At 36.8% G+C, this 70918-nt stretch overlaps 7 protein-coding genes, 1 long non-coding RNA gene, 1 other non-coding gene and 1 pseudogene across 11 annotated transcripts; 2 read left to right on the forward strand and 8 right to left on the reverse strand.

Annotated features, from left to right (window-relative positions):
- Positions 1 to 1540: 1540 nt before the first annotated feature.
- On the reverse strand, positions 1541 to 4037 carry LOC137748558 (uncharacterized). 3 transcript variants are annotated; one of them, XM_068488730.1, is made up of 5 exons: positions 3727 to 4037; positions 2992 to 3144; positions 2565 to 2743; positions 2189 to 2312; positions 1541 to 1881 (listed from the first exon to the last, which is right to left on the reverse strand). In XM_068488730.1, exons 1-5 carry the CDS (start codon positions 3856 to 3858, stop codon positions 1816 to 1818), a joined length of 654 nt encoding a protein of 217 aa, XP_068344831.1. In that variant the 5' UTR covers positions 3859 to 4037; the 3' UTR covers positions 1541 to 1815. The 3 variants fall into 3 exon arrangements, with proteins under 3 accessions (XP_068344831.1, XP_068344829.1, XP_068344830.1); XM_068488728.1 differs by having other exon boundaries at positions 1541 to 1884; positions 3727 to 4034; XM_068488729.1 differs by having other exon boundaries at positions 1541 to 1884; positions 2565 to 2740; positions 3727 to 4029.
- A 2720-nt stretch (positions 4038 to 6757) lies between these two features.
- LOC137747728 (uncharacterized) lies at positions 6758 to 7705 on the reverse strand. Its single transcript, XM_068487885.1, has one exon. The coding sequence runs from the start codon at positions 7703 to 7705 to the stop codon at positions 6758 to 6760; it is 948 nt and encodes a 315-aa protein (XP_068343986.1).
- Positions 7706 to 17027: 9322 nt separating this feature from the next.
- Positions 17028 to 19483, reverse strand: LOC137748361 (protein OXIDATIVE STRESS 3 LIKE 1-like). Its single transcript, XM_068488506.1, has 2 exons — positions 19040 to 19483; positions 17028 to 17671 (listed from the first exon to the last, which is right to left on the reverse strand). Exons 1-2 carry the CDS (start codon positions 19336 to 19338, stop codon positions 17224 to 17226), a joined length of 747 nt encoding a protein of 248 aa, XP_068344607.1. The 5' UTR covers positions 19339 to 19483; the 3' UTR covers positions 17028 to 17223.
- Positions 19484 to 23918: 4435 nt separating this feature from the next.
- On the reverse strand, positions 23919 to 27192 carry LOC137748326 (protein FIP1-like). The gene is made up of 13 exons (XM_068488466.1): positions 27045 to 27192; positions 26734 to 26930; positions 26595 to 26644; positions 26257 to 26323; positions 25996 to 26068; positions 25703 to 25758; positions 25497 to 25593; positions 25208 to 25292; positions 24961 to 25023; positions 24738 to 24797; positions 24460 to 24552; positions 24292 to 24354; positions 23919 to 24195 (listed from the first exon to the last, which is right to left on the reverse strand). The coding sequence occupies exons 1-13, from the start codon at positions 27104 to 27106 to the stop codon at positions 24091 to 24093; spliced, it is 1071 nt and encodes a 356-aa protein (XP_068344567.1). The 5' UTR covers positions 27107 to 27192; the 3' UTR covers positions 23919 to 24090.
- Positions 27193 to 27940: 748 nt separating this feature from the next.
- Positions 27941 to 30780, forward strand: LOC137748384 (pentatricopeptide repeat-containing protein At2g06000-like). Its single transcript, XM_068488531.1, has 2 exons — positions 27941 to 30158; positions 30255 to 30780. The coding sequence occupies exon 1, from the start codon at positions 28238 to 28240 to the stop codon at positions 30029 to 30031; it is 1794 nt and encodes a 597-aa protein (XP_068344632.1). The 5' UTR covers positions 27941 to 28237; the 3' UTR covers positions 30032 to 30158; positions 30255 to 30780.
- A 378-nt stretch (positions 30781 to 31158) lies between these two features.
- LOC137748385 (thiol protease aleurain-like) lies at positions 31159 to 33767 on the reverse strand. Its single transcript, XM_068488532.1, has 8 exons — positions 33485 to 33767; positions 33265 to 33386; positions 32678 to 32793; positions 32394 to 32467; positions 32017 to 32281; positions 31780 to 31911; positions 31555 to 31690; positions 31159 to 31456 (listed from the first exon to the last, which is right to left on the reverse strand). Exons 1-8 carry the CDS (start codon positions 33676 to 33678, stop codon positions 31419 to 31421), a joined length of 1077 nt encoding a protein of 358 aa, XP_068344633.1. The 5' UTR covers positions 33679 to 33767; the 3' UTR covers positions 31159 to 31418.
- A 16046-nt stretch (positions 33768 to 49813) lies between these two features.
- Positions 49814 to 52234, forward strand: LOC137747209 (serine/threonine-protein kinase RIPK-like). Its single transcript, XM_068487273.1, has 5 exons — positions 49814 to 50490; positions 50597 to 50732; positions 50950 to 51086; positions 51189 to 51312; positions 51412 to 52234. Exons 1-5 carry the CDS (start codon positions 50104 to 50106, stop codon positions 52014 to 52016), a joined length of 1389 nt encoding a protein of 462 aa, XP_068343374.1. The 5' UTR covers positions 49814 to 50103; the 3' UTR covers positions 52017 to 52234.
- Positions 52235 to 61769: 9535 nt separating this feature from the next.
- Positions 61770 to 61851, reverse strand: TRNAS-AGA (transfer RNA serine (anticodon AGA)). The gene has a single exon. It is a non-coding gene; the product is annotated as a tRNA-Ser (tRNA).
- A 48-nt stretch (positions 61852 to 61899) lies between these two features.
- Positions 61900 to 64078, reverse strand: LOC137747647 (trimethyltridecatetraene synthase-like; annotated as a pseudogene).
- Positions 64079 to 66145: 2067 nt separating this feature from the next.
- On the reverse strand, positions 66146 to 67774 carry LOC137748654 (uncharacterized). Its single transcript, XR_011070102.1, has 5 exons — positions 67385 to 67774; positions 67166 to 67207; positions 66890 to 67020; positions 66681 to 66735; positions 66146 to 66488 (listed from the first exon to the last, which is right to left on the reverse strand). It is a non-coding gene; the product is annotated as an uncharacterized lncRNA (long non-coding RNA).
- Between the last annotated feature and the right edge of the window lie 3144 nt (positions 67775 to 70918).

Here is a 70918-nt window from a genome sequence, read left to right on the forward strand (position 1 = left end):
TTCCTTAATGGTGTACTCAAAGAGGAAGTTTATGTTGATCAGCCTCAAGGATTTGTCATACAAGGGAAGGAGGATAAAGTGTACAAGTTAAGTAAGGCATTATATGGCCTTAAACAAGCTCCAAGAGCTTGGTATGAAGAAATTGACTCTTACTTCACCAAGGCAGGTTTTAAAAGAAGTCCAAATGAAGCCACCTTATATACTAAGGTTGAAAAGTCAGGGATTCTCATAGTTTCTGTCTATGTTGATGACATTGTGTACACTGGAAGTAGTGACACAATGCTGGACAGTTTTAAAAATGACATGATGCAGCATTATGAGATGACTGATTTGGGATTGCTACATCATTTTCTTGGTATGGGAATTGTTCAAACCAAGAAAAGCATCTTCATACATCAGAAGAAATATGCAATGAAGATGCTGGAGAAATTTGGATTACAAGGTTGTAAGTCTGTGGGAACACCACTTGCAGCAAATGAAAGATTATGCAAAAATGATGGAAGTGAAGCTGCAGATGAGTCTGAATACAGGAAATTGGTGGGAAGTCTTCTGTACCTTACTGCCACTAGACCAGATATAATGTTTGGTACTAGTCTCTTGGCAAGATTTATGCATGGTCCAACTAAGAAACATATGGGTACAGCAAGAAGAATACTAAGATACATTCAAGGTACTATGGATTTTGGCATTGAATATGTGAAAGGAAAGTCAGCAGTTCTTATAGGATATTGTGACAGTGACTGGGCTGGGAGTATTGATGACATGAAAAGCACATCAGGGTATGCCTTCAGTCTTGGCTCAGGTGTGTTCTCTTGGGCATCAGTTAAGCAAAACACAGTAGCATTATCCACTGCAGAAGCAGAGTATGTAAGTGCTGCTGGAGCAACATCTCAGGCCAAATGGCTAAGATTCGTTTTGGAAGATTTCGGGGAAGAACAAGTCGAACCTACTGTGCTAATGTGTGATAACACTTCAGCAATAGCTATTGCCAAGAATCCTGTGTTTCATCAGAAAACACGACACATTAGCAGGAAATTCCATTTCATCAGAGATGCAATACAAGAGAATGAGATTGAACTTGTTTATTGCAAATCCGAAGAACAAATGGCAGATATACTGACAAAGGCACTACCAAAGGAGAAGTTCAACTATTTCAGAGAAATGCTAGGAGTAAAGTCAGCTGCCAGCTTAGAGGAGAGTGTTGATGTTTAAGCCTTGCAGCTGCCTTGTGTTTTGTTGCATTCTGTTGTTTTGTAATTCAAAGTCTTTTTTGTCTTAGTTTTGAAATATAAGGCTGAGATTAAATCAAAGCTAATAGGCTATATGTATGTGTCTCATGGTATATCATCTCACTTATATGTGAGCATGTGGGATTCACGTGAGCTGTGGAGTAATGGGAGAGGTAGTGCGCCTCAAACGGCTATATCTTCTCCCACTCTAGTTTTGTAGCTTCTTAATCATTTTCAGTCATAGCTGAATGAAATCAAAAAAATTATACAGAGCTCTTCATCTTCTCTGCAACAACATTTTTCGTGTGAATTCTTGGTTGAAATCAAAATCTTTTTGAATTCTTCCTAGTTCTGTGCTTTACTCTGCTGTTTTATAGAACTCTAACAATTTAAACACCATTTACACGATGCCAAACAACAAAAGTAGATAAAACCGTGATCTGATTTGCAAGCATGCTCAGCTCAAGGAGACAACAGCATGTACAATTACTTGTGCAAATCTGCAGCGTCCTCTTATCCATCGATCCACACAGAAAGGCCATTGTGTGACGAAACATTAACAAACCCATTTGCGCGAAAAGTCGCTTCATTTTAAGGGATCCGAAGGACTGGAATAAGAAATTACATCCGTTTCAGGTCTCTGCTGCTGTTCCTGCTGAAGAACAAAGCGACGTAATCACAAAGTCACAAAGTCATCTAATCCGTCCCCATCAAGGTGCAAATACCATTAGAGATTCTGAAAAATCTAAAACTACTACAAAAGGCAAGTTTGTGAATTCAGCAAGCACGGAATGAGGCACAAATTTTCACCTTAGATCAGCATGTTCTACAGACTCTAGGATGTGTGGAGTACGTGGGTGTCAACGCAGAAAATAAGAACAAAATGTATAACAGTAAAAGCTAGGAAATCGAGTACAGTTTCAAAAGCGAGTTTTCAAGTGTAAATTCAACAGTCGTACCTTGTCTTTGGACTTGTATAAATTGTAGATATCAGTGTAGTTTACGATGGCCTCAACTCTATCTAGTGATGCTTGCAACTTTCCCGAGTTCATGTTGAACCACGGTTCACCAGTACCCAACGCCCTAATCAATTCAAGGTTTCGACCATGAGCCATAACTACTCACAATCAAATAAGTAGTTGAAACAGAAACAAGAACAAAACCGCATGTAATTTGAAGAAAAATAATTCGAAAACTAAAAAATAAGAGACGGTAAAACCTTAACAGATATGAAAAATAAATAATGATAAGGAGCTAACTTGAAAGCACACTACAAGAGATAGTACTTTGAATTATCTCTACTGCCATAAATGCATACAAGACTAAGGAACTTGCCCGGTAATTTCAGGAAGCACATAATCCGCCCTCCACCCAAAGCGCAAATCCACACCAGGGACCAAGCCAACCGATGTCTTATTCCTGATCCGAGATATGCCATCTCCACCAAAACAAGTAGTAAGTTTCCATTTCCACCCGGTTGCATTGATTTGAAAATTATGGCCTATGCCAACCTGCTTTTTCCAACAGTTTGTAACGTTAATACTACAATACTTGAAGAAATACGAGCTCAGTCCAGGCAGGGGGGCACATACGCAGAATACATGATTGTTCAAGCTAAAACATTATGAATTCCTAGTAAGTCTGGCATACGTTAATCCAAGTGTGCTTGAGATGGTGCAAAGGATCCGAAATTATACACTTCAATAGTGCAGGAAAGTGGAGCGGGGAGTTGAATAAAAAAGAAGATTGAAAAGCATCAAACCTGAAGATTTAGATATCCAGTTAGAGGAATCTTTTTTGAAAGAACACGAACATCCTGATGGATAGGCTCGTAGATGAACTTCCACATCCGTTCAGGAGCCAACGGCTTCAATACAATCTTTCCTTGAAACTCATTGATTGGAGCATTATAGAACTGAACCAAATCGATGATCTCAACAAATCAAAATTCGGAAGCACTCAATACGGATTAATAAACTAACCTAAGACTCATAGAAGCTTATGTTCCACAATGTATACAGTAAACATAAACAACTGCAGCCAATCTTCATGAAAATTTGAACCAATATAAACACATAGAAATTCAGTATTCTCATCGATTGTTTAGGAACCGTTTGATAACCATTTCTCCGTCATCCCTCCCACCGCCCCCTCTCCACCCTTTCATCCCTCTCTTCCCCCATCTACTTTCCCTTTATCTCTACCCAATAAACCGAAAGTAAAAAACTAAAACCGAAATAGTTATCAGACGGTCCTCAATGTTTACAAACACAAAGGATAACGAATCTCTCCAATTCCAAACAAAAATTCAATCCAAAAAACCAATCTTTACGAACAGGACACTTCAACTTGTGACTAGCATGGAGTAACCCGAGTAATTCTTCATATTAACACAGAAAACAGAGGATTAAGCGTTGGATTATTAAAAAGTTCAAACCTTTTGAACTGGGAAGGTAAGAAAACAGTTAAAACTCTTGAAGAAATTGAAATTTCATACCTCCAGATTGAGGCCGACCCTTAAATCCTTCACTTCTTTCCGGAACTTGAAAAATAACTCCGACGGTATCAAATTTACACTGTAAAGTTCTTCGCACAAAGTTGGTTCTTCCCCACTCGAACCCCAATCCATTTTTTTGATGAATTCAGAGCCGTGAACTGTACGGACGAGGCTTTGGAGCAGTCGCTCTCTGCTTCTTCAGTGTGGGAGGAGATGAGAGGGAGAGGAGAGCAGGGAGGAGGTTGATGAAAATGCAGATGCGCCATTAAACTAGGAACGTTCTTTGGATAAGAGTGGAGGAAGGGAGGGTCCATTGGGCCATTGTCCACAAATTGTCAAATGAAAGATGGGATTCATTTTGATTAAAAGTTGCCCACCAAAAGCATCTACAATGTTTGGCCCACCAAACCTTCAAAGCTATTTTTTTATTCACAAACGATGTTGTACACAAAATTCATCTAAATTATAGGGAGAGTTATTCAAACTTGGATATCGACGAGGAAGAACACTGCTTTAACCAATTTAGTTGAATGCAAGTCTAGAGTGATATTCTAGTTTATATTAATCAAAAAAGAAATGCTTAAGGAGACTCTTAAGTAGAACTCTTCATGGATTCTCAGTCACCTCACAGTTTAACATTAAACCAACAAAATAAATAGGGGTGTGATATCCACACACCCCATTTTACTTCTTATACACCTTTTTAATTTTCGGCCGTCGGATCAGATAAATTGAAGAAGATCAACGGACATAAATTATCAAGAGATATGTGATAAGTAAAATAAGGTGTGTGGATAGCACGTCCCAATAAATATTATGCAAAAAGTATGATGTGACAGAAAATCTATAAAGAATACCAATTTTGATAATCTTAATAGCATTTCTCTAATCAAAATTACAAGAAAAGTCAAACTCAAATGCATCAAGTTTACGAAATCATAAATTCCGTATTTACAACAAAATTTGAGGACTTCAAGTTTGTCTAATGGCATGATGATGAAGGCACATGATCCAAGTAGTGGCTTGGGTGTGCTACCTCTTCATTAAGATCCTACCCAAAATTTCAAAATTATTATGAAGCCATTACTAGTGATGAAGGATTAGCATTGTTTCATTCCAGGAGAAATACTAAGGTTACTCTCTTACAATGAGATTTTTTATAGACTCTCTATTATCTTATATTTTTAGTACAATATTTTTTAATATTGGTACGGAAATTAACGTTAACATGTAAGGTGACGAAGAGTTCATAGAAAATCTCACTTTTTAAAAGTCTCCTTAACATTTCTCTCATTCCAATTTGAAATTTGAAATTTTTGCTTAGACTATGACCTTCCAAGCTACAAAGTTAAATCAACCATTAAAAAGAATGACAAGTTAGCCTTGTTTTCTTAAATCTTAACTAGCATATGGGCACACACAAAGTGTGTGAGAAAATTTTTTATTTTTTATTTTTGAAATAGAAAGAGAGAGGAAGAGAGTGATAGAGAATGTGGGAGTGGGAAGTTTTTTTATTTTAATTTTTTTTATTATAATTAGAGATATGTTAGGATTACATGTAAGTGAGGCTTTCAAAACAAAATGTCATATCCCGGCCCGGGGCGGATCACTTCCCGGGCCCGCTCCATCACCGTAGCACGATATTGTCCACTTTGGGCTTACCATTCCCTCACGGTTTTGTTTTTGGGAACTCACGAGCAACTTCCCAGTGGGTCACCCATCATGGGATTGCTCTAGCCCCCTTCTCGCTTAACGTCGGAGTTCCTACGGAACCCGAAGCCAGTGAGCTCCCAAAAGGCCTCGTGCTAGGTAGGGATTGGAATATACATTTAAGGATCACTCCCCTGGGCGATGTGGGATGTCACAAAAATAACAAATTTTGGTTATGTGAAATTACCTTTTTGCCCCATATTTCTTATTCATGTTCTCTTTTAATTATTAAAGCGTTAAACTGGTAATTTCATAGGATTTTGGTTGACAATAAATATTTTATTAATTAGTAGAGATACAAACTAAATTTGGTTACATCAACCATGATTGTGTTTCACTTTCTTAAATCTTACTTAATTTCTCTTGGTCTTTTCCCTCAAAGAAAATAAGTATTTTTATAGTCCTTTTTTTACAAGGTAGATTTTAGGGTTTTGCTTATTACACAAACGAGTTGTCCAAATATTTTCCTTTTATTTGGTTTGTACATTGATCACTTGTCACATTTTCGTGATAAAGTAAATTTGAAGACATTAATTTCTTCAACCTTTGACAATAGTTGGGTCGCATTTCTATCAATGAGATTATGATATCTACACTATAATTATGATATTTAAACGTTGAAAGCCTCTTCAAAAACAATCTTCTAACTTCGCCGTTCTTCATAATACAACAATGTAACACTTTATGTTCTTAACGTTATCCTTAATCATGTAATACAAACGCGTCTAGGTTAATACGTGCACCACGACAATGTAGCACTTTATGTTCTTGACATCGTCCAAATAATTAAACGCGTTTATACTTATGTAATACAAACTAGACACGCGGCACGGTCTGAATTAAAGATTAATTTGCACAGTCTAAAAATAATGATGCATATATTATGTTCCTATCAATTTTATCGGTTAACAACGTGGCTAAACCCCCAATTATATTCCTATCATTTGTTAAACGAAGATCTTCTTCAAATAATATCCTATGTAAGACGTATGCATATATTATGTTCCTATCAATTATCTTCACTCCATCTGTTATAATTTTTTATTCATCTTATATTGATTTAACTTTTATATTTTATCATTAAGGAAGTGATTTTACACCATTTTAACTTTTCAGACACTCATCTTCGTTTATGATCATCGAATTTATAAATCAAACGAAATCAACAAATATATTAACATGAGTGTGTAAAGATCACTTTCCTTACTATTAATTGAAAAGAAAGAAAAAAAAGACAATAAAGATTGCAAAATTAGAAGGCTATAAAGGTTGACACAGAGTTCCAAACTTTCATTTATTTCATCAAACTTTCACCATACAATTACAAAAGTCCACCACCTTCACCAACCCTTGCCCCAAAAGGAGCAATTGGTGGAAGCAACGATCGTGTCCTTCTCGGCTCATATCTCCTCACCCAAATGTGTTTTCCATTGATTGTAAACTTTGCCTTCCTCATCCCATTGAGTATGGCCTCGATCGTCGCCGGACTGTGGAAGACAATTTTCGCAAACAGTGACTGCTCGTGTGGCTGCACCTCCTGCATTTGCAGCGACTCGATTCTAGCCCCGAAAGTCATTGTGAAAAACTGCCTCACTTCCGATTCCTGCACCGGGTACCCTTTCGAGAACGTGACAAACATCGTCCTGTCGTGTGGTGGTGCCGCCTCGTTCCTCATCTGCAGAGGTTGCTGCTGCTGCAGATATGGCTGCTCATTAATTGAAAGAGAAAATGAGAATAAAGACGAAGACGATGGCTGTTGGGATGGTAACGAAGAAGATGATCGTTTTGATGGTAACACCACGTTGCGGTGATCCACAGAGTTCTGAGCGAAATTCCGCTCCATTGTCTTCTGCATGATGTCGTCGAAAGCCGGGAAGCAGACCTCGTTGACGGCCTTGGTGACGCCGCGAGCCGCTGCATCCCGGTTCTCGTGGAAAAACTGGACTGAGATTTCTTTCTCTAGAAAGCTTTGCATGAGTGGGATGTCCGTCTGCTCAGAGGAGAGAGAGAAATGGGTCCCGTTGATGAGGCCGAGACAGGTGACTGCCTCGTCAGCGAGCTCGTTGATCAAAATGTAGGGCAAAGAGAGCATCTTTTTCACCACATTCTTGAACCCATCTCTCTCCAGCCAGAGCCACAGGGCCAGAACCTGCATGGACTCCAGTGGGTCCCGGAAGAGCTTCAGCACCAGAATCGTGTACAGACTTCTGTCGACGTTGTGAAACTGTTTGAAGTTCTCCTCTGTGAAAAGCGAATAACTCGAAGCCATGTCTTTCCGCAGCTCCAAAACTTCAAAAGCTGCCACCTTTTTGGTCGGAAAAACACAAAGGTTACTACAAAATACCCAGAAAAGAAAAATTAAAAAAGATAGAAACATAAAAGTGAAAAATCAGATGAAAAAAAAGAAACCCAGAAAGGAAAAATTGAAAAATACGAGATTTCCAAGATAAAAAGCGAACCTTCTGAAGCTGTTTTGTTCTTCTGCTGGGATGGGTTTTTTTTTTTTGTGTTTGTTTTCTCTCACAGCCGAAGGCACCCAGAAGATTGAAAGAGGAGTGAGACTGGCAGTCCAGAAATTCGAAACCGATGCTGAGGTGCTGACACAATGTTGGTGTTCTTATCAAAATTTCAGAGGATATTGTTTGTTTTAGAGATTACTTTTAAGCAAGAAATAATTAATGCAAAAACAAAAAATGTATGTTTGCTTCCAACTTGTTTTATGGAATTGTTGCCTGGTGTCATTAAATCTCTCTGCTTTTCCCCTCCTTCTGAGAAAATTGTATTTGCGTTATCAATCCTTTTTTTTTGTTTGTATATATATTTGTTCATCTGGAAATTTTGCGGATGTTTGGCCAGCCAATGGGTGGCTTTATCAGTAAGTAGGGTTTTTATCGTGGGTGCCTTATCTTGGAAAAAGTAGGGTGTAATTGCTAGATTAAATCGTATAGAAAATTAAGAAATGATTCATGTAATTATATATTAAGGTAATGCATACACATAAGTAATTAATGTTGAATGAACAGGACGTAATAAATGAGAAAACCTGAAAATTGTTCAAGGCATATATGTCCTTTAAGACCAGTTTATACCTCACCTGAAAATTGATAACACTTGTCTCTCGGGATACAATGAACACGTCTGTGTAATAGTAGCACTTCAAATCACAGGACTCCATTGAACCACAATTGTGTTGAAAACTCTCTGATATAGACTCAATGAGACATTCTAATATTTAGTGCACTATATTTATGATTATACGTACGATAAAAAAATATAGAATGATTATGGGAACTTCTCTATTTATAAAATTTGAGGTACCTCTTTAAAAAACATGTGACTATTTAGAAAAAGGTTAAAAATAGTAACTGTTCATTTGATTAGATATATCTTTTTATCAAAAGACACCACTTTTAATTTACATTTGATTAATAAATTTAATATAATAATTGGCGGATTGCCTTGATTGCTGCAGCTTATTCTCTGTTTTCCGTAAAACGGCTCTGCATGAATCTCAACACTTAGCGACCAGTGTGTTTCATGCATTTTCTGCGTTTTCCTCTGCTGCAGAAGAAACGGCACAAGAATTAATTGAGAGATGTTAGTTGAAAATTGCTGAAATTTGTAGTGTTTAGAGTAAGTAATTGTTAAAAAATTGGGGTCTAATTGTTAAATTTAAAGAATATAATGCTAAACATTGGGCAGAAGAACCTGAAATTTGCCCTTCGAAGATGCCTCAAAGTTTGTGTTGGCAGATGCCTCTCCACGACGTCCTTTCTATACGAGAGAGTCGAACTCCAGTATTCCACAAAGAACAAGGAACCATAAAGTGTTTGATCACTCTCATAGACAGTAGAAAATTTCTAAGTGTGCTGGAAAATTTAGCAAGTTGGCAGTTTGATTTGTTCTATATGAGAAATTTTTCAGTGCTCTAAAAATATGATACTTTACACCAAGTGTTATAAAACAAGTTGACACTTGATGCATCGTGTTGTATTATTGGCAATGAAAAATCTCTTCTTTATATTAGGGCATTGTTTTCTAGTAGGATGAGGATTATGATTTCTTTCCTTTTTTTTTGGGATTCAGAATTTGCTTTCCTATTTGTATTAGGCTTTTATACTAACTTAGCAGGAGAAATTAAGTCTTGATGAGATGTTGTCTTCACGTAGCATGTGTACGAAATCGGAATGGAGGTAGAATAATAAGAATTAAATTCTTCCCCGAGTCATTTCTGCAATTACCAATTTTGGTAATGAAAATATTAGTTGTCTCCATCCAAAATCAGTAACCAGCCTTCTAAGAGCATCTCCAAAGGAGATGTAAGCTATAACAGTAAAAATAAAAAATAAAAAAACAGCACTAATTGTTTCCAACCGAAATTTCAAATCATATATAGCATGACATGGAATGGTAGCAAAGGAGCATGATATCAAATTTCACAGTAGCTTCAAATTTTTTTTTATTAATTATTAAATGTCTTTTATTATTATTTTAATATCATTTATTACTTGATTGTTAAACATTAGAGTCACAAGGAAGTTGAGAAGGCGCGTACACAAAAACGCGCCGAAGCCGTGGAAGACGAAGACAGCAGAAAATCTCGCAGGTGACTTCGTAAATGGCCGCAACAATAAGATAGCTTCGGAGAAGGGACTGTACAAGCACCTCTGCATACTGTCGTTCTCTCTTATATCTTCTCTGCAAACTCTCTTAATTACTCTTTTGCCCTCCCTCTTATTCTCTGAGAACCATGATTCTTATCCAAAGTTGGAATCAGATTCCAGGGATTTGATCAACTGGGTAAGTGGAGGAACTTGTTTCCTAACATGGGTCGGGTTTAGTTTTGGTTGGTTGAAGCTGTATGAAGCAGATGAAGTTGGCGCATTTGGTTTGGAGCTAATGGAAAAAGGTTGAGTTTTTGTTGGGTAATTGTGTGTCGAATTTGAAATAATACCGGAAGAAGTGGAAGGAGGAGGCAGAGAACTTGCCTAAGAAAATGAAATGAGATCTGGTCTTGTAGATCGTGCGGAGTGAAAGAACTTGCCTAGACGGAAATTAAGAAGAAAAAATATAATGTAACAAAATAATAGTTTAATTTGACATATCGGTTGAGATCAAAATATGAAAATATGTCAAAATATCACATAAGCTGTCAAATTTAAATTTTAAATTCAAAATTTGACAGCTCCTTTTAATATGGTCTAATATTCCAAGAATCCAAGTGATTCCCCAGTTTAGGGATGTTGTTTATGTTTACTGATAGGATAAAGATTAGGATTCCTTTCCTATTTTGAACTATATATTACTTTCCAGTTTATATCACAATTAGGCCTTTAAAATTACAGCTCTTGTAACTCACTAAGAGAAATTAAGTCTTGACAAGATGTACTATTTTCGTTATATAGCCGTCTTGGCAAATTGTTATGGATAATACCTGCATCTCCGATAAGAGAATGAACAATATTTCCAATCCAAAACACATTATACACTCTTTGCAAATAATGTATTTTCACTGTATAAATCTTGTAATCGGAACAATTCAATTTCTTAACATTCATTTAAAGATTGTTTGTATAAAAAATATTATTCGAATCAGAGAATGTTTATACATTCAAGTATATGAAAGAAATTGACAATAAGTACTAAATAACATATTTATGATAAACTATTAATTTATATACATTTATTGACTCCATAAATATACAATATTCATAAATTGTGAAATATTTGTATTTTTCCTATGAGAAGATGCACGTATTGACCAATTTTTATTTTATTTTTCTTTATTTTATGTCAACAGAACTCGGAAGTTGCGATCAACTTTTCCTCTTTATTTTCACATCCCTTGATCTACCAGTATTAAAATGCACTATTTGATTATATTTCCACCGATGGAATTGAATTATTATTGAGAACTTTAACGAAAAACTTCTGGTACTATTTATTTTAATAAAAAACCATATTTTTATACTACAAAGTCAATCATATTACTATTCACTTTACCTTTTATTTTGTCCTTATTGTTAAAACTCAAAGTTTTTAAACATTTTTCATTAGTTTTCCTATTATTATTCCTGTCATGAAATTCGTTCCCTATTTAGAGAGGAAAATACCCATTCAAAACGTCGTCGCCTTTCTGAATTCTAACTGTATTTTCCATCTCAGTGCATGTACACAAGCGACCTAACCTTTTGAGAACATTAATGAATTGTTACTCCACGATTTTTTCGGAATGTCAATAATATCTCTGAAGAACCAAGCCATTCTTCAAGCATTTCGTAACCAGGATGATTATTTTCGAGTACCAATAACATTTTTGAAAACTATGTCGTTCTTCGAGCATTTCAAGCTGTATGTCGTTCCTCAAGCATTTCGTAACTAGGATAATTATTTTCAAGTACCAATAACATCTCTGAAAACTATGTCGTTCTTCGAGCATTTCAAGCTGCAAGTGTCCAAGCATTCACTTACAGCGACCTTCCTCTGTCGCCGGGTGCCTAAGTATCAATTCACAAGCCTTTCCCAGGACAAGCACTGAACTGAACAACTGAATTGGATTGCGGCATATAAGGAAAAGATAAATCAACTTTGTCAATAAATTTTTTTGTCTATAAAAGATGGAAAACATTTCCAAATTCGGAATATTAAGCAATTAAAATGCATGAAATAAACATGTTGGAATAATGGTAGGCTAGTCAATTTTCTTGTTCAAAGTTAGGCAAGTTAGGTTAGTCAAGCAAGATAGGTAAGTTAGGCAAAATTAGGCTTATGTTCTTTTTCTTCCCTATATATATGTTTCATCTTGTAATTGTTTCATTAAGCAAATATACAAAACCATCTTCAACACTTCTCTCTCATAGCTTAAACCCTAGAACCCACGAAACCCTAGCAGGTTCATATTTTATCATGGTATCAGAGCACCGTTTCTGGTGACTCTGAATACCCCACTTATCTTCAACGCTTCCGCACCACAACCAACAACATCGTCATCATGAGTGATTCAGGAACCAACACAAAACCATTAGAGATGGCTACTGATCTCTCGAACCCGTTTTTATTACACTCCTCTGATCAACCTGGGAACATCTTGGTCTCCAAAACCCTTCAAGGAGACAACTACAACACATGGAGCCGTGCTATGCGCATCAGTCTAAGTGTTAAGAACAAGCTAGGTTTGGTCGATGGAACCATTGACCCACCTGCTGAAACAGATAAACAATTTGCATTGTGGCAACGATGCAATGACATGGTTCTCGCATGGATCCTGAATTCTGTACATGAAGACATTGCAAGCAGCGTTTCCTACTACACTTCAGCAGCAGATGTGTGGGCTGACTTGCGTGATCGTTTCTCTCAAGGGAACGATTCACGTGTTTACCAAATTAAGAGAGAAATTGTTGAGCACAGACAGGAGCAACAATCGATCTCAGTCTACTACACTAAACTAAAGGCTTTGTGGGATGAATTGACGTCCTATCATGAGCCCTCAACATGCACTTGTGGGGGTTTGAAGAAGATCAATGAACGTGATGAAAAGGAAAGAGTGATGCAGTTTCTCATGGGATTAAACGAGTCCTATGCCGCAGTACGTGGGCAAATCTTGTTGATGCAGCCACTTCCCGACACTCGGAAGGCATACTCTCTTGTTTTACAACAAGAGAAACAAGTGGAGGTATCTCTCACTCGTCATAACAATAGTTTGCATGCGATGCATTTGACAAGCCATAGGGAATCTGCTGCACAACGAGGTAACTCCTCTATTAAATGCTCATATTGTGATAAAAAATATCATACCGTAGATCGGTGTTTCTATCTCAATGGCTTTCCACCGGGGCACAAATACCATGGCAAAAAGATGATTCCTCCTAACAAGAAGAAACCTGCGGCTAATCAAATAAAGACTGGCAGTGAAGTCGCCACAGTCACGGGTAAGCACCATCATAAAACCAACGGTGACAGCCCCAAGTTCACTCCTGAAGAGTACAACCAAATCATGGCCATGCTCAAGAAAAACAACTTGGATGGTAATCCTCACTATTTTGCAAACGCCACAGGTACTCTTACACCTCTGTCTAAAATGTCAGGAGCCTTACCACAGAAAAAACTATATTGGATCATTGATAGTGGGGCAACGGATCATATATCTCCTTCACCTCACTTGCTTCACAAGAAATCTATGAGTGATTATGTACAAATGCCGAATGGGGGAAAAGCCATTATAGAATCTGTTGGTTCCGTCCAAGCAACTCCTCTTCTTAAACTTGATGATGTGTTACATGTTCCAAATTTTCAAGTTTATTTGTTATCAGTTAGCAAACTCACTGAGTCTCTACAATGCATAGTGATTTTATTTCCTACCTTTTGTGTGATACAGGACATGGCTACGAGGAGGACGATTGGCCTGGGCAAGCGATATAATGGGCTCTATTACTTGTCGTCAACACAAAATCCTCATTTAGCTCACAATGTCAACCGTCATTCAAACCTTTGGCACCGACGGTTAGGACATCCCTCCACCGGTCCCTTACAACTTTTGACCAAGCAAGTTCCAACTATTATGTTTGATTCTAGCCATTTGTGTGACATTTGTCCCCTTGCTAAACAAACTCGTTTGTCTTTTCCGTCAAGCTTTATTTCATCTCAAGCACCTTTTGATTTAATACATTGTGATATTTGGGGACCTCATCGAGTCAATTCTCATTCGGGGGCTAGATATTTTTTGACTATTGTTGATGATTATTCACGATTTACTTGGATCCATCTTATGCGTTTAAAGTCTGAAACACAAGGGTTGTTACATTCTTTTATTGCTTGGGTTCAAACACAATTCAATCGCATGATCAAGACAATTAGGGCAGATAATGGGGCTGAATTCATTTCTTTACGTTCTTTTTTTGATAGCAAAGGTATTGTGTTTCACACTTCTTGTCCTTCTACTCCCCAACAAAATGGGGTCGTTGAAAGAAAACATCGCCATCTTTTAAATGTTGGGCGAGCACTTCGTTTTCAAGCCAATTTACCTTTAATTTTTTGGGGGGAAAGTGTTCAAACGGCATGTTATTTAATCAATCGCTTACCAACACCACTCCTCCATCACAAAACCCCATTTGAGCTTTTACATTGTACACCTCCAGATTTTCATCACTTGCGTGTGTTTGGTTGCTTATGCTATGCCACAAATCTCACTCCCACACACAAGTTTGATCAACGTGCTCGGAAATGCATATTTGTTGGATATCCTCTTGGTCAAAAGGGGTACCGTGTTTATGATCTCACTACCCACAAATTCTCCACCTCCCGTGATGTGATCTTTCATGAGGACACCTTTCCCTTTCCTTCCCAACCCCCAGATCACCAACCTGACAGTGTTGTTCTCCCCCTTCCCCTTGATACTACCATCGCCTCACCTGCCCCTACCACCACTACCATCCCCCTTCCATCCCACGACACACCACACGACCCACCACACGACCCACCACAAGTCACACCCCCTATCCATGCCACCAACCCTTCCTCGGACCCTCTCATCACCGAGCCTGCTCCCTCCCATCTTCCCTTTGTCATTCGCCACTCCAACCGTCCTCCAAAACCCTCCGTACGACTTCAAGGCTATCATTTATATCATGTACACTCTCTTGCTCCCAGTGCCACCTCCTCTTCCATGTCAGGTACACGTTACCCTTTATCTCACTATGTTTCTTATGCTCATCTTTCTTCTTCACACCGTTCTTTTGCTTGTGCTATTTCCAACATTGTTGAACCCACTACCTTTGAGCAAGCTAATAGTGATCCTGCATGGCAAGCCGCCATGCAAGCTGAACTCCTAGCCTTGGAACAAAATCAGACTTGGACTCTCACTCGTCTCCCTCCCGGGCATCGAGCTATTGGTTGCAAATGGGTTTACAAGGTCAAGTATCATTCAGATGGGTCTGTCAAGCGTTATAAAGCTCGCCTTGTTGCCAAGGGTTTTACACAACGTGAAGGTATCGATTACAAAGAGACTTTCGCCCCAGTTGCCAAACTTATTACCGTCCGATGTCTTTTGGCCGTAGCTTCTGTTCGTCATTGGTCTCTCCACCAAATGGATGTTCAAAATGCCTTCCTCCATGGAGATCTTGAGGAAGAAGTCTATATGCAACTGCCTCCTGGTCTTCGTCGTCAGGGGGAGCACAATGTATGCCGACTCAACAAGTCACTTTATGGGCTTAAACAAACCTCTCGCAGCTGGTTTCACAAATTTTCCACTGCTATACACCAAGCTGGGTATCAACAATCCAAGGCCGATTATTCCTTGTTCACCAAGGTACGTGATCACTCATTCACAACTATACTAATCTACGTCAATGACATGATCATCACAGGCAATGATGAAGAGGCCATTCGTGATCTCAAACAGTTTCTTCACACTCAGTTTCGAATCAAGGATCTGGGACCATTAAAATACTTTCTCGGCGTAGAGGTGGCTAGGTCTTCTCAAGGTATTTCTATCTCACAACGGAAATACACGCTTGACATTCTTGATGAAGCTAGCTTACTGGGTGCCAAACCTGCAAAATTTCCCATGGAAGAAAATTTGAAGTTATCTCCAACGGAAGGGCAAGTTCTTCATGATGCCTCGAAGTATAGGAGACTTGTTGGTAAACTTATTTACCTTACTATCACTAGACCGGAAATTTCATATGCAGTTCATGTACTCAGCCAATACATGCAACAACCAAGAAAACCACATTTAGATGCAGTCCATCGTCTCTTGCGATACTTGAAAGGGGCACCTGGACAAGGACTTCTATTTCCTTCAAAGGGGGACCTAATCTTGGCTGGATATTGTGATGCCGATTGGGCTTGATGTTCAATTACAAGGAGATCTGTCACGGGTTATTGCATATTCCTTGGAGGAGCATTGGTATCTTGGAAGACTAAGAAACAAACCACCGTTTCTCGATCTTCAGCAGAAGCAGAGTATCGTGCCATGGCCTCTGCGACGTGTGAGCTTACATGGATGAAATACTTGTTGGCTGACTTACGAGTTGATCATCATGTGCCAGCAAAACTGCATTGTGACAATCAAGCGGCTCTTCATATAGCAGCCAATCCCGTGTTCCACGAGCGTACCAAACACATAGAAATCGATTGCCATGTTGTTCGTGAACGTATTCAATCAGGGGTTCTCACGACAGCCTACGTTCGTACTGGAGCACAGTTGGCTGATATATTTACCAAGCCGCTTGGACAAGGGATGTTTCACTCATTACTTGGCAAGATGGGTGTGATTGACATTCACATTCCACCTTGAGGGGGAGTATTAAGCAATTAAAATGCATGAAATAAACATGTTGGAATAATGGTAGGCTAGTCAATTTTCTTGTTCAAAGTTAGACAAGTTAGGTTAGTCAAGCAAGATAGGTAAGTTAGGCAAAATTAAGCTTATGTTCTTTTTCTTCCCTATATATATGTTTCATCTTGTAATTGTTTCATTAAGCAAATATACAAAACCATCTTCAACACTTCTCTCTCATAGCTTAAACCCTAGAACCCACGAAACCCTGGCAGGTTCATATTTTATCACGGAAACAGAAACATAAAATTGATGCTTGTATGATACAAAGGACCCATTATAGTCATCGCATAACAACTAAATCGTATACGTAGAGAATACACGGGCATGCGGATTCAACAACTACAGTGGAAAACCCCAGGAGAAAACTTAAAACATGACCAACATTCTTCCAGAATCGTGAAAACGAAACAGAAGCTAAAACGTCAATGTAGATTGTTGTCCTCCCCGCTTCAAACTCCCATGCCAGTTATGTCAGGTGTTTCTGCAGCGATGCACTGCAGATCAGAAAGAGAGAATGATCTCCAAGGAGAACTGCGTCGAGGAAGAGGTGGTGATGGTTCTTTATCAGGTGATCGTCTACCATGTGGTGGCAGAGGTGGAAGACAGGAAGAAGGTGATGGTGAAATTGAGTTGGATCCCTCCCCGTTGCTATAGCTAGGGGAGCGGCTCAAAGTCTCCCCAATAAGAAACGATGCTCGACTAGAGTTAGCAGCTGGTCTCTTTGATAAGTCATTGCAGTTTTTATCCTGAAAATAATTCTGGGCTAATACATTCTTGCGCTTCTTGGTATAACGATTTTTTGGCTTTGCAAGCTCCTTGACAGAAGAAACAGACGAGATGTCTGCTAGGCTTGTGAAGGACTTTGATTTACCGCCATAAAACTTGGATATACCTCTCCTGAAATGTTAGAGAAGACATCATAAATATATCACAAATTAAATGCATGAAAAACATAAGATAATATACGTAAGTACGGTTTTTGAGCTTGTAGATTGTACTTAATGATCTTAAAGATTCATCTAATCCAACCATAATGGCTAAATATTGCCACAAACTAAATTTGATTCTCGCATGACGCAAAACAACTAAGTCACAAAAACTTGCACAAGGCATGGAAGGAGTGTGAAGTGCCTTCCTTTCGAGGCTTTTGAACGATACTTTTAACCATTAAGACATTTTTATAACAATCGATCCCACCCCCTTGTTTGTTTCAACCTAATTCATTCAACCATTAAGACATTTTTTAACCATTAACTTATTAACTTCCTAATAAGACTGTCGAGAACTCAATTTTCCTCTTTCATCAAAGATTGAACATTAATTCAGGCTTGCGTGTCAATAAACTTCAAGAAAATAAAATAGATAACTACAAGCTTATTAGCTTACATGACAAAAACAGTATAAGAACTATACTATGATTGCATCGCCACCACACCATGACACTCTCAAAGTTTTCCTAAATGCTCTGCTGGTTGCTGAGAAGACCAGGTAAGGTAGAAAAATAAATTTCAAACATGTTTCATCACCGGAGGATCGTAAAGACCAAAAGGAAGAAAACAATGAATTGAAAACAAACAAGAACAAACAAAAATCCGAATGAGAATTAGACATTGCCAACTGACTTCCCTTTTCAATATTCAAACAACAAGAGCATCCACAAAGCCTAAACATTTAATATTCTTTCATTTCCTCTAGTTTCACGAAACCATACAAGCATACAAAAAAATCCAAATCTCAGAGAAAGGAGTGAGCCTTTAATCTTAATTTCTTAGAACAATAGTTGGAAATCCACCCAGTTGTGATTAACGAATCCTAATCACGTCATCGTCAGTAGTGTTCATTTTATTGCCATTCAATCTAAATAGCTTCTTTCCATTATTTCTTGTTTAGTTTGCATCCTTTGTAGTTTCTGCAAATTACTGAATCATTAACTAACAAACCCACCTGCTAATAACTTTCAAGCTCTAATTTTTTTGCAGGAAAAAGCAATAATATGCTCAAAAAACAATCAAAGCATCGAACTTTATCCAAAATTACCATAACCCAACTTGCTAATTCCATAAAACTACAACACCAACCAATCAAAATCCAGATTATATCAAAACCCATCTTGCTAGTTCAGTAAAACTACAACACTAACCAACCAAAATGTAAATTAAATCAAAACCCACCTTTCTAATTCACTAAAACTACAACACAAATAAATCAAAATCCAGATCATTCAAATCAAAAGTTCAAAACCACTAAAGGTACCAAGTAACATACTTGACAGGCAAAACCTCCTCGAGCTGGTCCATGGTGTCCAACGGTCCTTTAAGCGAGCTCTGCACCTCAGCCTCACCGGATTCCTCCCCCTCCGACGACCCATCGGACGAGTCGCTGTTCCTTCCAACTGAAGACGACGAGCTGCTGCAAGAGTCCTCCTGGTCATGACGACGATCTTGAGCAAACCCTTTATTTTCCGACGAGTCGTGGATGGGGATGCAAGGCTCCCCGTGAATGAACCTCGGCCGTCGGATCATATCATTGCCGCCACCGCCGTTTCTCCGTAGAGCGATTGACATGATGGGGGCTGGTTCCGGGTTCAAAGTTGAGAGATTTTGGATAGAAGAAGAAAAGAGTGCGAATTCTGGATGGAATGAAAACAGCGAGAAGGGAAAGGACTGAGATGGGATATTAATAGCTGGTGATCAGCACATGGGGTGGCGATGATTTCGCCATTTTCTTATGTGTATATATACTCATAAATTAATCTCCATTATCCAAAAACACAAAAGCTCATAAATTAATAATATGATCGGAGAAGTATAGTACATATTATTATTATATAAATAAAGTGAGTGAAAAACATATTCTGAAGTGAGTTATATCAACTACGTCATCCACATAATTTTTCATCTTGTGTTTGGATGTACATAAAATTTTCTTGATCAATTAGTCAGTCTACTTTGTCGAAAGAGTTTATGATTTCAATTTAACTCGCATAACTTCAGAACAAAAATTATATATTTGCGGTGTTTTTTATATTACGGAATTATTTGATATAAAATGGTTAAATATATTTTCTGACACTACTAGAGTGATACGGATGGAAAATGATCCTCGCGGGATCCTTTTCTTGGAGATTTGTGGGATACATGATCGCGTCTGTTCATCATATATAGTGAGGTCAGATATCATTTGAAATTTAAAATTTAAAATTAAATATAAATAGTACTTAATGAAAACTGGCGGCACGATGTACGATGAACGGACATGAACACGAAATTCTCCGAATCTCCATAAACAACATTTTACACAAAGTTATCAAAGTGGTTATAAAATATTTGGATTTATAATAAATTTAAAATGTGCATAATAAAAACACTTTTATCAAAAAATACTTACGAACATAAATGATTTACAATAAACTCGCAAACGAGAGTTTTAATTATAATTTTTAGTTAAGTACATATACAACGCGTATGATAAAAGTAAATATGCTATTATTTGAGTAAATGAATAACGATATATTTTTCAGTGTATCTGCAATAAGAAGTGAAAAATTACATACTATTATACAATAAAGAAAAAGAATTCTTCTAATTATATAATAAATAATATGTATTATTCTATTCCGTATTACGAACACATTGAAAAATATATCGTAGATAATGAAGAAGGAAAAAAAAAAAGAGAATAAAGAAGTGAGGGCGAACCTTATCATGATTTGAAACATGGCATAAAATACGGGAATATGGAAGTATAGGTTTGTGGGGAATAGTAAACTAAGTTATCTGATTACATACTTATTTATCCACTTTTTTAATCTATTTCTCAAATATATTTTTTGGGTGATTGGGGTGCTTTTGGGTGTGGTGGACTCATGGTATGCTTTGTTGGGTTACGAAAATGTACAAGGATTTGGTTTGACTCTTTGACTTATTGTGTGTGAATGTGACGCGTGGAACGGTGGATCCCAATGTGATTTTGATAAAAGCAATGCCACACTTAATTAAGGAAAATTGCAGACTTCAAGATCTTCCTTTGACGTTAGTAATTTAATTGGGTATGAACCTTAATTTGATAGAAAATTTTGATTTTGACTGCTAATAAGCATTGCTAAATGAAATAATCAGATGAAATTCTTCTTTTAAACCACAAAAAAAGGATATTTTGAAAAGAAAACAAAAAAAATCACCTAATGAACAACCATGGAGTACCAATGAAGATTGAAGACAAAAATACTTGAAGGGGAATGATGATTGGAGCTACGGGGCATGAGTCTGGAGATAGAAATCAATGGTGATTGTGGTATACGAGTAAATTCTATAAAGTTTGATCATAATCATGGAAATCAACAGAAATCAATAAAAAAAACAGGCGTGAAAAAGAAAAGGAAAGGAAGAAGAAGCATAATGGATAGGGGAAAGAAGAAGAAAACTCATCGTATACCACAATCATCATTTAATTAGCAATCTTTTTATTAATTATTGATTAACAGTTTGAAATTAAATGCTAATTAATTTATATGATGTGGTTATCCATATTAGATGCCACCTAAGATGATATACAATTGTGGTACAAAAATATGGTAAGAATAACATTATTATTTTGATAATCATGATTAGTGGAACCCTATAGTGGGTCACACTTTTGGTTTCACACTCTAGCATAGTCTAGCATATTGGTTGATTTATATAATATCTACATTTCTTTTATAATTTTCTCTTATAGATGGACCCACTATAATATTTTTTTAAGTTTAAAGAAAATATATCTAGTATGTTTGAAAAACTCACGTATGCAGTCATCGTGACATTTCATACAATTAGTATAGTTATATGTGTAAGTTGTTTTTATTTGTATTTATAATTGGCATTGGACATCATAATAGTAGTGCGGGCATATCATATAAGTTGCTTACATATCTCAGTGACATGCAAAAGGGTAGTAATATTCATACACTCACTTTTATTTTTCACACTCTTCTCAATTTTTTGTCGTCGAATCGAATGAATTGAAGAAAATCGGGACTGTTAGATGTAAAAATAGGTGTATAATTAGCACTATCCCATTCAAAAATCCCTTTCTTATCACATAAGTAAATCGTAAATCATGAATACCTACCGTAAAATATAAATTTGAATCGTTGCAAACATAAAAGTGTCTAAGTTTAATGAATACGTGTAACTTACGAGTAATTGTATATATTTAGAACTTTAAGATTTTGCATGGATGAGAAAAGTGGGTCACTGCACCAAAATTGAAGTTAATGATCTAACATTTTTGTGCAAACTTTTTCTTCTTTTGGCAAAAGCAAAGATGCACCAAAAATGAAGTTTGAACTCAAACCCATTATAGTAATGGATGCATCCACCACCAAGGGGAGAAATCAATCTTCAAATACTTTCTTTTATTTTTCTTTTTCAAAACAAACAACGAGTGATTTGCCCACAACAGTCTACCTTTTAAAGTTTGAAAAAATTTATAGAAGTATTTTAGCCTCTTTCTGAACACTATCATATAATTCACTAGCGCCATAAATAAATTTCAAAATGTGTCGTGTCGTGTGAAACATGGATCTGAATGTTTGCATGACATGGGGGAAGTTGCCCCCCTTTTTTTTTTTCTTGTAAAGTATAGGGGAAGCCCTGTATTGTATTGTATTGTATTGTATGTCTCCATTCAATGTGGAGAATTTAGAGGACGTAAGAGATGATGTTACGCCGACCGACTTGACTGCCTAGTTGAAAACAACATACAGAGATTTTGAAGAAGAATAACCAGAGGGACAAGGATTATTTACCCTCCTACTTCTGGTGCCCTCCTGTGCTCTTCTATTTTGTGTGGTCACGATTAAACCACGTTAATATTTTATATTGTTATTATTCATTTTTTGTCTTATTATCTCTATAAAAAAATAATATAAAATGTTGACGTGACTTAACCGTGACCACATAAATAAGAGAGCATGGAAAGGTACTGGGAATGGAAGGACAGACAATCCTTGTCCTAAGCAAAGCCTTATTGTAGTAACGTGGGGCCCAACCACATGATCCGGATCTGTTGTGATCTTTGTCTCCTGGCCATTGATTTCTGCTTTGACCCAATTCAAGTCAAACAGCACTTAGCCCAACAAAGCCCATCGGACCAACTATATAAAAGCCCACCCAATTCAATGATACGAAAATGAAAATGAATAGTTGTGATTAAACATAGAGGTGTGATATCCACGTACCTTTTTTTTTTTTCTCACACACCCTTCTAATTTTCAACCTTCGGATATGATGAATTGAAGAAAATTAAAGGACAAAAATTAACAAGAGGTGTGCGAAAAGTAAAAAAAAAGTGTGGATAGCACACCCCTAAAAATAAAATAAAAAATTGAATATTTTTTGAAATTAAAGTTAAAGGTGAAGTAAAACACTCATATCATTAGAACCAACCCAACTTGATCACTAACTTCTGGTTTGGAAGATACTATTGACACTAAAAAGGTTATTTTGATTTTTTTTTTTTTTTAAATGGGACAACTAGTGGCAAACCACGGTTATCCATTATTTTCGGAGGTCGGAAAGACTCACGTAGACATTTCAACCTCCTTCTGACCACAAATCTAGCTTCTACACCAGCAATGAGTTTCGAGAGTATAATAATTACACTAACAGCGGGTTATTTTGACGATTTACAAATTGTATTTGTTTTCTAAATACAAAAAATTTAGAGAGTATAATAACTTTTAAGAACAATACTGACTACTCAAAGCATGAGCATGAGTTCTTACTCAAAAATATTCGTCACCGATTCATAGAACTTTGCGTTTATAATTTGGATGTTCATATTACAAATCACTCTATAAAAATCACCTCTACAAAAAATTAATTAAAACTAAGGTCATTTAGTCATCTAATTGTAAAAAAACAAATGAACGGAATTGATAAAAGCATTAAAAAGCTCCAATATAGTTGCATCAATAGATTGATTAAACGATCTTACTTTTAATTCATTTTTTGTAGAGACGATCTTTACAACGTGAGTCATACTATGAACAGTTCTGATCATAAGCACAAAGCTCTGTGATTCGAACTAGAAGAGTTTGGGTCGGAGTTCCTACTTATCTTTTGAGTTTTGAGTAGCAAGCATAGTTCTAACTTTAAACGAGTGTCAAAAGTCCGACAGACTTCCATTCGTTCAATTTTGAGCACTATAGGTAATGATAGATTTCTTTCTTCACGTCTATTGTTATGTACATGTGTAATGCTTCATCTCTATTTCTCCTCCTAGATTTTCTTTTCCAAACTAAAGTAAATGAAAGCAAGAGAATTACAGAAAAGCTACTTGCTTGGTTCAGCTGACGATTGTGATTGACTTCTGAGCGTCGGAATCTTCTTTTGGAGTTCAAGATTGGAGATCTGCTCCGCCTCCAGTGCTCGTTCAAGCTTTAATTTCAAAACATTACAACATTTGTCACAAAAAATTCTCATGGGAAAGAAAATGATGCCCCAACTAGATCGACCAAGGTAGGACGACAATACCTTTGCTGCTCGTGTACTCCATTCTCCTAAAATGGCTCTCAACCTTTCGTTTTCCTCCACGTACTGTTCGAGTATTACAGTTGCGGAGGTTAGAAAATGGGAAAAGAGAAGAAACGAAAAAAATAGATAAGGATTCGAGTCCATAGCGACCATAATGCAGTAGGAAACCTGATTGTTGGTGGTCCGGACTTGCTGGATTTCAGAATCCCTCTCAGCTATCAAAGACCGAGCAAGCCTGAGCTCAGACTGCAATTGATTCATCTGCAATGTAAACACATCTCTCAGACTCCCAGTCACCTTCTAATGTCAATTATGTGATGTAGAAGAGAACAGCAAATGAGACATTGAAAGGAACCGTGAATGAGGTAACTGCGTAACACTAAGAACATTCTAATTTTCATAATGAATCAAGAGCAAACCACTTGGTATTTCTAACCAGTCATTACCTCAGCGGAAAGCGTCCGTAATTCCTGATCACGAGCTGCCAACAGATGGGCAAGGTCCACCTGCAAAGACAGACATCGGTATTGTTCTGTCAATTTTTCATATAACAAAGAGCATGAAACAAGATCAGTGCTCAAATTACACTGGCAGTTGTATGCTCACATTTTCAAGAGCTTTATATATCCTCTAGAATACGAAAATAATAGTAAGTTAGTAACTAATTACCTGAGGTGTGCTCCCATCATTAGTCCTTTCGTATTTACTTAAGCACTCTTGTAACTGAAGGATCTGTAACAAACACATGTTTAGAATAAAATAAGACTGTTGATTTGAAGAACTTAATGTGCAGCATGGAACACCTAACTGTCCATATCACACTTCAGTACCCAAAATCATTAGTTGAAAACCCGAAGAAGCTGCATGTAATAACATTGAGTACAATAGTACAACCACCAATGTCAAGGTGAGATACCTCTTCACTCAAAAAATGAAGGTTTTCACGCTGATATTGCAACAAAGCCATTTGCTGATCAGAAAGTCGACCAGCATCATGATACCTGCCACAACACATAATGCATTTTCTTACATTAGGATCCATGAAATATAGCAGTTTCCAGTAAACCAACTATGAGACATATCTTATGTTATAAACTGTTAAAGTTCTTGATGCAACTCCTGGTGATTGATCTCTCTTCAAATTCTGTATATAAAACCAGGAAGCAAGATGATGGGGTATTCCAGAAGAAAAAATGTATGATTACCTCAAACCTTCTAAAGAACTCGAGGGTTGAAGAGGAGAATATAACGACTTTAAGACATCAGGCTGGGAGTTTAATGAGTTGTACTGGTGAATATAAGCTGCAAACGCCAAAATTAGCAATAGATGATACGTAAGTACTATAAATTTAAGAGTTCATGTTTATGTAGCTTTGTGCTAGACATGAAAATGATTCAGGACTAAGCTCACCAACATTGAGACTCATAAAAGATCCGGCACATATTGCTTCAATTACCATTATAGTCCTGCAGATTTTATGAGTAACAAATAGTCGGTCACAGATGAAAACTAGCTTTCACATTGAACTCATCCAACCAAAGTTTAGACAAGATCTTGAACTATCCCATATATTGATCACATTATCAATGTTGTTGAGACCACGAATCCGAAAAAGGGCAAAGAAACTATAAAGGAGACAACAGCTACAAATTCTGAATGAAGAAATGCTTATGCTTGGAATCATAGGTTGGTAATTCCTATACCTCAATATTGCTGGGAGAGTAAGGAAACTGATATGGGGTCTCCAGACCATAACAAGTAACAACGCAGCAGTTCCTAACATTCGACAAAGATATCAGAAACTGAATTGTGACAATAATGATGATAACAATATTCTTGAGGGAAAATATAATGGCGGACTCATAGGAAAGAAGTGTAGAGTCTTTGCAACGATAAAAAATGGAAGCCACCACATTTCAAACAAAAAGAAGAAAAACAGACAACTTAAATACAAATCCACACACCGTATGAAGTAACTGCAAAAGGTAGGCGAACAATATGCTTCAACTTCTGGCTGAAACTATAATAACCCTACAAAACAATGTGCATCTCGTCTTTCACAAATCAAGTAAGCAGTACTAAACAACACGATCTAGCATCCCGCTGAATCAAATACAAGTGGACAAGTATTTGATTCAGCGGGATGCAAATACAATTGGACAAGACTACAAAAGAACTGGACTTTAGTAGCCGTACCGATTTAATACCTACTCAATTCTGAGATGTTGGGGCAGATTAAGCCACCAATATAACCAAAATTATCAGTTCAAAGGATTTATATCCGAGTAAACTAAAAGGTTACCTGTAAGCGAATTTTCTGAACCTGGGACACCAGATACTGCTGAAAAATGCCTGAAAAAAGTTGAAAGATTAAATTTTGATGCGAAAACACGAAAAGTCTCTAAATTTGAAGACTGCCCGGATAAAAAAATCACAGATACCTGTGACTACCAGAAGAAGGACGTTGCAGCTGCAGAGCAATTGGGGTATCAAATCGTCTATGGCCTGAAATATCCACGGAGCCGCGACGGCCACGGCAGCGTAACCGGCGAGTATGATTAAGTAGAAAACACTTCCGAAGAGGCTCCTCGACTTCCGGTGGCCGAACAGCGGAGCCTCGTGCATGATATCCAAAAACCTGAAAGGTGAAGCGCCGAAATCAACGGCGGGGATTTGTAATCGGGCGGCGGAAAACGATGGCATTGGCGAATTGTGTGGGGGAATTGGAGGGAGATTGAGGAGGAAGACTTACAGTGCGTTGTCCTCCGACGATGTTGACGGCAGAGAACCTTGCCGTTCTCTCTCTGTTGACATTTTTAGACACGGATTTTCGGTTCTGTGTATTTGCGAACTGCGATCTCTGCTTTCAAGTTTCAGACTTTTGGAAGGAGAGTTCAGTCTCAGACTCGGAACTCCCCAGAGCTCTGTCAATCATTTTGTTTATTAGTTAGATAAAATTGCACAGATGGCGCCTGAAGTTTTCTTCTTTTTTGTATCTATCCTTTAACAAACAAATATTTGCACTTAACGACCCCAGATTTGGGATCTGGGTTCTTTTGACAATATGAAATTTCAATCCAATTTTCATCCACAATTCCGTCAAATATGAGCTCGCGAGGACCCTTTTTCGGATGCATTCTTGTTAGTTCACAAGCCAAAGAACCCCTTCCTAGACTTATATTTGTGAGGTTTTATAGTTCAGAAGTGAGTTTGGCACTACTAATTTATCCACATTCATTTCTCTCATCGTTTTTTAGCTTTAGTACTTAATAAGTTGAAACAGAATTAGAAAACAACACAAGAGAAATGTATAATGAAAAAACGAGATCATAACACTAATTATTGTCAATTGGTTTTAAGTTTAGGAAATGGATTCTCTTCGGATTCCTTTCACCTGAGCCAACTGAGCCGTAAATTTGGGCTCTTGAAATTTGATCAAATGATTAAAAACAAAGGACTCCATTAAAGTTATAATAACTTTAACCGTTGAATCAAATTTTAATTACCCAAATTTATGGTTCAGTTTGCTCAGGTGAAAGGAATCTGAAGAGTATCCCTTTTCTTAAGTTCAGGCTATAAATGGTAAAATATTATGAGAATAAAAAGAGTGAAAAAATAAAAATGTCATTTGCGCAACTTAATATTGGGCCGAAAGAGGAGGCCAAGTTTTCAGATGGGCAATCTTACGTGGCCAGGGCGGTGACATAATCTCCAATTCAAAGCCACCACTGGATCACTGATAAACCCTAAGGCAGTGACCTTGCAACTTCATAAAATATGAGCCAAATTCCAGGCTTTCATCTTCTTGCTCGATTTCTGGTTGCTGGGTTTTCCTCCATTTCTTCGTTTTCGTACCCCTCCGACTAAGCTCACCACAAAAAGGCCTAAAACCCCGATAAAGCTCCGGTTTGCTATGCTGACATTTCTGGGTTTTTCTTCATATCCATGAAGACCCAGGTTCCCAATCCGAAATCCAATCCGATTTCCGGCCGACCCGTGAGAAAATCCGGCCAATCAACCGGAACCCAGAACAGGATTTTCATTGAAAACATCTACGAGAGCAGAGCTGAGCCGCGTGATGGAGCGGCGGTGCAGATGACCCTCCTGTTCTTCACAGCCCGTCCGACCTTCTGGGTTCGAGCCTCCAAGATCGCCATTTCTCATTTCCACAGCCTCGCCCACGGCGGAGCTCGGCCGCGCCCGCTTTACGACTTCGAGGTAACGTCAAACCCAGAGGTTTGGTTTGTAAAAGTTGTTTGCACTCTGTTTCTTCGCTCGCATTCATTGGATTTGGGTTACCTTAGTAAGAACATTTCGCCTTCGATTGCTTTTGAGGTTATTAAGCGGTTGAACAATCCGAAATTGGGGTTGAAATTCTTTGAGCTCAGTAGGGTTAGTCTGAGTGTTAAGCATAGTGTATGGACTTACAATTTTCTTTTGAGGTCTCTGTGTCAAATGGGGCTTCAAGATTCTGCTAAATTGGTGTTTGATTACATGAGGAGTGACGGGCATACGCCCGATGATTCAGTTGTAGAACTCTTGGTGTCGTCGTATGCGCAGATAGGCAAGTTGGATGATGCTGAGAAGTTTCTTGATGAGGCTCATTGTGGTGAGATTAGATTGCCACCTTTCGTATACAATAACTTGTTCAATGTGTTGGTTAAACAGAATAAAGTAGATGAGGCTGTTAGCTTGTTTAGAAAGCATATGGGGCCGCATTGTCACCCGGATAACTGGACTTTCAATATTCTAATTCGAGGTTTATGCAGAGTTGGAGAAATTGACAAGGCTTTTGAGTTGTTCAGTGATATGGGGAGTTCTGGTTGCTACCCTGATATAGTTACATATAACACACTAATTAGTGGACTTTGTAGGGCTAATGAGGTAGATAGGGGATTTCAATTACTTAAAGAGGTTCAATCAAGAATCGAACTTTCACCTGATGTTATAACTTTTACATCAGTCATATCAGGATATTGCAAGTTGTGTAAGATGGAGGAGGCCTCCGTTCTTTTTGATGAGATGATTAGTGCCGGAGTTAGACCAACTTCTGTTACTTTCAATGCAATGATTGATGGATTTGGTAAGACTGGCAACATGGGTTCTGCACTTGCTATGCATCAGAAAATGCTCTTTCATGGTTATCATTCAGACGTTTTTACCTTCACTTCCCTAATTGATGGCCATTGTCGAGCTGGGCAACTGAGTCAGGGATTAAAGCTTTGGCAGGAGATGAATGGGAAAAATGTGTCTCCAAGTGCGTATACTTTCTCTGTCCTTATTAATGCTTTGTGCAAGGAGAGTAGACTACATGAAGCACGTGATTTCCTGAGGCAATTAAAGTGGAGTAATGTGGTTCCGAAACCTTTTATATATAACCCTGTGATAGATGGATTCTGTAAGGCTGGCAATGTTGATGAGGCAAACGCCATTGTGGCAGAGATGGAAGAGAAGAGATGCAGCCCTGATAAAGTGACATTTACCATTCTCATACTCGGGAATTGTATGAAAGGGAGAATGTCTGAGGCAATTAGCAATTTTAAAAAGATGTTGGCAATTGGTTGTGCCCCAGACAACATCACCGTAAATTCTTTGACATCTTGCCTCATTAAGGCTGGGATGGCTAATGAAGCCCATCACATTAAGCAAATTGCATATAATGACCTCAATTCGGGCATGTCACCTACAGGAAGAACTGATCATATGAAAGCAAATGCACAAATTCCAGTGGCTGTTTGATTGAAGCTTTACCACAAAAGTGGAATTGGAATACTTCTTCCAGTGGTTGGAGGAGGTCCTTTCACGTGCAATGGTGAATCAAGTACCAGATGGAGCATGCTCCGTGACACAAATGGGTTGAAAACCAGTAAGTACTTTGCCCGTGTTCATTTTGAGTTGAGATTCGAGACTCTATATTTGCCTTGCCATACCAGTTTTGCTCAATGATATAATTCCTCAATAGGCTGTCCCTGCACTCAACATGGTTATGCTTGTCCATGTTCCGGTGTTTCAGCCACTATGCATCTAGTATAATGGCAAGGCAGAGGGAGTTGGGAGGGAGCAATTACAGAACTTCATAAATCAGCAAATCGCTTCGAATCATATAAGTTTTTTTGTGCATACTTGTTCATGTTAAGCACTTCATAAGCGTTTTGCTCGTTCTTTATATGTTGCTGGCTTACCACGATTCTTCCAAGTTATAAAAATCATTGCCACAATCCTTGCTTTACTGCGTTACAGAGAAATTGATGTGTATGAATTCCATTCCATTTCATTGATGATGGTATTTCTACAAAAATATGTCAGTTACTTGGCCAAATTACACTGCTGGTCCCTGTAATTAGAACGATTTTCCAATTTAGTCGTGTGGTTTGTTTACTTCTTCAATTTTAGTCCCAATCACTAACCTCGTCCAATTTGAAGATGGAAATTTTGACGTTTCCGAACGTGCATCTTTGCAAGCATTTTCGAAATTTGACATTGTTTTTATGTACATGGATTGAGTATGGAATTATATTCCCTTCTTTGTCTTCCCTACGTTTACGAGAACATTGGCACATAACTATGATGGGGGGTCGTTCAGTGGTTAGGGGCGAATTTCGGTCTTGTATTTCACACGGCACATTCCCTATTCAATTTTTGGCACTTCTGAATCACGTGATGGTGGCTATGAATTGCTACCATAGTGAAACTATCGGCTGATCCTTTTTTTTTTAAACAAAAAATAAAAGGTTCTCATGACAGAATAAAAAAATTATTGTGAGTTTTACGTTATATTATAATTTATGACTTCTTTTATTTCAAATAAAGCAGGCTAATTGATCTCATAACCTGTTTTTCGTTGTGTATCTCGATTTATAACTTCCTTATTTCAAATAACGTGCAACTTTATAGAAAATTTAAACAAAGGACCTTTTGTTGCTTACATTACAATGTCCAAAAATAAATCGAGTCTTGTAACTTATTTGTGCATCAAGACAGAAACATTACAATCGCCACTGAACAACGACCCTTTCGTTCACCTTCAAACTGGAAACCCTACTGCAACAGAACGTCTCCCAGCCCGAAACAACGATGAATTTCATTTACATATCCACAACCAAGACCGCTGTTTCTCTCGACAGACTTACGCGACAACCGGGTACGATGCACATGTTGCAACACCTGCAATCCAGATCAGTGAAATGAATAAGAAGCTGCACCTCAGTTTCCAGTCAAAAACATATCTCGCATTTATTAGTTTAGCAATCCGAAAAACTTACCACACATGTTCTTCCCGTACTCCATCTTGAAGTAGCCATTGTCCCCCCAGCTCTGTCCCCAAGAGTTCTTGATGAGCCAGAAGGGGACGCCGTCTTCCACTCCGTACCCAACCGCAAGAACCGCATGGTTCACATCCTGCAAACATAACACCAGATTAGGATAACATTTTGCTTAATTTTGAAAACACAAATAGATTAAGCGTAATGGTCAGAAGTTAAACTCACCATGGAACTGCTGCCGCATGTGTCACTGGTGTAAACTCCCGACTTGTAAAACCGGAAACTTTGGACGACCTGAAACGCCACGCTGACCGGCCGCACAAATGCAACGGCATGCTTCAATTCTTCTTCAGCACCCTGCATAATTTTGCACATAACATTACAAGCTGCCCCTTGAAATTTAAAGCATGTCAATTGTCAAAAGTGCTTATAAGCTCTGCTTTGCAGTCCCATCACGCTTACCAGGGTGATATTGACAGAGTCGACGACTTGGACGCCAACATTTTCCGACGAAAATTTGCAAGCACCGTCAACTCCAACGTAGGGATACGCAGCCTCAGTGTCAAGACCCCCGTTATACTTAATGTACTCAAATGCTTGAGATGGCAGCCCACCATGGCAGCCGTTGTTGTTGAAATCTCCGGCACAATCCACAAGCTGCTGCTCGGAGAGGGAGATTTGCTTTCCAAATGCCTGCACATACGCTGCCTCAAGAGCTCCAGTGGTGCTGCAGCAGCCATATATTAGTGTCAAACATTTGAAGTACACGATAATTAGTAGGCCTTAATTTACAATTTTCATTCGATGATGATTGAAAATACTCGAGCTAGAAAATAAACCTGAATGTCCAGCAAGATCCACAGTGACCTTGATCTTTAACCGGGGTCACGATGCCTTCTTCTTTCCAGTTTTTCTGTACATACACACAGAGGAACAGTCAATATTAATTTCATACCGATTTACTGCGTAATAGGGCTTCTCTTACATTTTCCATGTCTTAATATAAAGTTGAGAAAACTATCATATTGCAGTAGCGAACGACTACTTGATTTAGCGTCACTCAGTCTCAACTTGATTAGAAAATATCATGCGTTTAAATCTCATGAACGAAAAACTTAGTTACCGACTCAGGGAGAACGGCATCAGTGAGCTTGTGGTTGCCCTTTGTGGTGGCAGAGCAGTTCTGAGCAGCTCCCAACCTGTGCCTCGCGAACTCTTCCCAGCTCCAATCAGCAAACCCTGTAGTAGTGATCCGTCAACCGTATCAATTCGATCTTAGTTAGTACATTCGCGTATAATACTTAATTACACAGAAACTATGAGTATTTTATGGGAAACTAATTCAAACGATAAATTTACAACTTTCAATTGCTACACTAATCAAAATCAAATAACATTTACAACAGATCGATCAAATGCGGAAAAATGATTCATTTCAACGATTTGAAATTTATAAATTCATTATTTCAGTCAATTTCCTATCTTTTTTCTCTAAATTTGAACCAAATGCATCAATAACTCAGTATAATCCAACCCAAAAACAAAATAAATATGATTTTTCTAAATGTTAGAAAAAGGAAAAAAAAACCAGGGCGACAGATGTTTCTCTGAACCTAGCAAAAGAGAGCCTTTTCGACTTGGGTCGCTTTTTTCTAAAAAAAAAAAAGAAACGAAAGAACAGAGCGACAGAAATGAAGAAGGTTGACTTACGATTAACAGCAAGAGTGTAAGACAAGCCCTTCCTGTTGGTGGATCGAATCAGCTTCTTATTCTCCAAGAAAATCGCATATCGCAGCTTCATCTCCTCCGCGCTCTCGTACTTCTTCCCGAACCTGATTGTTACCAAAACCAAAGAAAAACTAGTCAGTTAACCGGACGGCGGTGATCACTGATCAGGGACGAACTGCTTCGTGCGGGTCCACTGTCCCACCTGTGAGCGAAACGGGCGAACGATAGGACGTGGCGGGAGCTGCCGAGGACTTGGACGACTTGCTCCTCCATGTCACGGAGAGCGTCGGACACCAATCGGATTGGGTTGGACTCATCGAAGCTCGACGCTGCCACCCCGCAGCTGATCGCCGCCAGGACCAAGGCAGCGGACAAGAACAGCATCAGGCGAGCCATGTTTTTGCTGATATGTCGGAGGGGGGAGAAGATCAATGGAGATTCTGCTGCTTGAATATTGGTGAGCGGGAGGCCTGGGTGCTGCGCAGTTCACAGATTGGGCTTCTTATTAGACCAACCTGACGAATCAGCAATCGCCACGTTGCGTATACGTATGTTTTTACTGGAATTTTCTTTGGCATGGTTTTGACCTTTTTGGCGTTCCGTCGTCGATGACGTACGGCGTGACCTGAAAAGCTTTTTGAGCCGTTTCTGTTATCATCGACACCAAAGGCATTTTCCTTTTCTTCTCTTTCCATATTTTTTTTCTCTTGAGTGCACGATTTGTTATGCAATAATCGTGATATTGCAGCAAAACTTGATTAATAATCGTGATCCATGATATGAACTCGTGATCTTTTTTAACGTAAAATCTAAAATGTTTGATATTGTTCATCTAAATTAACCAACTATTTGAATTATTTAGCATATTCGATGAGGTCCTTGACTTGCAAAACCGACACGGTTGGATGAAACGAGGAATTTACTTGGTGACAATCCAGTGTAATATCCAATCAAGTTTTGTTGGACAATGTGTCTAATTGTTTGACATCATACAACCCAAACACATGTTAATTTTCATCTAACTAAAATAGGTGATCATATCAGATTTGATTATAATCGTTTGATATTTCATTTCTTTTCGTTGTTAAAGTCGACTTTTTCATCCAACTCTATCATTAGGTTGGACTGGTTCGAATCGTATGCTCTTATAAGATTGAATAAGATACAACAATTCAATTTACGCTAGATCAAATGTGATTGTCTAAATTTTACTAATTTTGAATCGATGAAACCCTTATAGTAAAGATTCAATGGCAAACTGTATTTACAAATTTACAAAACAAAACAATCATGAGAAAACGATCTTGTTATCCCTAACACTATATGAACTGAACGCACTCATTTCACAAGATTTCAGTTTGTGGTGATGACTTTTCCTAGCTATCACTCTACTCCTAATAATCGAACAAGATATATATATATATATATATATATATATATATATATATATATATATTTTGTCATTGTTGGACTCAACAGCCATCACCATTTTGTCATCTTCAAAGAAAAAAAATCCTCGAATCCACTATTTATTTATTCATCCATGGAAAATGCTGCATTATAAAATGGAATAAAAACAGAAGATAGAACGAGATATGGAACACTATGAAAATGATGTTCAACAAAACAAACCAAGAAAGATGGAAATGTCAATAAGAATTGGTCCCACTACAGAAGGGAATCCATGTCTAAGATAAGATTCTAAGGAAGAAAAAATCTACTTATATGGTTGGCGATGAATGATAAGAACATGTTAATTAAGCTTAAAACTTACGCAACTTAATTTTAACGTGTTTATTATACAAATAATATTGAGGAGAGAATCGAATTGGAAATTTCAAGTACAAATTGTAAAAATAAAATTTTTTAATTAACTAAACTACAGCAGTGTTGTATGATTTTCAAATAAAGAACATAACTACACAAATAATATGTCATTCGAATGATGGAGAAACTTGATTTTAAAATGAAATAAGAGTTTGGTCATGCATGATGTATCTTAATTTCTATATTGGCTGGGAAAGGATACACTACATGTAACGAGACATATTTCGATCATCTTACTATTGTCAAGACAACAGAAGTCGAGTAAGTGCTATACAACGAGAGATTTGTAGTTTAATTAATTTAGAGCGTTTATTCAATTATTCTTGTATTTGAGTTATTATGTTCAAATCCCTCCCCTCCACCTCCGATATCACTTTTATAAAAATAAAAAATAAAAAAGAAAAGAAAAGAAAGAATCACGAAGGCGGCATATCATGAAGGAAAAGTGATGGACATATAGATGTCTCATTCGAAAATATATATATATATATATATATATATATATATGTATAATTTGAAAGAGAACTATTTGCACAAATATACTTCTTACAAGCTCAAATGGATTGTGGGAAGTGATAGACAAAAGCAGAGTAGAGTAATTTATAATTTATAATTATTTTGCAGACAATTAATTTCCAAGTACCCAAAAATATGGGAATCACTTAAAATATTGATCCATTTCTTTGTCTTTTGGTACGTGATTTTTCACTTAAACAAGATTCGTTTGGCACCCTAAGCTTTTGTCTAATAGTTGATATTGTAATTAACATTTGGTATATAGTGACAGGAGAATCTTCATTAATCAATATATGAATGCAGTACAAGTTGAAACTTTGGCCCCTTAAGAATATTCAAAATCCTCCTAATCCTTTTTAATATTGTTTTATCCTTTTAGTGGAGATCAAATACAAAATCTTTAACTTTAATATGGAGAAGAGATGCCATGGGATTATAGAGGCTAAGCAAAGATAATTTTGAATATAAATCAATCATAACTACCTAAGTTCGTTTATTATTATTTTTTTTTTGTATTTTTTTTATTAGAACCACCTAATTTTGCTTAAGTTAGCGAAGCTAGCTCCGGTTTTAATTTGTATAGAATCGCCTAAGAAAATGGGAAATAAATTGGTTGCAAACTCGTTATTTATGATATTTAAAATTAAAACCTCTTACTTACAGGTGAAGAATAATATTATTAAATTGTAATATTAAATAGCTTAGGTTTTCTATGTTGTAAAACTTTTGAGCCTATGTGACGATTCAAAGTGCTATGTTTCCACCACCATATTTTTAATTTTTTTATCCAACAAAAACTAAGCCCATGTTTAACTTTCCTTATCAACTTTCCAAGAAGCCCAACCGTGCTTTGAGCCCTTCTTCTACCTACCAAGAAGCCCAATCGATGTCGTTCATAAACAACCCATAACTTATGGATCATTCTCATGTGTCGTAATACTCATGAAAACTATATAATCTCTCAAGAGTCAAGTCACGTCACTTTCGGCAAAATCCCTTTATTATAATAGTGAAAATGAGTTGAATTTTTGTACGATAACGTGGGTTTGAACTTTGAACCTTATCAGTAATTAAACTAATATTTAATATAATAAAATCTATTATTTCATAAATTAAAAAAATAGAAAAAAAAAACAAAAAAAAAAAGAGTCGCGTAGTTTCGCAACACTATAATCGCTCACAGATCCCTTCCCTTTCTACAGTACTAGGACAAAAAGTCATACAGTGGACCGTTTTGCATGCAAAGTTAGTTAAAAGATTTAAAACCTGCATACATAGAGGAGGAGAATTCTTTATCCTCTTATTCTCATCTCTTTCATTCATTTTTTTCATACATTGTTTTTTGTCTTATTATTTTTATAAAAAAATTAATATAAGATGTTAGCATGATTTAATTGTGACCATTCAAATAGAAGGAATAAAAAAGTAAAGAGATTAGGAAGATAAATAATTCTTCTTCGTATAGAAGACCCCGATCATGCATGCGTGGCTCCCCCAATATTTATATGCTGCTTCGTCAGTCCTCACACGGTTCAGAAGAACCGATCAGCATGCACACAAACCAAATCAAAGCCCTGGATATTTCTTCAAACAATATAGGCCACTGGATAGTTGACTGTTGACCTAAATAAAAACATTGAAAGCAAGAATGGAAACAGATTCAATCCGTGTTTATATATATATATAGTTACAGTACTTGCCCACACACATAATGGGTGTTTGAAATATTTTACTTTTGTTTTTAAAATTGGAGAGAGGAAGAGAGGAAGAGAGGAAGAGAGTGAGAGAACATGGAAGTGGCGAGAGAGGGGGAGAGATTTTTATTTCTTTTTTTACTTTTTAAATTAGACATGATACAATGTATGTGAGGTTTAAATAAAAAAAAGGTAAAATTTTGTTTTGTAAAATTACGTTATTGTCCTTAACGTTTTTCATCATGTTTTGATTGACAAAGAATGTTTCATATAATATGTAGCTTAGATATATATTTACAATTATATTATATATGTTAATGTTACGTGCTTAAACACGTCCTCTAAGAGCTTGTGGCCTAACAAAATCCAGGTTATGCATGTAAGCTAGCCCTAGTAGTACTCGGTTTAATTGAATCAGTCATATATAGTTTCCAATGATATTAGCCAAAAGTCTCAGGTGGTTGAACCGAGCACAGATGTTTACGATTATCACACTAGTAAAAACAACACTTTGCGCGACGTAGGTACTTTCGTCGCGCAAAGTAAAAAATCGTTGCCTAAGGGTTTGCGCGACGCAACCTTCGTCGCGCGTTAATCGTCGAGCAAAGTCTGAGACGCTAGCGTTTGCGCGACGGCCCACGGGGCGTGCGTCGCGCAAAGCGGGTTTGCACGACGGCCACGGCGTGCGTCGCGCAAAGTGGGTTTGCGCGACCAACGGAGTGCGTCATGCAAACCCACTTTGCGCGACTACGGACTGCGTCGCGCAAAGTGGGTTTGCGCGACGCACTTAGGTGGTCGTCGCGCAAACCCACTTTGCGCGACGTACGCATGAGTCACGCAAAGTGGGTTTGCGCGACGAAGCCATGCGTCGTGCAAAGTGATTGGTCGTGCAAAGTGGGGAGTAGTTTTGGTCAAACTTTTTTTTTTTTTTTTTTAATTTTTGATAAATATTGTAATTAAATTCGAAAGAATAATTAATTAACCAAGCAAAAGTATTTAATTATAAAATATATGAAAATGTACATACAAGATCCGAACAAAAAAGAAAAAACTAAAAGTGAACTAGGTTTAATACATCAAGCTACTAGGTATCAGCAGGGCGAGGTGGCTCTGAGGTCGAAGATGGACCAAGATGAAGTGCTGGTAGTGAGATTTGAAGGCCGGACATCTGTATGGCTTGTACAAGGTCTCTCCACGCCCCGGCATATGACCTCATCTCCTCGCCCTGGGCCCTCAGCTGCTCCTTCATTTGCTCGCCCTGGGCCTTTAGGGTTGTCACTTCCTCCTTCAATGCATCTACCTCTGCGTTTGATCTGGAAGAAGAGGCACCCGTTTCACGAATCTGACCATACGGAGAGTCCATGCGTCAATACATGCACCACCCACTTGGTCCATTAGAAAAAAATGATAGGCAAAAAGAAATGGGATGGCCCAAAATCATGAGAAACCTATTCATATCCATTTCAAAACTGTTTTCCCATGACAGAAAGAGGACGACATAATTCTCAAATGCAAACTACTTAACAATAAACTCATTATGGTGTCAATGCTGTAAGTGGGTGTATATGCTGGTGGTGCATTTGCCAAGCATGGACAACAATAATCCAACTCAATCAAAGCTGTTGAGGCATTTCAATATGACAAGAGTGTTGCACATCAGCATGTAAATAGAAAATGCAGATCAAATTTTGTCAATAGGTGCAGTTCAAAAACGAAATAAGACCTATAAAGAGAGAGACACATGACCTATAATACTTTTCAAATTCACCCTTCAATAAATATCTGAATTAAAACACTCTTAAAATCAAAACTAAGAGCAATGTTCTTATCACAACTAGGATGGAATTATTGGTATCATCAGAAAAAATTATTCTCAAATTTATTCTCTCTCTCATATAGATCTACTTGAAAGGTCTTAGCTAGTTTTGCTAGATGGTGGATTTCTTATCCATATTTTGTAATTCATGTTATTGTTTTAATAAATTGTTATTTTTTTTCTCAAAAAAAAAAAATAGAAAAGAAAGAAAAAGCTGACACCATCATCCCGTAGGCCATAGTTCTTTTATTTCAGTAATAACAGGAAGCAAAACATATTGCACAAGATCAAGAGAACGTACCCTGGTTCTGTCACATATACAAGGCCACAAGGGAAACGAAAATTTCTAGCCTGTATGAAAAGCAGAGTAATGTCATAACATTAAGTGAAAGGTTCAAACAGACAACAAATCAGACAAATCAAGATAATAAGCCAAAGCCATGGTAAATGGAAAACGAGGAAACATTATTTCAATAGGCAGGGTCAACATAATTCAAAAAAGGCGTGCATAAAGCTCTCAGAATAGAATATATATATATATATATATATATATATATATATATATATATATATGGAGAGAGAGAGAGAGAGAGAGAGAGAGAGAGAGAGTATACGACAAGCTACACATGTAATATGCAAAAGAAATGCACTTGACTTGGTTAAAAGCATGCCAAAATTGGAATAAAAAAATTCAGTTCAAGCAAATGCAGACTTCTGCCTGAATTAGAAATATATAGAGCTAGTTGATTGCAATTAAAAGAGTGTAGAAGAAAAAAAATTGTGCCAAAAGCTTATTTGTTTTGTTCTGTTCGTATCTTTGTTAGTGCCAAAAGCTTATTTGTTTTGCAATTAAAATGAGAATTTGATGATGTTAGAGAAAATTTAAACATTCATAGAGCAAATTCAACAGACCCCAAATCATATCCAAATCAAGAAAGCAAAATGATATCCAGATTTCTCTAAACAATCGCAACTTGTTCTTTCCAACAGACAAATTGGGTGCAGAAGTTTAGTTCAGTTGTTGCCGGCTTTGGAAAAGTTAAATACAGAAAGCGCTTTCTGCAGAAGTTCGAATCCAATCCATTGTTCAACCATGTTGCAACTGCAAAACATAGATAGGAATCCCACAGCAGATTGACATGGACGCCTATGAAGCAATGTAAGCAAATATCAAGAATTCGATGCAAAATCACGAAAAACTAGTAAGCAAACCATTATAACATTGAAACTAAGCAAACAATTACTGCGTTGGGTTGGCACAGTTCAACAGCTACACATTTGGGTATAGATTAAAGCAAATTATAAATGCAAAATCGAAATTGAACACTATATTTGGGTGAAAAATCACCTGGGTTCTAAAATATAGTTGAATTTCAGACCAAATTGACAGAAAATATATCCAGATATCAACTTAACCAACAAAACAGGGAACTAAGATGCCCAAAGTTCAAGGTTTTCAAGCGGATTATGATATCAATTTTCAATTTCTACTAATAAATTAAACAAAGAAACATTCTTTACTATAACATCAACAGTTAAGTAGGAATTAAATGGATGAATCAAGTATCAGAATATTACATGTATTAAAGCTCAAAGTGCATGAACTTCCAATATGGATCAAAGGATTCAAATCCCATATGTGGAAAACTAGGACTGAACAAAACCCATGTAGTGAAATTTTGTAATAGGGAGGACATACTAAGGATTCATGCTTTTAAGGTTCTTCGAGAAAACCCACCACAGAGATCATTAAATAGCTAAAACCCAGTTCTGGAAATATGAAATGGAATATTTATGGTATGAGAAGATGGGGTTTCCTGAATAGGGTTTTAGGGGATTGGGATTAGAAAAGTGGGAATCTCTACTGTGCTAAATATGGATTGCGGTTCCAGTGAGAAGTAGAGGACTTGTATTATACATCTGTATGTATGAATTTAAAATAAAAGATTAGAGAATACAGATACAGAAACAGAGAAGAGAGAAGAGATATGGAGGAGTGTAGAGTTAGTGATGGGCTAGAGGTCGTACCTGCAAGTCAAACTCATTTCTTTCGAGTTGGTGCTGGGATTCCTACCCTCACAAATGCTCACAAATCCTAAACCCTATCAAATCAGAACCTCAAACCCTATCAACTGAACAAAATCAACAGACCTACATAACATCAAACCTTCACAAATCCGAAACCCTATCGAATCAGAACCAACCTCCAAAATCAGAAACCCTTACCTTGATTTTAGGGTTCACGGGAAAAAGAGAGGAAGATATGAGTGAGAGGGAGATTTGGGGTCTAAGGGGAAAGAAAGAGGGAGGGTTCAAGATTTAGAGGAGGAGCATCAGAAGTTCCTTCAAGCCTTGAAATTGTACTGCCAAGGTTGGCGTCGAATAGAAGGTATAAGCTCAGTGCCTCGTAACTTTGTCTAGATTCTGGGTTCATGGGAAAGAAAGAGGGAGGAGGGTTCAAGATTTTGTCCAAATTTGGAAAATTGAAAAAAACCGCCTATTTTTTACTATTGCACCGCCAAAATTATCACAACTGGCCCGACGTAGGTGTATAATTTGACGTCGCGCAAAGTTGTTTTGCGCGACGACCACATTAAGGCGTCGCGCAAAGTATTTTTTTTTTAAATTATTATAAAAATTACTAAAAATGTGACTTTCTTCTTTTCAAATTCAATTTTTTTTTAGTAAGCCCCACAATAATATATTTTTCTAACAAAAACCCACAATAATTTTTTTTTACATATATATCATTCAATTTCTTAAGTGCTATAAGTACAAAATAAATAAATTAAAATCCACTTAGTAAATATATATACCATTGAACTTGATGGGAAACGCATTGTACGAAACTAGTTTCAAAGATCCAACCGTCAAACTTGTTTGTATATACTTCGAGATCGCATACACCAAAAATCGCAAAAAACAAACATGCAGAGATCAAGTAACGGGACAAAACTTTTCGACGGTTATAAACGAAAAAGCACGATTTAACGGTTATTTTAACTTCGATTTTGATGATTTTTTACAGCTACACTCTTTGATCCTATATGAATACAATAAACTAATTCGATTGCCAATTTAAAATATTTACACAAGTGGATACCATAAAATCTTATGTTATACTTAATGAAAGTATAAATAAACTCCAAGTGTTAGTGAATCTAATGTTTTGATGGGATACGCATTATACGAAACTAGTTTCAACGATCCAACCGTCAAACTTGTTTGTATATGCATCGAGATCGCATACACCAAAAATCACAAAAAACAAACATGCAGAGATCAAGTAACGGGACAAACCTTTTCGACGGTTATAAATGAAAAATCATGATTTAATGGTTATTTTAACTCCGATTTTGATGATTTTTTTACAGCTACACTCCTTGATCCTATATGAATACAATAAACTAATTCGATAAATTTAAAATATTTACACAAGTGAATACTACAAAATCTTATGTTATACTTAATGAAAGTATAAATAAACTCCAAGTGTTAGTGAATATAATGTTTTGATCGGATACACATTGTACGAAACTAGTTTCAATGATCCAACCGTCAAACTTGTTTGCATATGCTTCAAGATCACATACGCAAAAAATTGCACAAAACAAACATGCAAAGATCAAGTAACGGGACAAACCTTTTCGACGGCTATAAATGAAAAATCACGATTTAACGGTTATTTTAACTCCGATTTTGATGATTTTTTAAAGCTACACTCCTTGATCCTATATGAATACAATGAACTAATTCGATCGTCAATTTAAAATATTTACAAAAGTGGATACCACAAAATCTTGTGTTATACTTAATGAAAGTATAAATAAACTCCAATTGTTAGTGAATCTAATGTTTTGCTGAGATACGCATTGTACGAAACTAGTTTCAACAATCTAACCGTCAAACTTGTTTGTATATGCTTCGAGATCGTGTATGCCAAAAATCACAAAAAACAAACATGCAAAGATCAAGTAACAGGACAAACCTTTTCGACGGCTATAAATGAAAAATCACGATTTAACGGTTATTTTAACTCCGATTTTGATGATTTTTTACAGCTACACTCTTTAACCCTATATGAATACAATGAACTAATTCGATTGTCAATTTAAAACATTTACACAAGTGGATACCACAAAGAAAAAGGCAATGCAAGAACTCCAAAAAAAAAAAGACTTTACGCAACATAGGCACCATTGCGTCGCGCAAAGTGTTTTTTTTTTTTTTTTTTTTGTTGCTTATGAGTACAAAATAAATAAATGAAAATGTACTTAGTAAATACATATACCATTGATTTTGATGGGAAAATTCATTGTATGAAATTAGTTTCAACGATGCAACCGTTAAACTTGTTTGTATAGCTTCGAGATCGTATCAGCAAAAAATTGCGAAAAAAAAAAAAACATTCAATGATGAAGTAACTGGACAAAACTGTTCGACAGTTATAAATGAAAAATCACGATTTAACGGTTATTTTAACTCTGATTTTGATGATTTTTTACAGCTACACTCTTTAACCCTATATAAATACAATGAACTAATTCGATTATCAATTTAAAACATTTACATAAGTGGATACCACAAAAGAAAAAGGCAATGCAAGAAAAAACCCCCCAAAAAAAAAAAACTTTGCGCAACGAAGGTGCCTCTACGTCGCGCAAAACGCTTTGCGCAACGCAGTTGTACCTACGTCGCGCAAAGTCTTTTTTTTTTGTTTTTTTTTTTTTTGCCCCTTTTGCTTATGAGTACAAAATAAATAAATGAAAATGTACTTAGTAAATACATATACCATTGATTTTGATGGGAAACGCATTGTAAGAAATTAGTTTCAACAATCCAACTGTCAAACTTGTTTGTATATACAACGATCCAAGAACCCCCTCACCAAAAAAAAAAAAAAAAAACTTTGCGCGACATAGTTATACCTACGTCGGTCAAACTTTTTTTTTCTTTCTTTTTTTTAACCTTGTTGCGTATGAGTACAAAATAAATAAATGAAAATGTACTTAGTAAATACATATACTATTGATTTTGATGAGAAACGCATTGTACAAAATTAGTGTCAACGATCCAACCATCAAACTTCTTTGTTTATATTTTGAGATCACATACGCCAAAAATCGCAAAAAAACAAACATTCAGAGTTCAAGTAACGGGACAAAACTTTTCGACGGTTATAAATGAAAAATAACGATTTAATGGTTATTTTAACTCTAGTTTTGATGATTTTTTACAGTTACACTCTTTAACTCTATATGAATACAATGAACGAATTCCATCATCAATTTAAAATATTTACACAAGTGGGTACCACAAGAGAAAAAGGCAATGCAAGAAAAAACCCCCAAAAAAAAAAAAAAAATAAATAAATAAAGGACTATGCACGACGCAAGTGCACGTACGTCGTGCAAAGTTGGAAAAAAAATGGTAAAGTATTTTTTGTTTGGCGCCAAGATCTTGCGCAACGTTTGTGTGTTGCGCAAAAGGCCTTTGCGCAACAATTCTTTGCGCGACGTTAGATTTCGTCGCGCAAAGATGTTTTGCGCGACGTAGAAACTTGTACGTCGCGCAAAGCTGTTTTGCGCGACGCAGTCTAACGTCGCGCAAAGAACAGTCGCGCAAAGGCCTTTTGCGCGACGTTTTGTGTTTTGTGTCGCGCAAAACTACTTTGCGCGACGAAATTTGCTGCGTCGCGCAAGATTCCGTCGCGCAAACATGTTTTTCTACTAGTGTCACTAACTCCGCAGAGCCGTTGTGATATCACATCTATATAAATCTATGCATGTATATATACGCATAACAACTACGACCGTGTATATGACGATATTACATAAGTCATAACAATGTCATTTTGTATTATTAACTATAATCTATTTCTTATTATGTAACTTTGAATTGCAAACTGCGACGATTATAGTACAACCTTATTATAACACCGTATTTATTATTCATACAAATTGAGTATTTCCTTTTCTTTTTTTTCATTTTTTATGATCATACACGGCCCGTTTATTTGTCTACATGAAGGAATATCTTAGAAGAAAGTTGATCTGAAGTCAAAGATGTATTACATAACCGCGTACGCTTTCAAGAAGTTTGATTTGTGTTTGGTGGTTTGGTAAAGTTCCATGTCCATAGAGAAGGTCGGTTTAGTTGTAGTTAGATTGAATATTGATCCATTCTAATTTTTTTACATATTTGAAAGATTACCATGCATGAAACAATAGATTTTCATTTACTCACGTGATATTCATTGTTTTGTGTCATGCGTGTGTGGATGCATTCTATTTAGTGTTTGTTACTAAAACAATACTCTTACCAAAATATGAATGGACACTTTTCAAACAGTACCTTAGAGAAATGTTGAGGAGACCTTTTTTTAGTGAATAGATTTTTCAATGCATCTGGAATACGGGGTTTCGATTATATAATGACATGGCCATACCATCCATGTTCTAGGTACACTGAAAAATCTCTCCTTAAAGCAGGATTCTCTGACACCTCATAATTTAAAGCTAATTTCCAGGGCAACATTATTAATTAAACATTATGTCAAAAAACATAAGATCGTTCAAAAGGTCTCTTTAGCATTTCTTTAGCATTTCTCTAGCATCTTAATATCGTTTTCATTGATTTGATTAATTCATCAATACAATTTTTAACCAATTAATTTCCTCAGAATATGAGATTATAAAGGAAAATTAGTAATGCACATCATTTTCACCCGTTGCGCACCCCTTCACGGTCTTACTTAACAAAAGGATAAGTGATTAAGATTACTAAGATAATAAGGGATGATAAAGTAGTGCCCAAGTGGATATTAATTTATCATGAAGTTTGATAAAGCAGTGATCACTTGAGACTTGAGAGGGACAGTTTGATCATTGCCTGGCTAGGAGGGCTAGGGCAAATAAGTTAGGTTAATTTCCTCATTAGCTTGCTGCCCCGACGTCTGATAGAATACCACAAAGGGTTAATTAAATTAATTTTATTGGCTTATAGTTGTTAAATGCTAGCTGCAGCAAGATTATATCCTTAATCATCATGTTTATCAAGCAATTCTACACGATATAAAAAATAAAATTAACAAAATTATAAATTGTGTTCAATTCAAAACAACTTTTTTGAGGAGGGAAATTTTATGAAATGACTTATTGAAAATGAAAATTTGTTTCGTGTTTTTCATGCAATATTATTAACATTCACTTTTGGAAAATGCTAAGAAGACTACATTTTTAGACCGTATTTTGTAGATTACATAATACGACGGTTGGTAGCTTAATGTTTTCTTTAATGATTTAAAATTTTAAGAAAGAAATCTAACTATCAATTTCGTCCTAGCATGTGATTTACAAATGTAGTTTAAATGAATGGTCCCTTTAACATCGGTCGTCAATTTTTATATATTTATTGAATTCAATTTAAATTAAATTCCTACGCGTTTCTTTTTCCAACTTCTACTCAGCTAGATTGTATCCTTAATCATCATGTTTATCATGCAATACTACATGATGTAAAAAATAAAAATACCAAAATTATAAATTGTGTTCAATGCAAAACAACTTTTTTGAAGAGGGAAAATTTATGAAATGACTTATTGAAAATGAAAATTTGTTTAAAATTTGTGTCTTTCGTGTTTTTCATGCAATATTATTAACATTCACTTTTGGACAATGCTAAGAAGACTATATTTTTAGACCGTATTTTGTAGATTACATGATACGATGGTTGATAGCTTAATGTTTTCTTTAATGATTTAAAATTTTAAGAAAGAAATCCAACCATCAATCGTCATAGCATGTGATTTACAAATGTAATTTAAATGAATGGTCCCTCTAACATTGGTTGTCAGTTTATATATATATATTTTTAATTCAATTTAAATTACATTCCTACGCATTTCTTTTTCCAACTTTTACTCAGCTAGATTGTATCCTTAATCATCATGTTTATCATGTAATACTACACGATGTAAAAAATAAAAATAACAAAAATTATAAATTGTGTTCAATTTAAAACAACTTTTTTGAAGAGGGAAAATTTACAAAATGACTTATTGAAAATGAAAATTTGTATAAAAGTTGTGTCTTTCGTGTTTTTCATGCAATATTATTAACATTCACTTTTGGACAATGCTAAGAAGACTATGTTATTAGACCGTATTTTGTAAATTACATGATAGGACGGTTGATAGCTGAATGTTTTATTTAATGATTTAAAATTTTAAGAAAGAAATCCAGTCATCAATCGTCATAGCATGTGATTTACAAGTGTAGTTTAAATGAATGGTCCCTTTAACATCGATCGTCAGTTTTTATATATTTATTGAATTCAATTTAAATTACATTCCTACGCGTTTCTTTTTCCAACTTTTACTCAGCTAGATTGTATCCTTAATCATCATGCTTATCATGCAATACTACACGATGTAAAAAATTAAAATAACAAAATTATAAATTGTGCTCAATTCAAAACAACTTTTTTGAAGAGGGAAAATTTATGAAATGACTTATTGAAAATGAAAATTTGTATAAAAGTTGTGTCTTTCGTGTTTTTCATGCAATATTATTAACATTCACTTTTGGACAATGCTAAGAAGATTATGTTTTTGGACCGTATTTTGTAGATTACACGATACGACGGTTGATAGCTGAATGTTTTCTTTAATGATTTAAAATTTACGAAAAAAATCGAACCATCAATCGTCACAGCATGTGATTTACAAATGTAGTTTAAATGAATGTTCCCCCAACTTCGATCGTCAGTTTTTATATATATTATTGAATGCATATTACATTACATTCCTACACGTTTCTTTTTCCAATTTACTGAGTAAAGTCAAAAGAAATTAATCTTTTTATTTACCAAAACTCCCTTAAAGTAAATTAAGTCGTCATTTGAATTTTCAAATATTCTTGCTTCGCAAGTTTCTAGTGACAATATTAGAAGGTAAATGAAGCAGTCGTTTCTTTCTGCTCCCAAATGACAACAATGCCCATTGACCTTCTAATATTTGGGAGCAGAAAGAAACGACTGCTTGAAACACTCCCTACTAATCTGTTTGAAACACTCGTTTTAAAATAAAAGAGTTTTAAAGAAAATTCTACGGTATTGTTTATTTTAACAAAAAACCACATTTTTATACTAAAAAGTCAATCATGGTACTATTCACTTTACCTTTTATTTTATCCTTATTATTAAAACTCAAAATTTTCAAATATTTTCCATTAGTTTTCCTTTAAAATAAAGATTAAACATTAAATTTATCATTAGCATAATGATAACCTCAACCACCCCACATGGGGACCCACTTTTGAAATTAAAAAAAAAAATCGATAAGTCAACTTAGGAATATAAACAGAGAATCCTAACATTCTGATATACTGAGATGGAGACTCTTTCTTATTCAATTTGATCGTGAGTTGACAACGCTATTACTTATTGATAAACTTGTTATAAAATGCATGAACCATACAAAATATCTTTTACAATATGGGTTGATTATAATACCACTCGGTCTAATAATGTATAATTATATTAAAAATTTTACTTAATAGATATTGGAACTTTAATGCATAAAGACAGACACATTGTCCGTTAATTAACCTAATTTAAGCATGCTCTCCACCTTTGTACTCTATGATGACGCGTAGTTGGTGAGCATGGTCTTTTGGGGATAATGCATTGTCTTGGGGCCAACGTTCTAGAAGCTAAAATGTATTGCAAGTCCAGCAACCTTTTTTTTCACCCTAAAACCTCTTAATTAGGCTTGGAAATTTCTTGCATAACTCATTAATCTAACACAAAATGATATGAAACTAACAAGTTTTGAGTTAATTCGTAAACGAGTCGGGTTGTTATCAGGTCAGTTAAGAATTCGTTAACGAGTCAGGTCCTTATCGAGTTACTCATTAAGAATCCAATAAGATAACGGGTATGACACGAAAGAAACATGAATACGACCCATTTGCCAGGTCTAGACACTAGGCATGTCAATTTCTTGCATGACTTGTTAACCCGACATAAAACTACCTTTAACGAATTAGGTTGTTATCCAATCACCTATTAAGAACTCGTTAAAATAATAAGTTTGACATGATATAGTCCGTTAAAATAACAAATATGACACGAACACCCGACAAAACAAAAGCCGTTTGCCTGGTCTACTCTCAACTACTACGAAGCCCCATCCCATTTGCATACCTCTTAGTGTGAAATAGCTGGATTTTCTTTGTTTCTCTTGAGGATTTTTTCAACATCATAGCTGGATTGTTTTTGTTCTATTAGGACCTTTCTTCTTCAGCTGGTTTATTATTTAATTAGAAAAAAGTAATAATAAGGGTAATTTGGAGCTAATGCTTTACACTTCATGATCCAGCCAAATGACAGAAAACAAACTTGTTATTATAAAAACATTAAGAAAAGTTCTTAATTGTGCTTTCCAATCCAACTTTCCAAAGCACATAAAACCAATTTCTGTTTATTTCTCTTTTTCTATTCGTTTTACCCTCATGCCAAAAAGTCAAGGTCAAGGAGGAAAACCGTGTCATTTTTGTCTAAGAACCATGTGGACTAAGTACTCATCACCCCATTTTATAAAAATAATTACAGTATACCTAAAACCTTCAAATATATATATATATATATGGGGTGATGCAAAGAATGTGACAAAAAAACATGGAAAAATTCAAAAGGGGTCTGATGGTTTGTTTGGTTTGGGGAGAGTTGGGTTCTTTTTGTTTGAAAATTAGGCCTTCTCTTCTCCTTTAAAGTCTCCCATATCATTTGTTCATTTAATCATATCTCTCTCCTCTCACATTTTCTAACCCAATTCTTTCATTCTTCCCAAAACCCTGAAGAAAACCTCACCAAAACAAGAAGAAATCTGGGATTGATCCGGAATCATTTGGAAGCGAAATAAGAAGGCGTTTCGAGCTCTAGTTTTCGGAAACATTTTCGTAAAACATGGTGGTCAAGAAGGTCGTCACGTGGAGGTCTTTTGTGCCAAACTGCTACAAAACTGAGGCTCCACCAAAAAAGAGCAGCGAGAAAGTGGTGGCAAAAGAAACCTCATCCCAAAGGATTTCACCATCTGATCTGAGCAATCCAAGCACGACACTGTCGGAAGATCTTTCGATATCTCTTGCAGGCTCTAATCTTCATGTCTTCACGCTTGGGGAGCTGAAAGTGATCACACAAAGCTTCTCGCAAAGCAACTTTCTTGGAGAAGGCGGGTTCGGGCCGGTGCATAAAGGGTTCATTGATGACAAGCTTAGGCCTGGTTTGGCAGCGCAGCCGGTGGCGGTGAAACTCTTGGACTTGGATGGCACTCAGGGCCATAGGGAGTGGCTGGTGAGCAACTTTTTTTGAAAATTTCGAGACATTTTCTCATTTTAATCACTTGGCTTTTCCATAAATCTTCTGTTTTTAATAATTTTTAATTTTTTTTTTTCTGCAGACTGAGGTGATTTTTCTTGGGCAATTGAGACATCCACACCTTGTGAAGCTGATAGGCTATTGCTGTGAAGATGCACACAGACTTCTTGTTTATGAGTACATGCCAAGAGGCAGTTTAGAGAACCAGCTATTCAGAAGTATGTTTAATTTCTCTACAAACTCTTCATGTTTCGAAGCTTTTAAATTTCTTTCTTCAGTAGATGTGCGTTAGGCCAGTTCATCATGACAATTTATATGCCGCTTGCATATCAAGTCCAATCTCTCCACTTTGATGATTAAAATAATTTAAAATATCGCCTCATCTAGACACAAATTCATCCTTCAATTCCTAATGTCTATTTTCTCGTTGTGCAGGATATTCGATGTCCCTTCCATGGTCGTCAAGAATGAAAATTGCGCTTGGAGCAGCAGAAGGCCTTGCCTTCCTCCATGGAGCAGAGAAACCCGTCATATATCGTGATTTTAAAGCTTCAAACATCTTGTTGGACTCTGTAAGTATTACCCTCTTTTTTTCTTCCAGGACTAAATAATCCAGTCCTTATTGCTAATCCTAATTTACTAAATGCTTATATTCCTATTCTTTTTGTTTACAGGATTGTACTCCCAAGCTCTCTGATTTCGGATTAGCAAAAGACGGTCCAGAAGGAGATGACACGCATGTTTCCACAAGAGTTATGGGCACACAAGGCTATGCTGCTCCTGAATACGTCATGACAGGTACTAATTAATCCAATCCAATCCGTCCGACCTAATGCAACTTAAAGGCCTAGTCAAGTTAATTTTGGATTAGTTTCTAATACTCGTGTTAATTTTCAGGTCATTTGACAGCAGCGAGTGATGTGTATAGCTTTGGAGTTGTACTATTGGAGCTTCTAACAGGAAGGAGATCTGTGGACAAAAACAGACCTCACAGAGAGCAAAACCTAGTAGAGTGGGCAAGGCCTAAGTTAAACGAACCCCGGAAACTCAGCCGGATCATGGACCCGAGACTCGAAGGCCAGTACTCCGAACGTGGGGCTAGAAAAGCCGCTGCATTGGCCTTCCAATGCCTCAGCCACCGGGCGAAACAAAGACCAAAAATGAGCGAAGTGGTCAAGACCTTAGAGCCACTCAAGGATTTTGAAGACGTCCCCTTTGCATTCGTGTACACAGTTCCATCTGAATCCGATAATTCGATCAAGGATGTAAAAGATGGTGATGCACAGAAGGAATTGAAGAAAAATAACAACCACCATAACTACAAGCATCATCAGCTAAGATCACCAACCGAATCCGATAATTCGATTAAAGACGTAAAAGATGGTGATGCAGAGAAGGAATTGAAGCAGAAGAACAACCACAATCACGACAAGCATGATCAAATCAGATCACCAAAGTCTCCACATTACTTGTCAGAAAAATATGCTGCAACAGAATCATAGAAATAATGGCTTCAAGTCTCCTTTGCACCAAAGAGTCAAGGGAACATAGGGTAGTACTAAAATACATATGTAAATCATATCTTGCATTCACACTTTAAAAATGTAAATAGGGATTTTTCAAAGTTGCCTTTGGCTGCATATGCTGTACAGCACCTGCAGACTCAAGTGCAACAACTCTTGTGAGGGGAAATGTTAATTTTCTTGACTTTTTGGGCCAATCATTTTAGTTTTTCTTGAATTAATTTTTTCAAATTCAGAAACTTTTTCTTCTCTTTGATTGTATATTTAATAGAGTTTCTTTTTTTGATGAACCAAAACACCTAATTCAAAAAGTGTGCTATACAGTTAGATTTTGATCCTAGCCGTTCATGCTTTCGATTAATTAGCAAAACTCATAATAAAGTGGAAAATCACTATCATATAAATGTAGAGGGAAGGGAAATGATACAATTAAGGACCGATTGATGTCATTTATATTTGTGAAGCCCACAAAACAGAAACGGTCGGAATGAGCTTACTCGCATATCCGCAATTGATTTAGCACACTTAGAATATATTAATTTCAAAACGATTAAATACAAATGAACAGTGTGAATCAGAATTGTTGGTGACATTGATTAGCATTTGTCACATTCCTTTTGTAAAAATATAGGGTCCCATCAATGCAAATGTTGTTTACCTAAAAAAATAACCAACAGAAGGTGGCTATGTGAGTCGAGATTGGAAGCCAATTACTTGCTGTCAGAACTCAGAAACACTGAAACTGATTTTCCTTGTCCACTGGCATGTGAACTCATATGGCATGATGCAGCACCAAACCCTAGTGTATAATATATAAAATAATAAAATAATAGGTTTGGTCATCTTAGTAACAAGGCTTAATTGTGTTAATAGCCCATGTGATGATAATGTAGTTGGAATGTGGTGAAATCTGTTAGGACTTAGACTCAAAATCGAAAGTTTCGTCAACTCTCTGTTAATTGTTATCACATGAGCCTCACATGCTAACAATTAAAGGAATCCTGACACATCCCGACCCGAAATATCCACTGGACACTGAATCGAGTTATGCTGGCCGACACCAAGTAGGTGATAAAGCCATAGAGTGATGGTGATGTGGAAAGTGCTACTAATTTAAACCTAAAGTAACTAATTTTAGAGTGCGCATGTGAGTAGTTTTGAACTCATATCACACAAGTGATGTCAAAACATAAGTAAAGTGCAGTAAAAGTAGAGTAATAATTATACCGTTAGGAGTAGCCTCCTAGTTATCAGCTTTTGTCAGAAGTCCTCGTCAACAATATGAGTTCTGCTGCTAAATCTTGAAGGGACGAAAAACAAGAATGAATTGGCCTGAAAAATAAAGTTTTATTTCCGACCACCCCTATCATCATGGGAACTAACAATCCAATATGGCCTATTAACAAGTACCAATGACAATGAAACATGCAATGTGCATAAGTTATTATTGGATTTTAGTTAACATTATTTTGTGCAAGGTCAGAAATCATTAGAAAAAAAAAATATAGAATCTAAATGGGCAGGCTACAAGAAAATGACAATGGCAGCCTCTCAATAATTGATGATCATTATTTTGGACTGGAATTTATTTGGTCAAAGGAAAACCTCAAATCATACTTGCCCTCGTTCACATCCACCGCCATGCCCTCATGTGTATGCCAAGCTAAACTAATCTCAATTATGAGTGATTAGGTTTAACACATGTCTATGGAATGACGTTGGGAAGTTCCGGTTCTTCCACCATTTTTTGCCAATCTCATCCAGCGATGTCAAGGATGGTTTAGGCTCAGATTCTCTATTGATAGAATATTGGCTAAATGCTAATTGATCGAATGGTCATCTACGACGATCATTCTACTAGTGAATATTTACGAAAAAAATGTACCGATATATAAATTCTAGAGTTGTCACGTCTTATAATGTCAGTTAATCAATTAAGAAACAAAGAATGCCTTGAAACTTGATGCACGTTAGAGGTTTTTTTTTTTTGAGTCAAATGCGATAGATTTTGAATTGAAGAAAAGGGGTGACAGTACAGCAGAAGGAGCAATCATGGCTCCGAGTTACAATCCTTAAATAAAACATCTAAAATAATATACAGAGGCTCTTCGAACTAGAAAGCAGGGCTGGAGGACGAGAGATTGTAGCGAGCGAGTCAATGAGCCATTTCATTTGGCTTGGCGTTTGATATGGGTAAAGCTAACTCCAATGATCCCCAATGAAATCTTTCTGACATCCTCGACAATAAGACCAAAAGGGGAGAGGCTCGGTGAAAAGGCATAAAGAGCTTGGATGATCTAGTGTGAATCACTCTCAATGGTTAAGTTGTGGAAACCTTTGGAAGACCCTAGAGCCAGACCCTATTGAATTGCAAGAGCTTCTGCAAGGAAGGGGGAAGGAACGTGTGTAAATGACTTCGATAAACCATCCATAAATTTTCCAGCAGAATCACGGATAACCGCTCCATTCCCCTGATGAAGCTATTAGCATCCCAGACACCTTAAGTGTTCAGTTTCCACTGCCCCTGTCTAGGCCTAGTCCACAATGATGATGAAGAGGCAGGGGGATCGCGGAGAGGCAGAGAATGGGATGTGACTAGTAGAAAGTTTTGCCACCAGGAGATCGTGCGAGAGATTAAGGCGTTGGGAGGGTTACATTTGTTGGACTAGAATATGGAATTCCGAGAAGACTAGATGGCATGGAAGAGTATCAAGAGTAAATCAAACCTGTGTTTGTCCAAAGTGAGAATCAGGGACAACATCCATTCATGGATTGAGAGGGAGACATTTCATTTGGGAGGGCGTCCCAATATCGATAAGCTCCAAACACAGGCTGCGAAAGGGCAGTCACGGAGGATATGAACACCAATCTCATTTTCACATCCGCACAACACACAACTAGAATCAGAAATGATTTGACGTTTAACTAGATTTGCCCTTTACGGGATGATGTCCATGCAGAGACGCCACGCATTCATCGGAACTTTCGGCGGGACATTTGCACCCCAAATTCGTTTCCAAATGAGGGAACTATGGAAATCCCCAGAATATGAGGCACAGTGGGATCTATTTGTGATCAAATCAAGTGCAACATGATAGGCACTCTTGACAGAGAATAAACCTTTCTTGTCAAAATGCCAGATAACCTTGTCCTCCAGAAGGCGCAGATTAATAGGAAGTGAAAGGATGAGGTTGCCTTCTAGCTCATAAAATAGTTCCGTTATAACCTCTTCTTTCCAACATCTATTTTCCGCATCAATGAGATTGCTGACAAAACAGAGGTTGCAATCTAGGGGCCTGGGAGAAACAATACAAAAAGATGACGGTAAGGGGAGCTATTTATCCTCCCAAATCCTTATTTTTCCACTAGACCTAACCCTCTATCTCAAGCCTTTGTTTACTACCTCCCGACCCTTATAAATGTTTTTCCATACAAAGGAATCGCTTGGGAGAATGAGGATGAATGGAAATATTTAGCACAAAAGATCTTAGCCACCAAAGAGTCGAGATTAGTCTGAAGCTTTCAAGCCTATTTAGCCAACAACCCGAGGTTGAAGGCACGAATGTTTCAAAATCCAAGATCCCCATCACTTTTGGGAAGGCAAAGTTTGTCTCAGGCTAGCCAGTGGATTCTCTTACCTTCCTCAGAACCACTCCACCAGAAACGAGCCACAAGGCTGTTAAGGTCATCATAAAAGTATTTGGGTGGTAGGAAGCAGTTCATTGCATATAGAGGAATTGCCTGTGCGACAACTTTGACCAGGATCTCCCGTCCCGCCAAACTAAGGAGCTTCCATTTCCAACTTTAGAGGCGCTTCCAGAAACATTCCTTTATGAAATTGAAACAGTGACCATGGTTTCATCCCACCAGTGTTGGAAGTCCCATATTTTTATCGTGTTGAGCCACCCAGGTTACCCCTAAGTAGGACGCCAAAGCGTGCTAGACATCCCGCTTTACATTTCGGCTAAATGAGACTTCACTGTTCTGTAGGTTAATCATCTGTCCTAAGGCAGCCTCATACTTGCGAAGGATGAGCACTATTTGCTGGCATTCCTCCACATTTGCTTTTGCAAATAAGAAACTATCGTCGGCGAACAGGATATGGTTAATCTGGGGTGCACTAAAGCAAATCAAGACACCTTGGATTAGACCATCCCGTTCCTTTTTCGTAATCAGGGTCGAAAGGTCTTCAACACATAGAAGAAAAAGGTAAGGTGATAACGGGTCGTTCTGCCGAAGCCCTCTTGACGGGTAGAAATACCCTTTTAGCATGCCATTGATCATAAATGCATAAGAAACTGTCGAGACACAAGTCATTATCAAATCCACCCAATTCCCGTAGAAACCAAGTTGAAGAATGACGTTTCTCAAATAACCCCACTTAATTCGGTCATAGGCATTGCTCATGTCTAATTTTGAAGATAAGAACCCATTTTTTCCCCTACACCTCTTGAACATGAAATGAGAAAGCTCTGAGGCCAGCATGATGTTATCGGAGATCTGGCAACCTAGGACAAAAACACTCTGATGATGAGAGATGACATGTTGGAGGATGAGCTTGAGGCGGTTGGTAATAGCTTTGGATGCAATTTTGAAGAACACATTGCAAAGATTGATGGGTCGGAGTTGAGACATATCTTCCAGTGCTTTAACTTTTGGGATAAGGGTGATGTAGGTGAAATTTACTTTCTTCATAAGGTTGCCTGAGTTTAAGAAGGAAAACAAAGCCGTAGAGACATCATCGCCCACAATGTTCCAAATTTTTTGAAAGAACAGATGGGGGATTCCATCAGGGCTGGGGGTCGTCGAGGGTTGCATTTGGAACACTGTTATCTTGATTTCCTCAGCTTCGAATTCGTGCGTAAAAGAAGCATTCATGCCCTCTGTTACTTGGTTGTCGATATCGTCAAGAATTTCCCTGTCCAAAGAAGAATGATTGGATGAGAAAATTCTCGAAAAGTAGCCAGTTATCACTTTTTCAATCCCCAAGTCATCCTCATGCCAAACACCGTTATCATCTTTCAACTTAACAATTCTATTTTTCCCCCGGCGAATGGATGCTCTTCGGTGGAAAAAGTTGGTATTCCTGTCGCCGTCCTTCATCCAGGCTATCTTGGACCTTTGCCGCCAATAAGTATCTTCTTGAGCCAAAATGGAATCAAGCTGCATGGCAAGGGCTTATCTTTCTCCAAGAGAGGAGGCTGAGAACGGTTGAGAGTCAATAGAGTTGAGTATTAAGCGAACTTGGCTTAATTCAGTTTGGTGTTTCTTGAAGGTTGCTTAATGCCAAGACAACAGGGCCATTCGAGTGTTCTTGATCTTCTCAACCACTTGGAACATGGGATATCCGCTAACATGTTGGGCCCAGGTTAAGCGGATCACGTCAGCACAATCCGGATGATGAGTCCAATACTCCTCGATGTGGAAGGATGGACGATGAGATTGGTGGGTACTAGCCCGAGGCCTGGTAGTGAGAGCAATTGAGACATGGTAGGAATTAAGAGGGTCAAGGTGACGAAGCACTAAACCTGGGAAGAGCTGTTTCCAAGAATCAGTGGCGAAGAAACGATCCAGCCTCTCCTTGATGCCTTCACTCCTAGAAGTCATCCATGTAAATGGGTTCCTCTTAAACCCCAGATCTCGAAGGCTACAGTTGCCCACCGCTTCTCTGAATTCCAGTAGTTGGTTGAGGTTCCCCTTAAACCCCAGATCTTGAATCTTGATGCACGCTAGAGTTATAAACAGTAGTAAGCAAGAACAGATGTGCCCTTCACTGTACTTGAGTCATAGGTTAATGTAAAGTATTATTTGTACTAGGTATGCTAGAAAACGCCATGTCGTTAATAAGGTTGGGCCTTGTATTGGGCCCATTTTACACAAAATTGTCGCCTCTTGTGCATTCTCGTTGGACCTAAGGTTACTTAAGAACACATGTAGCAGACTTATTAATTATAGCATGTTTGGAAGTGCTTTTAAAATGGCTAAAAACATTTTTGACGAAAATATTTTTGGTACCTATTCTTAGTAAAAATGCAAATTATCTTGGAAAAACATTTGAAATGATTTTTACAAGAAGCACGTAATTAGTACTTCTTAAAAAATACACTTCAAGTGCTTTTGGGAATAACACTTCCTAACATGATTTAATTATCTCCAATATTACCAAAATAAATAAATAAAAGTAGGAAATCACTAACCTTTTGGCGGTGTTGTAACTGTCTTTTGCTTGATATTGATGTTGTTGACCGCCAAAAAGTCTTACCGATTTTCTAATTATTTGATGATTATTCTTGTACCAAGTTACCGACATGAATAATTCCTTTTTTAATAAATAAATAAATAAATAAAGAATTTTTACGAAATACTTCAAATGCTGTTCATTTTTAATAAAAATCACATTTTTACTTTTTCTTAGTACTATTCATTACATCTTTATTTAAGGCTGGAAAAATTACCTAAAATCCCAAACCAAACCAAAAAAATCCTAAACACAAACCGAAACTATTCTGAACTTTGATAATCCTATACCGAAATATTCGGTATATGATTGGTTTCCAGATTTCATTTCTTCGGTATTCCCGATGTCTCCAAATCTTCTTTTGCTTTTGATTCATGCTTTCCAGCGCTACATATGCAAAGAACAATGAAAAAATAAAATAAAAAGCAGAGCCTTTCGGTTCCACTAGCAAAGGCACAAAAATAAAATAATATGGAAAAGGCATGCGATGGTGATGCCTTGTCGGTTTGGGAGAAAAGCACAAAGCTTTTTTGGAAATTAAAAGCACAGATCTTTTGTTTTGGTTTTGAATCTTGATATTCTTGAGGCAGAGAAAGGAAGAAGCTCTCTCGTCTCTGGCCTCGACCCATTTCTCTCTCTATCCTCTCTGAAGCTCTTTCGTCTCTGGGTTATGAATCCTCAGCGCTGCGCAGGCATGATTCATAACCCACAACAAATAATTCCATTTGATGATCACTGAAGCTCAAGAGAAAAAGATTGGATTTTTGCATGTGGGTTCTGAAGGATTTGTGCAGAAATGGCATAAGAAGATATGATTGTGGAGAGGAGTGGGTGTGGCCGTGTGGGGTTGGGAGTGAGGTGGACTCGGAGTCGCCGCCGTGCTCGAAGAATAAGATTGGATTTTTGCATGTGGGTTCTGAAAGATTTGTGCAGAAATGGCATGGAATATGTGATTGTGGAGAGGAGTGGGTGTGGGGTTGGGAACTAGGTGGATTCGGAGTCGCCGCCGTGGTCGTTGCTTTCTAAGAGGTGGAGGCGGCGGAGGAGAATGGTATTAGGATCTCTCAGGAGGAGGCTTGTGAAGAAGCCACTGGAGATTGCTGGTGTTGGCCACGTCCCGAACCGTACCGAAAAACTGAAAAACATTCGGGAATACCGAAATTTGGGAAAGGCGAAATTTTAGATCGATTTCGGTTGCTGAAATCTCATTCCGAACTTTTTCGGTTCGGTATTTGGAATATAGTTTTCGGTTCGGTATCTCATACCGAACCATCTTTATTTTTATTCGTTATTTTTCATTAAAACTAAATTTTTTTTTTTTAAACTTTTGATTAGTTTTTCTTAAAAAGGAATTCCCTAATAGGGAGCTTTCTTTATGTGTCTAACTAACATACACAATGGCAAAGACAACTACGTCGTTATGTGAAAGAAAAATTAGTTACAAATAATTATGAGTCACCAAATAATCCAGCTCTGCAACTTCCTCGCCAACCCAACATATGCAAATCTTCATGATTTGCTTACATGAATGCAGCAGAGTTTAGGGTTTTTAAATAGTTGGAATTTTTGAATGTCAACTTTGAGTCCTCTGTTGTTGGAACCTGCAGAGGTGGGAACAAAACCCATCATCTAATCTAAATGCATCATAAACTTGTAGCCATTGAATTGTTATATAAGGATAAGATAAGGGTTTTTAAATAGTTGGAAATTTTGATGCAGAACTAGGTGATGAATCCTAACCCTAATCATCTATGGATGCCTAGCTAAAACCTGTTTACCAGAAATTTAGTAATTCGTAAAAGCTGCATAAACCCTATCTAGCTAGTCATTTCTAACCTAGATCGAGGTAAGGTGTAACAAGTTCATACCTACTAAACCTTAGTTTGTTATATATTCATGCTTTTTGTTCAGTAACAATATTGGGACTCTTTGGATTACAAAATATCATGATGAGTAGATATATGCAGCTAGGGTTTTGAAAAGTATAGCCAAATTTTGAGCATATGCACGTTAGATATTTCTAGTCCTTTTCTTTTTCATACTTTTAGGAATTACAACCACTCGATGAGATCTCGAGAGGGCTCAAGCACTACTCGAAGGGGTCTCAAGAGAGCTCAAACACTGCTCAGAGGGGTGTTAACCAAGCTTGATCATATGCAGACTCTCACACACAGAGAGAGAGAGAGAGAGAGAGAGAGAGAGAGAGAGAGAGAGAATCTTAGACAAGAAGTAATCTGTTTCGTATTGATATTTTTCCTTACAATTTACATCACCATTGTGGTATATATATACAACTAAGTTGGCTTACACTCAAAGTTAATTGTTATAACTAACTCCTAACTGCTTGCCTAATCTTATGACACTTGTCAAGGGTATAACCCTTAGATTAATCACTCCTTACAGGGGTCTCGATTGGCTGTATTCCACTTCCACATAGGGGGCCTATATATGTGTTTGTCAGGTGGCAAGTCTTTTTCTCCACCCATCGCTCTCAATCACTGTATGCAGCTCTTACTCTTCTATGAACTGTGGTTGCTTCGCTTGTTCAGTAGTCAAGTCTCCGTGCTCCGACTATATGTGTGGCATTCAATGGACGATCCAATCGACCAAAAAAAAAAAAAAAAAAAAAAAAGGACGATCCAAAAGCTTCCATATAGTTGACATCTTGGCCTAGTTTGCAACGTGAAACACAATTGTACGGAGAGATAATCGAAGGGACTAGAGGTTATACGACAACAGACTATCTATCACGATAATTTGCTTTTGGATAACATTGGCAATCATTCAGATTATAGAGAAAATAATGTTGTCGGACTTAACATCATTTAATAAATATCTCATACACGTAGGTATTTCTTTTTATTATTTTGTTGAAATTATAACTGATTAGAAAGGTAATTAACTCCACAAAGGACTTAACACCATTTAATAAATATCTCACACACGTCGACATTTCTCCTTATTATTTTGCTGAAATTATAACTGATTAGAAAGGTAATTAACCCCACGAAAACTACAACATTGAGCCTAGAACCAACAAAAAAATAAGCAAGCAACACAAAAGTAAATAATGTTGTGTGAACTTAACACCATTCAATAAATATCTTACACACATCGACATTTATCCTTATTTTTTAGCGAAATTACAACTGATTAGAAATGTAATTTACCCCAAGAAAACTACGACATTGAGCCTAGAACCAACAAAAAATGGGCAAGCAACACAAAAGTAAATAATGTTGTACGGACTTAACACCATTCAATAAATATCTCACACACGTCGACATTTATCCTTATTTTTTAGGAAAATTACAACTGATTAGAAATGTAATTTACCCCACGAAAACTACAACATTGAGCCTAGAACCAACAAAAAATGGGAAAGCAACACAACAGTAAGTTTTTATGATTCATACACGTCGACATTAATTTCTCCCAACGTTGGAATGGTATTGGAGCAGAAATCATATATAAAAAAAAACATTGAAAAAATACGTGGTCGGCAGGATTCGAACCTGCGCGGGCAAAGCCCACATGATTTCTAGTCATGCCCGATAACCACTCCGGCACGACCACTTGATGGTATTGCATGAGAATTTAAAAACAAAAAAACTAATATTCAATCAAACTCAATAAAAATGACTGCAGCAGTGAGGATCAATCTAACTCACTACACTAATATTCATAAGAATAGAAAAGAACACTACACAGACAATATAAGTAAAGGAGGGATACTTTCAGAGTTAAACATAACTATGTTGTTGATACAAACGATTTCGGGATGTGTGAGCAATGAATGAGTGTTATCTCATGCAAGTGCATGGGTTAACACTTTTAACCAACAAAGTTGTGCAAGTCCAAATCAAGCTCCAGACCACAAGTACTAAAATGGGTTAACACTTTTAACCAACAAAGATACGTGTAACTTGCCAAATACAAATATAACTAATAAAGATGGACTGGCAGCCGAGGTTCCATAACAGCAACAAGTGGGAACTTCCGAGCTGTGACCAATCCATAAGCTTCCTCCATACCCAAATCTTCCACTTTCACATTCCCAGGCAACTTCCAATTAAACCCATGCAACATGTTAGCCAAACAAGTTCTTATCATCTTCGGCCCTAGCTTATAACCAGGGCACATCCTCCTCCCCGACCCAAACGGCAGCAACTCAAAACTCTGTCCCTGCAAATCAATCCCAGTATTCCCTACGAACCTCTCTGGCCTAAACTCTTCTGGTTCTTCCCACAGTTTAGGGTCTCTCCCCATGCTCCACGTGTTCACAAAAACTAGGGTTCCTTTGCAAGCATCGTAACCTGCCACGTTGGAGTTTTCAACGGCGAGATGTGGTGGCAGAATTACAACCGCAGGATGCCTCCTCATTGTCTCTTTCATGATCGCATCTATGTAAGGAAGTTGTGCTGAGTCTTTCTCTTCTACCCATCTCTCTCTCCCGATCACTCTGTCAAGTTCTTCTGTTGCCTTTTTTATGAGGCTTGGTTGTTTTAGGAGCTCAGACATTGCCCACTCTAAACTTATTGCTGAGGTATCAGTGCCTCCAGCTATTAAGTCCTGGTTTAAATTTAAATGGACAATTATGTTTTATAGATGGTTAGTCAAATACGAGAAATATATATTAAACGTGATAAATATGTACATATCTTACAAATATTAATAATTGAATAGATTTGGGATCATATATGATATCTCATATATACCTGAGTGAATGCCTTGATACTGTCATAGTTGAGTTTAACTTCAAGATCATTCGAACCATCAACCAGCTGCAATAGTAAATCCACCATGTCATTTGGCACAAATTCCTCCACTCCTTCCTTCTGCGCCTTGTGTTCGTTGAGCACAAAATCGTAAAACCTATTGATTTTTTTCTGCATGGCCTTCATTCGCTTTATGTAACCTTGCAAATCCAAGAAATTAAGCCATGGTATCCAATCCCCAATGTTAAACACCCCATTAAGCACAAAAAACTCATCTAACATGTCCTGAAATTCTTTGAGTGACATTATAGAACCCTCGTATTCGGCCATGCTAAAATAATCCTTACCCAACACAACTCTGCTCATAATGCTAAAAGTAAGACGTGACAGATGCTCTTTGAGCACAACCGGGTTACCTGACTTGGCGATGGCACAGAGTCGTGATGTAAAAGCGCGATTTTCTTCAACCCGAATGTACTCAAAGGATTCTAGTCTTTTGGAACTAAACAACTCGTAGAGGAAGATTTTCCGGCCTTGACGCTATGGACCGTAGGGTGACCAACTGTGGTAATGGAAAATCTGAGTTGTATATTGGCGTCAAGGCCGGAAAATCTTCCTCTACGACTGGGCGGGAGCCAAACCTGAGTTGCATTATAGGTCCATAAGTTTGGGATAATTTGTGAAGGGATTGATGTGGGAGAGGACCAATGAGGTTGAGGTTTCCAATTATAGGCCAGGGTTTGGGACCTGGTGGAAATTTTTGTTTCTTGAGTTGGGGAAACAAGGTTTTTGAGACAAGGGCAAGAGTGGCGAGGCATGCCAAGGTTAAAATTACAGCACAAGAAAAGTACTCCATTGTGTGGATTGTGGCTGCAATGGTGAACGGTTGAGAGTTGTGATCTTATATTGTTGAAGTAGTAGGTGGTTACTTGATATCAGAATTAAAAACTTTATCTTATTTAATGGTTGCAGAAGATTCACAGGAAATAAATTTTTTTTTTTTTTAAATACACTACTTGTGGTAATGGAGATATTTGCATAGATGGTATTTTCAAAATGACTGCCAAAATATTTGCAGAGATAATGTTTCCGAATTTTGTTTTTACGCACCCATCTCGTTGCAAACAGTGAAAGATACAAGTACAGGATAAGCCACTCGTCAAAGATTCATTCTCCACCTCTCCTCCTCATAAATTTCTAAATATTTTAAGAAATTATTAATGGTACTATAGAAATGTGAGCGGATGTGTGATATCACTTTTTTTACACAAGTTTTTGTAGTACGACCGTAATATTGGACAAATAAAATAATCATTAAGATATTCATTTGGAAACAAATACGGTTCCACAAAGAACCTCTAAACCCTTAATCAAATAGTCGTAGGGTTTTGGAATTGGACATTTTTGGTAGATATGATATTTGAGAGAATACCTAAAAGATAGACAATTCGAATTGTTGAAATACCTTACAGAGTGGGCTACACAAAAACTTACACAACAAATTGTGTAAAAAAGTGATGTCACACATCAATTCCTTAAAAATTTAACTATAAACTTAAAATTTTTATGGTAAAAATAAAAAATACTTATATGAGAAGTACGCAATCAAAATTTCAATGTGTCAATAATTGTTTCCGTATTTTATTGTCAAAACACTTTAAAAATATTAACTGAATGCTACATTATAATTCTGAAAATAAAATGAATGAAAAATGCTACACATGCAATAGGCTTAGGTACGTTGTACGTACAAGTCCTTTGTGCTAGGTGATGTGTTTTCGGTTGAGAATGAGGGGATGGACCTTGCATGGGCTTATAAGAGGTTGGACTACTCTCCATATTACCAGCGGTGGAGAAGAACAGCAGCGGCTGCACGCTGTGCAAAACAGAAGGAGGAAGAAGAAGGTCAATTTTTTTATTTAAAATGATTTGGCTAAAACGACGTCGTTTTGAGGCAAGTCATTAAAAAAATTTAAAAACTCACGTGATAGAGCACTTACCATCTTACAGAATAGTAATCAAATTCACTTTACCATTAATACCTAAGCCAGCCGATTCGCCGAAGTCACTAATTGTCTGCCGCTCCTGTTCCTCAAGCTACCCAAGCCAGCCGATTCACCGAAGGCCATCAGCATCAACTTTAGAATTTTTGTAAGTTTTCTAATCTAGTGTTAGTTCTTACTTATTTTTAGTGTTAGTTGATACAGATTTATTGTTAAGGCTGTCTTCGTGGTTGATTAGATGGGTTGCTTTAATTTTCTTCTGGGTGTTCTGTTTTGCCTTTGTATTGGTGGTTTCTGATGGTTCTGGTAAATATATAGCATGTATGAAGTATGATGGAGTTGATTGTAGTAACAAAGTGCCCCCCATGTGCTTGAAGGAATGCCAGAGTGGGTATTGGATAAAGGGCGTGTCTTGAATTTTGATTGAAATCCAGAATCAGTGTGAAGAAGTTTATTTCTTCATCTGGGCTTTTTGCTTCGAGTTCCTTCTGTGGATTAGTTCTCGTTTGGAGAATTTTTTAATTCAAATAAATAGTAGGAAAATGGGTTTCCCGTTTGAAGCTGAAAGAAGCTAGTAAATAGGCTCTTATTATTACTTTGGGAGATTGATCGAATTGCTTCAGTATTGAAATTGGTTCACCTTTGCTATGATATGAAAGAGTTGGTCTCAGTTTATTGATTTCATGTATTTAGTGGAATTTAGAGGCGTCGTTTAGTTGATCTGAACTCGTTGCTTGCATAAATAAACGGGTTTTTCCTTTACGGTGAATTCCTTTATTTACATGAGCCAGTGCCTAGCGATTAGGCTTAATGTGGGAGCAATGAATTTGTGGATGTGTTTTTCTTTAAGGTACGACGCCATATCCCTCTTTTCCATTCTCTCTGTTTAGGTAAGACTAGAATTTGTACCCGTTGCTGCGGGGTTGAAAATTATATGAAAGATTATGGAACTGTAATCTTCATAAATAATGTTTGAGTCAAAAATTGATTTACGAACGCTAATGCAACCAATGCAATTTATTCACGACTTATAATATATGACCCAAGAATATTCATGCAGATATGAACAGCATCAGCAGCAAGATCCTGAAATTTAACATTTCTTCTCTAACCACAAAACTACACAGTTAAGCAAACATGGACTGGAGCTGATTTTAAAAGTTATTTAAAAAGGAATGGTAGATCTTATGCATGCCAAAGAAGATTCAGAGCAAAATCTTAAGAAACATTTCCAACTCGTTTACTTTTGGAGTGCATATATGTGTGGGTGTGGGTGTGTGTTTATTGTTCTTAAACTAATATATTGTACAAAATTGGGTCAATTTTCAGATTTTCACCAACCTAGCAACTTTCAATTCTTCGACAATCAACATTCACATACACTGGTAACAAATATCGTTTTCATCTTACTTATTCCCAAGCAACAATGAAAGGATATTCCCAAGCAGCTTGCTTTCCTCCGTGCTTTTTCAATAGATACTGGAAAGATGTTCTGCAACAACATAAATAAACATATTTAGACAGCCTAACATGGTTGGAACATTAAGTATATATCAGTCGAGCACGTTAGCCATAATAACACATGTACATCAAGCTTCGTAGTTTCTTGTTATGTTGGGAGTATGCGAAACCTATTTCTTTCTGTTTCAAACTTTCTAGTTACATATCAATGTAGGAATCTTACAGAAAATGTCTTTGCAAAGAACAGCAGGATCTCCAAAGAAATGAATCCATCTTTTCTGCCATGTAATTCAAACTAAGCAAATAAGAGAATGGGCAACACAAACTAAGCAATAAGATAATGCTATTAAACTGCAATAATTAGATAACTATACTTCAATTTGAATGGATGAACAAACTGAAACAAAGTAACATGTACACGCGAAGACTCACCCCAAATTGCTATGAAGGTCTGCTGCACACGCGAGGACACGTTCACAAAGCCTTTCAAAGGCTGAGATTCAACTTTCAAATATGAACACTTTAACCCACAATTGTTCTGTCTTCAACTTTAGCCACTTCAGCTACATAACCGGAAAAAAAAAATAATAATAATTATAGTTAATTAATCTGGGTTAAGATTAATAAAAAAGCTTGAAATTTTCAAATCTAAAATCACACCTCAGGCTGCAAGTAGAATCAAAACCATGGAATTTCAAAACCACTCACCTTAAACACAGAGGTCTTTGCAGGCTTCAAATGTAATTTCAGCTGAACAAAAATACCCAAAAAAAGAAAAAACATGAAAATCTAATAAAAATGAAGAAGAAATATTACAAATCAGATAATTAAAATTACTAAAAAGAAAAAAATCAACATGCATCAAACGCAAAACTAATCTGTAAAAGCCAGGAAATCCATTTGCAAATATGCTTTTTGGTTTCGAACCTGGAAAGTTCGGTATTTTGACCAGCACACCGAGGAATCGAAATAGAGACCCGATGAATGATGATTTCTATGGTTTAACCGCTGCTGAGCTAGCCGAATCCACCAAGCACCAAAAACGGAGAGCGAGAAAGGGCGAGTTCGAGAGGAAGATAAGAGAAATCTGTGAGAAAGCAGCAAATACGAAGAGAAAAATCGATAAGACGAACGAAAGAGAGCGGGTAGATGACTGACACGCGAACGGAAGGGACAAAACAGTCAATGGACTGCACAAAAGGGCAAACAGCAAGGGAAACCAAGAAAAAACCCAGGGGCAAAACCGTCCCCCCACTGGTCATCCACAGTACCCAACCCCTACGAGTTTTAGTATATATGATATGGTGTATCCGTCCTTAATGGATATATGTTTAACATCGAGGCTGCTCTAAGACCGAGCCGAAGCTGATGTTCTTTGTTTTTTTTCTTGGTTTTTAATAGCATACTTCTATTAGGTCTTCAAGAACTTCGAGAAATGGGTGGACTGCCTGCAAAAAATACTTCCTCTGAGACCGAGCCCGAGCCAGCCGATTCACCAAACGCCATCAGGATCAACTTTAGAATTTCTGTAAGTTTTCTAATTTAGTGTTAGTTCTTACTTATTTTTAGTGTTTGTTGATACAAATTTTTTGTTGAAGATTGTGTTACAGAATGGAGGGTCAATGGTTAAATGATAGTTTAATTGTTTACATTGAGAAAGATGTTTTGTCTTGTATTGACAATGAAACTATCATGACATGTTTTCAAAGTATGAAATCCCGTCATGGACAAATTTAGTATTTCTAGCTTGTTTAGCACAAAGATTATAAATGGAAAGTTGTAGTTTGCCATTTATTTGTTCAATGATAATTTCGACCTTTTTTTTTTTTTTTGGAGCTTTTATATTGGAACTATCTTATGTTAAAATCCTGAATCCGTCACTGCACATGAGGGAGTATGTTGAGAATGATTTCCACATTGATGAATGGAGGGACCTTACATGGACTTATAAAAGGTTAGGCTACTCTCCATATTGCCAATTGATTTTATGATAGAACCTCAACTTTTTTCAATTTCTCCAAGCCTTAAACCCTTCCGAAAGACTATTAAGCACCAAATCCACAATTATTAACGTGTCAACTCACGCACCGATATATAACTAGCTCTCTTCATTGGCAAATATTAAAGGTAATGATGCAACAATATCAACATTTCATTGCTCTACCTTTTATCTATATATCCTTAAAAAATGTTTTTTTTATTACATTTTTTATATGATTATTTCACAATTTTATTATCTCTCGAATAGAAATGAGACTCACATTATTGGTGGGTCCTAGTTTTATTAGAAATATGATATGAAAAATGTAATAAGAGTAACTCTAGATATCCATCTGAATGCTCAAATAACAATTCCTCGTCGAAAAACATTGGAAAAAAAAATAGGCGATGCACGCGTTATTGTTGGAAGGCAATGGGAATAGGCGTCTAAGCGGCGACCTAGGCTTTTTTTATTTTTTATTTTTAATGAAATTTAATATACAACATATAAATAAATGTCTATTTATACTTTAAAATTTATATAATTGTACTTGGATATATAAATTGCAAAGTATAATTACATATAGATTATAAAGTATTAGATCATACTGAACATAGATAACAAGCATATAACGAGTGTTCACCAAGTATTCAATAAGTCTCTTTCAATTTATTGAAGAAAAAATAATGCAAAATAAAAAGTTATCTATCTTCTATTTAAATGAGAGTCGTGACATAATCAGGAACTTAGCCGGGTCTAGACGAGCTAGAATGACGCCTTGCCAGTCTAGGCACCCTTTCTTAATTTTCAAAAACCTAGAGATTTAGGTGTCATTTCTTAATTTTCAAACACCTAGATATAAATCAGGACAGTGATCAACTGCTTAACGCCTAAACAACGTTAGTGGTGATTTTAGAACACTACTTATAAAACATAATATGAGTAAATACTTCTTTTCTACACACCATGAAAACAAAGACAAACTTGAAACTTGGGCTTCAACCCCGATAAAAACAACCATACAATGAGGCTAAAAAGTGGCCATAGTACGAAAATCCTAGAAGCTCGAAAACCAGTGTTGACAAAGAAATATTGCATTACAAAGGGTTATGATTTTCACACTCGTGATTTATCTTTCTGCGCTTCTTCTATTTCTCGTGTCCCTTATTTTTTGTAGGCTGTTATTATATCCTAAAAAATAAAGTACAAAAGACTACCCTACTACATTGTATAAAAGTTGTCGGAAAATATGCTGCAACAGAATCATAGAAATAATGGCTTGAATCTCCTTTACACCAACGAGTCAAGGGAACGTAGAGTAATACTAAAATACATATGTAAATCATTTCTTGCATTCACACTTTAAAAATGTAAATAGAGATTTGTCAAAGTTGCCTTTGGCTGCATATGCTGCACAGCACCTGCAGACTCAAGTGCAACAACTACTGTGAGGGGAAATGTTAATTTTCTGACTTTTTGGGCCAATCATTTTAGTTTTTCTTGAATTAATTTTTCCAAATTCATAAACTTTTTTCTTCCTTTTGTTTTTCTTCTCTTTGATTGTATATTTAATAGAGTTTCTTTTTTTTAATGAACCAAAACACCTAATTCAAAAGGAGGGATGTACAGTTAGATTCTGATCATGGCCGTTCTATTTTTCAATTAATTAGCAAAACTCGTAATGAAGTGGAAAATCACCATCATATAAATGTAGAGGGAAGGGAAATGATACAATTAAGGACCGATTCATGTCATTTATGTTTGTGAAGCCCACAAAACATGAACGGTCAGGATCAGCTTACTCGTATATCCGCAATTGATTTAACACACTTAGAATATATTAATTACAAAACAATTAAATACAAATGAACAGTTTGAATCAGAATTGTTGGTGACATTGATTAGCATTTGTCACATTCCTTTTGTAAAAATATGGGATCCCATCAATGCAAATGTTGTTTAGCTAAAAAAAATTAACAAACAGAAGGTGGCTATGTGAGTCGAGATTGGAAGCCAATTATTTGATGTTAGAACTCAGAAACACTGCAACTGATTTTCCTTATCCTCTGGCATGTGAATTCATATGGCATGATGCAACACCAAACCCCAGCGCATAATATATAAAATAACAAAATCATGGTGGTCATCTTAATAACAAGTCTTAATTGGGTTAATAGTCCATGTGATGATAAGGTAGTTGGAATGTGGTGAAATCTGTTAGGATTTAGGCTCAAAATTGAAAATTTCGTCAATTCTCCGTTAATTGTTATCATATGAGCCTCACATGCTAACAATTAACGGAAATCCTGACACACCTTGACCCAAAATATCCACCTGAACACTGAATTGAGTTGTGCTGAACGACACCAAAGAGGTGATAAAGCCATAGAGTGATGGTGATGTGGAAAGTGCTACTAATTTAAACCTAAAGTAACTAATTCTAGAGTACGCATGTGAGTGGTTTTGAACCCATATCACAC

This window comes from Pyrus communis, chromosome 10, assembly GCF_963583255.1.
Source record: "Pyrus communis chromosome 10, drPyrComm1.1, whole genome shotgun sequence".
NCBI lineage: Eukaryota > Viridiplantae > Streptophyta > Magnoliopsida > Rosales > Rosaceae > Pyrus > Pyrus communis.

Coding starts and splice junctions, on each gene's coding strand:
- LOC137748326 (XM_068488466.1), bottom strand. CDS start 27,106: ATGTCAACAGAGAGAGAACGGCAAGGTTCTCTGCCGTCAACATCGTCG. Junction 26,069..26,256: donor TTTTGCAGTTACTTCATACG/GTGTGTGGATTT, acceptor GTCGAATGTTAG/GAACTGCTGCGTTGTTACTT. Junction 24,355..24,459: donor TCCGGACCACCAACAATCAG/GTTTCCTACTGC, acceptor ATACTCGAACAG/TACGTGGAGGAAAACGAAAG.
- LOC137748361 (XM_068488506.1), bottom strand. CDS start 19,338: ATGTCAATCGCTCTACGGAGAAACGGCGGTGGCGGCAATGATATGATC. Junction 17,672..19,039: donor GAGGAGGTTTTGCCTGTCAA/GTATGTTACTTG, acceptor CTAACATTTCAG/GAGAGGTATATCCAAGTTTT.
- LOC137748384 (XM_068488531.1), top strand. CDS start 28,238: ATGAAGACCCAGGTTCCCAATCCGAAATCCAATCCGATTTCCGGCCGA.
- LOC137748385 (XM_068488532.1), bottom strand. CDS start 33,678: ATGGCTCGCCTGATGCTGTTCTTGTCCGCTGCCTTGGTCCTGGCGGCG. Junction 32,794..33,264: donor TTACACTCTTGCTGTTAATC/GTAAGTCAACCT, acceptor TCACTACTACAG/GGTTTGCTGATTGGAGCTGG. Junction 32,468..32,677: donor ATGCCGTTCTCCCTGAGTCG/GTAACTAAGTTT, acceptor GTGTATGTACAG/AAAAACTGGAAAGAAGAAGG.
- LOC137748558 (XM_068488728.1), bottom strand. CDS start 3,858: ATGGATTGGGGTTCGAGTGGGGAAGAACCAACTTTGTGCGAAGAACTT. Junction 3,145..3,726: donor GGGTCGGCCTCAATCTGGAG/GTATGAAATTTC, acceptor GATTTGGTTCAG/TTCTATAATGCTCCAATCAA. Junction 1,885..2,188: donor TATACAAGTCCAAAGACAAG/GTACGACTGTTG, acceptor TTTGTTCTTCAG/CAGGAACAGCAGCAGAGACC.
- LOC137747209 (XM_068487273.1), top strand. CDS start 50,104: ATGGTGGTCAAGAAGGTCGTCACGTGGAGGTCTTTTGTGCCAAACTGC. Junction 50,733..50,949: donor AGAGAACCAGCTATTCAGAA/GTATGTTTAATT, acceptor CTCGTTGTGCAG/GATATTCGATGTCCCTTCCA. Junction 51,087..51,188: donor CAAACATCTTGTTGGACTCT/GTAAGTATTACC, acceptor TTTTGTTTACAG/GATTGTACTCCCAAGCTCTC.
- LOC137747728 (XM_068487885.1), bottom strand. CDS start 7,705: ATGGCTTCGAGTTATTCGCTTTTCACAGAGGAGAACTTCAAACAGTTT.